General features: G+C 34.1%; 9 protein-coding genes across 13 annotated transcripts in view; 4 read left to right on the top strand and 5 right to left on the bottom strand.

Annotated features, from left to right (window-relative positions):
- The window catches only part of LOC120187402 (condensin complex subunit 1-like), a 9,118-nt gene extending 2,639 nt beyond the window's left edge, over positions 1-6,479 (top strand). Inside the window, exons 4-18 of the mRNA XM_039191128.1 lie at positions 1-121; positions 279-470; positions 957-1,302; positions 2,292-2,587; positions 2,684-2,860; positions 3,229-3,296; positions 3,385-3,607; positions 3,700-3,799; positions 3,893-4,008; positions 4,085-4,142; positions 4,443-4,594; positions 4,678-4,879; positions 4,953-5,123; positions 5,200-5,294; positions 6,287-6,479. The exon at positions 1-121 is cut by the window's left edge and continues 1,017 nt beyond it. Coding sequence (XP_039047059.1) covers positions 1-121; positions 279-470; positions 957-1,302; positions 2,292-2,587; positions 2,684-2,860; positions 3,229-3,296; positions 3,385-3,607; positions 3,700-3,799; positions 3,893-4,008; positions 4,085-4,142; positions 4,443-4,594; positions 4,678-4,879; positions 4,953-5,123; positions 5,200-5,294; positions 6,287-6,298 — 2,329 coding nt within the window. The 3' untranslated portion in view covers positions 6,299-6,479. The remainder of the gene's footprint in view (positions 122-278; positions 471-956; positions 1,303-2,291; positions 2,588-2,683; positions 2,861-3,228; positions 3,297-3,384; positions 3,608-3,699; positions 3,800-3,892; positions 4,009-4,084; positions 4,143-4,442; positions 4,595-4,677; positions 4,880-4,952; positions 5,124-5,199; positions 5,295-6,286) is intronic.
- Positions 6,480-7,620: 1,141 nt separating this feature from the next.
- On the bottom strand, positions 7,621-10,661 carry LOC120187545 (eukaryotic translation initiation factor 2 subunit beta-like). The gene is made up of 9 exons (XM_039191251.1): positions 10,464-10,661; positions 10,217-10,325; positions 9,950-9,999; positions 9,809-9,863; positions 9,627-9,718; positions 9,078-9,223; positions 8,641-8,783; positions 8,447-8,532; positions 7,621-7,793 (listed from the first exon to the last, which is right to left on the bottom strand). The coding sequence occupies exons 1-9, from the start codon at positions 10,497-10,499 to the stop codon at positions 7,716-7,718; spliced, it is 795 nt and encodes a 264-aa protein (XP_039047182.1). The 5' UTR covers positions 10,500-10,661; the 3' UTR covers positions 7,621-7,715.
- Positions 10,662-12,538: 1,877 nt separating this feature from the next.
- LOC120187758 lies at positions 12,539-17,491 on the bottom strand. Of its 2 annotated transcripts, none has more exons than XM_039191397.1 (8): positions 17,409-17,491; positions 16,590-16,670; positions 15,721-15,826; positions 15,036-15,218; positions 13,784-14,263; positions 13,432-13,515; positions 13,249-13,329; positions 12,539-12,781 (listed from the first exon to the last, which is right to left on the bottom strand). In XM_039191397.1, the coding sequence occupies exons 2-7, from the start codon at positions 16,635-16,637 to the stop codon at positions 13,265-13,267; spliced, it is 966 nt and encodes a 321-aa protein (XP_039047328.1). In that variant the 5' UTR covers positions 16,638-16,670; positions 17,409-17,491; the 3' UTR covers positions 12,539-12,781; positions 13,249-13,264. The 2 variants fall into 2 exon arrangements, with proteins under 2 accessions (XP_039047328.1, XP_039047320.1); XM_039191389.1 differs by lacking the exon at positions 12,539-12,781 and adding an exon at positions 12,815-12,963 and having other exon boundaries at positions 17,409-17,490.
- Positions 17,492-26,056: 8,565 nt separating this feature from the next.
- LOC120187749 (haloacid dehalogenase-like hydrolase domain-containing protein 3) lies at positions 26,057-31,113 on the top strand. The gene is made up of 6 exons (XM_039191383.1): positions 26,057-26,461; positions 28,662-28,768; positions 29,738-29,846; positions 30,108-30,269; positions 30,603-30,776; positions 30,979-31,113. Exons 1-6 carry the CDS (start codon positions 26,153-26,155, stop codon positions 31,006-31,008), a joined length of 891 nt encoding a protein of 296 aa, XP_039047314.1. The 5' UTR covers positions 26,057-26,152; the 3' UTR covers positions 31,009-31,113.
- A 3,913-nt stretch (positions 31,114-35,026) lies between these two features.
- On the top strand, positions 35,027-37,762 carry LOC120187737. The gene has a single exon (XM_039191379.1). It carries the CDS (start codon positions 35,115-35,117, stop codon positions 37,125-37,127), a length of 2,013 nt encoding a protein of 670 aa, XP_039047310.1. The 5' UTR covers positions 35,027-35,114; the 3' UTR covers positions 37,128-37,762.
- Positions 37,763-39,920: 2,158 nt separating this feature from the next.
- LOC120187727 lies at positions 39,921-43,725 on the top strand. Its single transcript, XM_039191374.1, has 5 exons — positions 39,921-40,426; positions 41,515-41,627; positions 41,711-42,082; positions 42,227-42,995; positions 43,367-43,725. The coding sequence occupies exons 1-5, from the start codon at positions 40,171-40,173 to the stop codon at positions 43,426-43,428; spliced, it is 1,572 nt and encodes a 523-aa protein (XP_039047305.1). The 5' UTR covers positions 39,921-40,170; the 3' UTR covers positions 43,429-43,725.
- A 4,779-nt stretch (positions 43,726-48,504) lies between these two features.
- LOC120187527 (G2/mitotic-specific cyclin S13-7-like) lies at positions 48,505-50,737 on the bottom strand. Of its 2 annotated transcripts, none has more exons than XM_039191245.1 (6): positions 50,578-50,737; positions 50,116-50,354; positions 49,725-50,018; positions 49,504-49,632; positions 48,998-49,405; positions 48,505-48,914 (listed from the first exon to the last, which is right to left on the bottom strand). In XM_039191245.1, the coding sequence occupies exons 1-6, from the start codon at positions 50,612-50,614 to the stop codon at positions 48,573-48,575; spliced, it is 1,449 nt and encodes a 482-aa protein (XP_039047176.1). In that variant the 5' UTR covers positions 50,615-50,737; the 3' UTR covers positions 48,505-48,572. The 2 variants fall into 2 exon arrangements, with proteins under 2 accessions (XP_039047176.1, XP_039047168.1); XM_039191237.1 differs by having other exon boundaries at positions 50,116-50,357; positions 50,578-50,736.
- A 1,388-nt stretch (positions 50,738-52,125) lies between these two features.
- LOC120187706 (stomatal closure-related actin-binding protein 3-like) lies at positions 52,126-56,962 on the bottom strand. Of its 3 annotated transcripts, XM_039191370.1 has the most exons (14): positions 56,646-56,962; positions 56,118-56,219; positions 55,385-55,687; positions 55,113-55,241; positions 54,661-54,753; positions 54,400-54,543; positions 54,086-54,154; positions 53,614-53,697; positions 53,301-53,481; positions 53,084-53,200; positions 52,946-53,004; positions 52,707-52,841; positions 52,477-52,626; positions 52,126-52,378 (listed from the first exon to the last, which is right to left on the bottom strand). In XM_039191370.1, exons 3-14 carry the CDS (start codon positions 55,667-55,669, stop codon positions 52,346-52,348), a joined length of 1,479 nt encoding a protein of 492 aa, XP_039047301.1. In that variant the 5' UTR covers positions 55,670-55,687; positions 56,118-56,219; positions 56,646-56,962; the 3' UTR covers positions 52,126-52,345. The 3 variants fall into 3 exon arrangements, with proteins under 3 accessions (XP_039047301.1, XP_039047292.1, XP_039047296.1); XM_039191361.1 differs by lacking the exon at positions 56,118-56,219 and having other exon boundaries at positions 55,385-55,690; positions 56,646-56,961; XM_039191365.1 differs by lacking the exon at positions 56,118-56,219 and having other exon boundaries at positions 55,385-55,684; positions 56,646-56,961.
- Positions 56,963-64,087: 7,125 nt separating this feature from the next.
- On the bottom strand, positions 64,088-67,603 carry LOC120187696 (probable mediator of RNA polymerase II transcription subunit 26b). Its single transcript, XM_039191356.1, has 10 exons — positions 67,378-67,603; positions 66,528-67,211; positions 66,369-66,437; positions 66,187-66,269; positions 65,689-65,741; positions 65,461-65,597; positions 65,303-65,330; positions 64,875-65,188; positions 64,715-64,796; positions 64,088-64,625 (listed from the first exon to the last, which is right to left on the bottom strand). The coding sequence occupies exons 2-10, from the start codon at positions 66,990-66,992 to the stop codon at positions 64,501-64,503; spliced, it is 1,356 nt and encodes a 451-aa protein (XP_039047287.1). The 5' UTR covers positions 66,993-67,211; positions 67,378-67,603; the 3' UTR covers positions 64,088-64,500.
- Positions 67,604-69,378: the final 1,775 nt, after the last annotated feature.

The following is a 69,378-nucleotide window of genomic DNA, read 5'->3' as shown; positions in this document are numbered from 1 at the left end:
CCTTCAATTGATGGCTTCATCTTCTGCCACAGATGTCGAGAACACCATTCTGTTGCTGATGAGATGTAGACAATTCCAAATTGATGGTGCAGAAGCTTGTCTACGCAAGATGTTGCCACTGGTAGGCTATTATTTGTTCTCATGCCATCGTGTCAATGTTTTCTTCTATTTCACCTTCTTTTCCCTCTTTTTTTTTTTTTTTGCTTTTTGTTTGATTACCTTGTAATTTTATTTTATTAACGCTTGACGCAAATAGTATATATTACTGGATTTTTCAGGTATTTTCTCAAGACAAATCCATATATGAAGCTGTAGAGAATGCTTTCGTAACAATTTATATTACGAAAAGTCTAGTAGAGACTGCTAAAAATCTTTTGAATCTAGCCATAGATTCAAATGTAGGGGACCAAGCGTCCCTCGAGTTCATTGTTGGCGCCTTGGTGTCTAAAGGCGATATTTCCAGTGGAGTGGTAAGTTCACTTTCATGTCTTCATAATATCTGTGTTGATTTTGCATTAAAATTACTCCACGGTTACCAATTGAAACCTAGAAGATTCCAGCCTTCTTCCGTAGGAATTTCCTTTTCTTGTTGCTAGTTGTCATGAAAAAAAATATGCACAAGTATTATAATTGCTAAAAGCCTAAAACGCGATGACAATTAAGATGTTTGTATGGTTATAATGAATGAATCCGAGTGTGTTTGGAACTTGGAATCATTTTCTGATAGACTTTAAGACATAGCTGTATTCGGTGGATCCACAAATGTAATTGGATTGCACAAATGGGTTTATAATTATTTTTTACAGTTAAGTATCTTAGGGGTTACTCTTGGAGGGAGGGATTTGAGTCGTGGCACGTCCTCCCTTTTGAGTGTTTTGGCTGCAATTATGTTTTGGCTTAAAGTCTGTTCTAATAACATGAATGATTATTTTTCTTCATTCTCCCATTTCTCACAGATATCCGCACTATGGGATTTCTTTTGCTTTAATGTTAATGGAACCACTGCCGAACAATGTCGTGGGGCATTGGCTATCCTATGCATGGCAGCAAAATCATCCAGTGCAATTCTTGGCTCCCACTTACAGGACATTATTGACATTGGGTTTGGTCGTTGGGCCAAAGTGGAACCTTTGTTAGCTAGGACAGCATGCATTGCTATCCAGAGGTTGTCTAATGAGGACAAGAAAAAGTTGGTACTTAGTAATGGCAGCCGAGTATTCAGTATTCTGGAAAGCTTGATTACAGGCCTTGGGCTTCCAGATAACATATGGTATGCTGCGGCTGATAAAGCAATAGATCATGGTTTTCAGAACCGGACCGGTTAGCGAACCGGTCATGCTATCGGTTCACTGATTCAACCGATCGAACCGGTCCGATCGGTCGAAAGAACCGGACGACGTCATAATTATTTAAAAAATTAAATAAAAATACAAAAAATATTTAATAAAAAATATTTTTTTATATCACAAGTCATATTCAAAGTAAGTCATAACATATATAAGTTAACCATAAAATCAAGTGAAACAAAATGATTCAAATTTACTATAACATAATATTTAAGGTAAAACATATTAAATAATAAATATAATTATATAACTATAATTAAAAAATAAATTTGAGGTTAAAAAAATCATAACAAAATGATATTGTTTGGTTTAATTTAAAAAAAAATAATTTCACATGGCTAAGAAACATAGAAGAGTATCCCAAAAGTCTAAAGAGTAAAAATATGAGAACAAAATAACCTCACATTGCTAAGAAACATAGAAGAGCATTACAACTAATTTCTATAAATAATAGAGGTAATTTGGCATTCAAAATCATAGAGTCTTTTGGTGAGCATTGAGTGAACTATTCTTTCACTTCAATCAAACTCGAATTTTAGGCTTCAATCGAGCTTCTAAATTTTTTTGAGTTCAAGTTTCAATATTATATTTCGAGTTTGAGTTGAACTTGATAATTTTTAGTTTGTGAGTTTGAGTTGAGTTGAGCTTACTTTTAAAGTTTTCAAGTTCGAGTCGAGTTTAGCAATACTCGGGTTCGACTTGGCTCGTTTAACAAACGACGTTGTTTGGTTTAATTTTTTTTTTTAAAAAAACAAAATTCCCGGTTTTTTCGGTTTTCAGCTGGTCCAATTCGAACGGTTCAGCGGTTCTGGTTCGAACGGTTAAGCGGTTCTGGTTGGTTCACTAGTAGCAGTTTAACCGGTTTAGATTGAACTGGACTAAGTACCGGTTTCCGGTTGAACCGGCCGGTCCGGTCCGATTTTCAAAACAGAGCAATAGATGCAGTATATACCATCCATCCAACTCCAGATACCTTAGTTGCCGATCTTGTCAAAAAATCTCTTAGTTCAGTTTTTTGTGGTAGAAGAGGAGATGCATTACACAATGACATTGTCAGTGGTAACTCCACTGCACTTCCCACAGTCCAAGTAGCAAAGCTTAGCAGATATTTATTTGTCACAAGTCATGTTGCCATGAACCAACTGGTATACATTGAATCTTGTGTTCGAAAGATCCAGAAACAGAAAGGTAATAAAGAAAAGGTTGATTCTGAAGGCACAGAAAATGCTGAAACACAGAAGGTAAGAACACAGTTCAACTCATAATTTATTCTCAATTATGAATTTAAAATTTGATTAAGAAAACCTATTATGAATTTATAATCTGATGTCTTCCAGGATAATAATATCAATGCTGAACTAGGTCTTGCTGCTTCTGAAGATGCAATACTAGACACACTTGCTGAGAGAGCAGAGAAAGAAATTGTTTGTGGTAGTTCCAGTGAAAAGAATTTGATTGGAGAGTGTGCACCTTTCCTCAGTAAACTGTGCCGAAATTTTGTTTTGATGCAGAAGGTGCGTGCTGCAAATTTCCTTCTCTATTTCATTTCTTTCATTTTCCTAACTTTGGACTCCATTATCTACTTTCGCAATGAAGAGTACCGTGTGTAACATTTGCCATTTATGACTATTTTCTTACCATTTGAATTTATGTCTCGCATCATCGCATTTGCTAAGTTCTTGAGAATAATCTCATTTATTTGTATAATATATAAAATATAAGTTGTACAATAATTGACTCATAAAAATGAAATCATTTTAACTTCTCATGGAAACAAAATGAAGATACTTCTCTTAATCGTTACTAGATTGCATATATGCTAGTTATTTTCTCGGTGTTGCAAAACCTTGTTCAATAAATTGACTTGACAATTTTGTTTCAGTATCCATTACTACAAGCCTCTGCAATGCTTGCGTTATGTCGATTCATGATTATAGATGCCAAATTTTGGTAAATCTCTCAACTTGTAGATTGTTATCTGCTATTATGAGTCCAAAGGAGATTCCATGCCTGATTATTTTATTGAATCCTTTTCCAGTGATGAAAATCTCCAACTTCTCTTCACTGTCGTGGAGAACGCGCCATCAGAAACTGTTCGTTCTAATTGCACTATTGCTCTTGGAGATCTGGCAGTTCGCTTTCCTAATCTCTTAGAACCATGGACAGAGAACATGTATGCTCGGTTAAAGGATCCTTCGGTTTCAGTTCGGAAGAATGCTGTTCTGGTTCTTTCACATCTCATACTAAATGACATGATGAAGGTCTGACAGGCTGACTATCGTCTGCATACTCTTTTTAACCTTAGATATATCAGAAAGCTTTAGGGTTCTAATTCTTGGCATGTTTGGATCAGGTAAAAGGTTACGTAAACGAGATGGCTATACGAGTAGAAGACAATGATGAGAGGATCTCTAGTTTGGCTAAACTCTTTTTCCATGAGTTGTCAAAGAAAGGTGAATTGTGATATTCCAACTGTCGAAACGACTGACGTATGTTTCTTCGACTCGAATAAGTATATAACAATTATACTTCCATTTTTTTGGCAGGAAGCAATCCAATATATAATTTACTCCCAGATATCCTCGGCAAGTTATCCACCCAAGATCTGCAGAAAGACTCTTTCTACAACATAATGCAGTTCTTAATCGGTTCCATCAAGAAGGTAAGTATTTTTCTTGATAAAAATGACACTACCGTTCTTTATAATCTGGTTAACATGATATCCATAATACTTTCAGGACAAACAAATGGAATCACTTGTCGAAAAGCTCTGCAATAGGTTTAGTGGAGTCACAGGCATGCAATTTTGATTCTTTAAATTCTCCTTGCATTTATTAATTGCAGATGATATCCTTCTTATATGCCCTCTTCGGAATGTTATTGTTTCGGTGTTCCTGATATTCGGTTAAAAAACGATCTTGGAAGCATTTAGCAAATGTTATTTTCTGTTTGAATTATCGTTATAGGATTCTTACAAGCTGCAGCTTTTCTCTTTGTTGCTACCTTGCTTCATATCGCAAATAAACAATAACACTATGGATGCATATGAATGTAGAAGTTTGATTTTGCTTACGAAATGGTTCGTCTTCGTTGCAGATGTTGTGCAGTGGGAGAATATTTCTTACTGTCTTTCTCAGTTATCATTCACCGAAAAGGGAGTGAAACGGCTCATAGAGTCATTCAAGACTTATGAACATGCCCTATTTGAGGATTCTGTGGTTGATCATTTTAGGAACGTAATTAACAAGGTACTCTTTTCTTTCGGAGTCTTTCCCGGCTGCTATCGTGAACTCGGATTGAATGATTCATTTTCTCTTCGCATCGGTTTCAGAGTAAGAAGTTTGCTAAACCAGAACTGAAAGTATGCATCGAGGAGTTCGAGGAGAAACTCAACAAGTTCCACAACGAAAGGAAGGAGCAAGAGGTCACCGCCAAAAAGGCGGAACTACATCGACAAAAGGTCGCCAATGTTGAAACGTTTGTCACGAACGCAAATGATGGAGAAGAAAGTGCAGAGTCTGAAGTTGCCGAAGGTTGGTTCATGAGTTCAGACCATTTGCCTGCGACTGTCTCTAATTTTTTGCTGCTCACGCAATAACTTTGTAGGTGTTAGCGATGGCGAGGTTGCCAATACATCAACGGAAGAGGAAACCGAGACTCCGAATGACGAACCGAGACATGAACTTGTCGAGCCAGACGAACCTTCCGGAGCTTCGAGTGAGGTGACTGAACAAGAAGAGGAGACTGAAGTTCAATCATCGAGAGTCGAAAGGAGAGGTAATTTTAGCTTCATAACTCTGCTCTTTTCGGTTTATTAAACGTGTTTGGTAACAATACTACGCTGCTGATATAGGGGCGTTGCGATCCCGAGCTACAAGAAGCCATGTAAAAGATCTGAAGACGCCCTTGCCCGCAACCACCCAGAGAATTATAAGGTCCAGAAGGAAGGTAGGTTCATGCATTTTGTGTTCGCCGATCTTAGTTAGGGATGGTCATGGGTTGGGTTTCTGGTTAACCCAATTATAAAGTTACGCCTGAAATCCGACATGATAAAACTACTGTCGAAATCCGATATGATAAACTTGATTTAGGTTTAGGGTGACTTCACCTGACCCAAAACCCAACATGTCTTTTGAGATAAAATCGCAAATCAATTTTACTCGATACATATATAATTAGGGTTGTAAATGAGTCGAATCGAACTTGAGTGTCGTTGAGTTCGACTAGACTCAAAAACTCTAAAATAGAGTTCGACATGACTTGAAAACTCGTGAGTCTAAAATTTTTAAGCTTGACTTAAACTCGAAATCATGAATTGAAACTCTTAGAAGCTCGAAATGAAAAAAAAAATCTTAAACTTAATTCGATTGAAGTCTCAATTGAAACTCAAACTTGAACTTTAAATACATAGAAATCTTATACTAGATTTAAAAAAAAAATCAAAGTATAAATGTTAATGTTATTAATAATTTATTTTTTTTTAAATAAATTCTTAATATATTATATTTTGAGCTGCTCATGAGTTTTTCGGGTCAAGTATCAAGTAGTTTATTTCAGTTTGTTAAGAATTTGGGTCGAGCTCGCGATATGTCACGTCTCATTTACAGTTCTATATATAATTCATAATTTTGTTTGATAAAATCTGGATTTAATTAAAAAAATTAATATACAGAGAGGTATTATTACAATTATATCTAAATATATATAATATATAATTGCATTATTTTTTCTGGATAAGATATTTTTCATTTTAAATTTGAATCTAATTTTTTTTTTAAAGAAAAGAAACTCAAACGGATCAGATGGGATCTGAATCCGTTGGGTTTGAGCCATGCGCCTATCCCTAGGCATAATTTACTTTAATTTCTTTTACATACACTATATGCACATGCATGCATGTTTACATACATACATATAATGAAATATTCCCCAATTTGCAGGTAGAACAATGAAAATTATTCAGCTCCAAATATTTGAGTGGTTGAATAGGAGTTGAATTTGTTTTTAATGCTTGTTTGTAACATCTAAGGTTCTATAGTCTCTTGTACAATACTTTCATATGAATTCTCCAAAGGTCTCTTCACTTTGTTAATGGGCGAAGGTGTTCGTATGGCATGCAGACAGAGAATTGGATTTGGTTAGACATATATATATATATATATGTATGGTTTATGAACAGAGCTGTATTATTAAGTATTCAATTCCATACAACAAAATTTAGTTGTAACAGTATTTTATTTTTCGTAATTTTTATGAATTTTCTTTGGTTCTTTTATTAATGATTTTGAAAAAATCAATTAAAATATTCAATTTTATTTATTTGACAAAAATATTCAAACTGTTTTTGCCTTTGTCGTGTTGTGTTCTGTTTTAACCAATTTATTACTTGTCCCATTAATTGTGTCTTACGTTGTAAAATTCGACCATATGTAAAATAATAAAAATGATAAAATTATTTGTACGTGTTATTATTTGACATATATAAGAGAGCACAATTTAACGCTATGTCGAGTAAATTCTAATTCAATACGAATATTGTCTAACACAGATGGGCATGGGTCGGATTTCATCCCACTCGACTCAACCTGAAAATTTTACACCATTCATCTGATCATACCTAAAAAATATATACCTTCCATTCAATCCGAACTCGACTTTTTGAGATAAAATCTAAACCTAACCCGACACAAAATAATAATAAAAATATTATTTTTATTCAATAAAAATAATGATTTAATTGAAAAAAATAATATATAGAGATATTATTGTAATTATTCTTAAATATATAAGATAAAATTATTTTTTTTGGAGTCGGGTCAGATATTTTTCACCCTAAATCTAAATCCGATCTGAACATCACCTTTAAAAAATTCAAACTGACCCAAACCCAAAATTTTAAAACAACCCGACCTGATAAGGTTGGAACCCGTCGGGTTCGAGTCCCATTCCCGTCCCTACACTAAAGTTTACCCAAAATAAGATCTGATTTGCCTCGCCTGCAAATTTAGTTAAAACTTGTCATTACCAATCGCTAAGAAATGAGACCTTGACTAACAACATTTTTCAAAAAAAGGTTTGAATTAATAAAATAGTGTACAAATACATATATTTGTTTAAAATAAAAGGATCAAAGTTGAAAAAAAGTTAAATAATTTACTTGGACGAATGTGTGTGTTCCTCGTTAAATAAATATCATAATAAAACTAGCCGATGATATATTCCAGTATGACCAAAAGTTGATCAAGGAAATTGCTAGTCTCAAAAAACAATCTTTTTTAGTACCGCTCAAAATCACAACATTAGGAGTACCAAAACCCGGTGTTCCTACATTCTCGCCCCCGACTATCGTTTTAGGCCGAATCGTGAAGCCTAAGTGCCAGCATTTCTACGGCCAACACGAGCAACGAAACCAGCTTTAATTGGAGCAACTGATCGTCCAGACCCACACTACAAAGACCGAGACAATTTAGTTAACAGTATGCGGTGAACAGGTAATACAAGGCCTTCAATCAACTCAAAATCTAAGCAAACATTAGAAAGCCGACATGGGAGCTTCAGAACGAGCAGTTTATCATTCACAAAACTATATGACAATGTAGGCAGTTTTCGAACATTATAAGCCCTCTTCGGAGAAAGAGGACATCATAGTGGTGGAAAGACGTGCATTAATGCAACTGCTAGAATAGGAATGGCTATCAACTCCATTTAACTTGAAAATAAGCATAACATTTATGAGACATAATAACGTCTACAGTCACAAATAAGTTTTCAAGTGATCACAAGCAATTCCAGGCCTTAGATTTGTTATTTTCATATCATCAGAGAGAAGATCTGACAATGTAATCAATTTTAATCATCATAAGCCTCTAAAAGCAAAGATGAACTGCTAGTTAGATTATTCGAATCAAAGCTATATACAGACTACATGCATATTTAACATTCTGAGAAGACGAAGTTGGTTGTTCCACCACACCCAATTCGTACCACCACCAAATCAATAAAAAATGGGGAAGAAAACAGCTCTAGATATATAAGCACCCAAGCCGGGCTAATAGCATGCCAATCTAAGAAGGGTCTGGAGAAGAATGTAACAATGTTACCTTTTCGCATCTGAGAAAGAAAAGACGATTCTCCTTCGAGAGAATCGTATCTGGACTTTTGCATCCAAGGCAAATGACATACTCATCTGTAAAGTGGAAACCGAATTTACCAGTCAGTCCAAAATATTTCCTGCTTAGAGTTTACGTTCTTTATCATCTCAATACAAGTTACAATGACAAAAAGGGGCACTTACTGATGTAACGCCTTAGGATCCCTTCAAAATTTTTGGGTGCAAACCTTCCCTTCACAACCAGCCTTTGCTGCCCATCAAGTGATCCACTTGTCCCCAACTCAGCAAGCAAGAAGGCCATAACATGATCTGGTTGTCGATGCATTCTAAATGATTGTACAGGCAAGAATTCGTTAGAAAAGATGTGGTGTCCGTATGAAACTCATTTGCAAATAGAACAACATTAAATAGTAAACTTAACCATAAATCCCAAATCTCATTAACTCCCAAGTCAAAGACTGTTGTAATGACAACAAGCAATATATTTTTATAGAATAAATATAAAAAAAACCAAAATCTAAAATGGCCTTAAAGGATATATGTCATCCTCAGCCATCCCAAACAGCAACAAATTCTGTGTAACAAGTGTACAGAAAACAGGAAAAAGGACAGTAACATACGTCTTGCATAGATCCATGAAATTCACAAAAACAGTTTTCTTGGTTCCTTCACGAAGAACTTGTGGAGGCCTCATAACAGTTCTACGCCTATCTCCGGCAAGCTCAGGGTTGTTCTCCTTGAGAATGTTGAACACTCGACCAAGAAGCTGCGTTCATCCCATCAAATGAAGATTGAATCAACGGTAAAACAGAAGAAATAGCATATAGACTCGATAATTTTCAGGTATGCTGTTACAAGTGAATAGTCAATCCCCTTGGAGCTCTACTAGCCACTAATTACAACTTCAAGCCAAATAAGATCGAGACCAATCTCTCCAGATTTGTGAAGATACAAAGACAGCCATTCAATCAGCGGTCCTAGAGAAACATAAAAACATCCTCCAAAACGGATCACTGGGAATGGTGAAATTCAAAAACCTTATTTGAAATTTAACATTCCACCTAGTAAAGTTCATAGGTGCATTATCAAAATAAATCCACGAAAATCCAATCAATAATTAACAAGATAAATCATGCAATATCAACAACACAGAGGGATACACATTATACCTCCTCATATATGTAATCACGGTCACTTTCTTCCCAGGGATTGCGTGGTCGCGAGGGAATATCATCACCTTCTTCATCCCCATCTATACGACCTTGTTAAGTAGTAAAAAGACGTAACAACAAATTAATTACAGATTTCATGACAAGACCCGCGGCATCCATTTAATGAAAGAAAATCTTACCATCCAAATCATCTCCAGCATCCCCACCTTCCTCATCGAATGTGCTGGTCTCTACCTACAATATTAAAGTGCACAAGATCAGATTAGTTAATCGAAAGAAAAAAAAACAACATATCTATTAATTTAAAGCTATAAACTCACTTGCTTCTTCTTCTTCTTTTTCATGGTGCTGAAGTCAAGCCCTTCAGAAACTTGTAAGCAAAGAAAAATAAATAATAAGCCTCCTAACAAAACATATAGCACATTTAATATGACTCCAACAAGTTCATACTTCCATCATTTGCCTTTTACCCTTTGTCTCCCGTTCCTTACCCTTTGTCTCCCGTTCCTATTATTTAATATTTTTACTTCTATGTAGTATACACAAATATATATATATATATATGCATGAATAGTTGGAGAAAATACCCGACAAGGATTCAGTTTTCTCGGCTAAATTATCGACAGACTCATCAGCAGTGTCCTGAATCACAACCTTCTTCTTCTTCTTCTTTTTAGTAGGATCGAATGATGTAAGCTGAAGCAAAGACGTCAAGCAAAAATAAATAAATGAATCAATATATGAGAAAATTATCTAAAACCGAACAAGTATAATCTTCTACGTGAATTCATTACACAAAAAAAGGGGGAGAAACCTAAAATAAAAGGGGCTTACTTCCGGGATCTCATCCTTCACTTCGTCGTCCGCCATGATTGCAGTGAAAAACAAAGAAATAATTCAAAGAAAATTGTTTAGAACAAAGTGATTTGTTTTAAAGAAGTTCTCTTTTCCCCCAAAGAAGCCCTAAATTATGGGATGGTGAAATTCGCTTCGATTTACCTACAATTAGAGAACAAAAGAAATGCTGATTCGGGAAAAGGAAAAGAGTCGGCTCGCGTTTTGGAAGATGATAACGGTATGCTGATGATGCCTGTGTTATTAGGGGAAAAAGAAAGGGTTAGGTTAAAACTAATTGGATTAATTCACAAAAGATCCTTGAGTTATGATATAATTTTGTAGTGATCCCTACAGAATTGAATCTTGTTGAATATTACTCCTAAAAGGAAAGTCGTGAACTTTGTAATTGGAATGAAAATCCATATTCTTTCAATTAAAATTACGAGATGTGTAAGATAAATTATGTAAAATATAGTGTGAACTACGCATTTAATACTTAAATTAACAGTTTTGATCCATTTTAATACATAAACTTTCAATTTTTATCAAAATTATATCTAACGTTTAGTTTCCATTTCATAGAACCTCGTTAAAAACTTAACACATTTAGTACCTAATCTATCAGTTTTAATCTATTTTAGTACCTAAACTTTCAATTCTTTTCAAAACTTAACATTAAATTTTGAACGGGTACTAAAATGAAACAAAACTAAAGTTTTTAACGACAGATACTAAAATGAAACAAAAACTAAACTTTAGGTATTATTTTGAAAAAATGAAATTTATAAGTACTAAAACGGATCAAAATTGATAGTTTATATATTAAACATGTAATTTATCCGACAAATATCCAACTGTTCATTGAGAAGAAAATGTTGTATAATTGTGTTGTTAGAAGCATAATTCCATGGACCCTCTTAACGATAATACTGAAATTCAATAATAATATAGTGAGACTGGAAATATATCGAATTATTAAGTTGTAATTATTTTTTTAATCATTATATATATATATAATCCAACTTTAATTGTCTTTTTATACTTTTGGACATTATTGATGGATTTTGAAGTAATACTTTATCCTTGTGGTGCAATGAGTAAGCTCGTTGAAACAAGTAGATTTAATTGCTGACCAATGTTTTATATGGTTGGATTTGTCTAACACCTTTGGCGACGATCAAAATTCAGTCCATAATTGTAAGGGTAAATTACTTTTAGTACATAAACTATCAATTTTAGTATTTAAACTTTTAATTTTTTCAAAATCATACCTAACATTTAATTTTTGTTTCATTTTAATGCCCCACCGTTAAAAACTTAACATGTTTAGTATATAAACTATCAGTCTTGGTCCATTTTAGTACCTAAATTTTCAAACAAAAATAAAAAATTAACATTAAATTTTGAACATGAGTACTAAAATAAAACAAAAACTAAACATTAAATATGATTTTAAAAAAATGAAAGTATATGTATTAAAATGATCCAAAAGTGATAGTTTAAATACTAAACACGTAATTTACCCTATTTATAATTATAATTATAATTAATTTTAATTAAGAGATATAAATATCTCCTAAACATGATCGGCTTATGTCCCATGGGGTCTAACCAAGAATACTGTCCGTATATTAGTTGAAATCGAGGATGGGAATGACTTCCTTGCATCCATGCGACTCGAAGTCTGACCAAATATTTTTCCAAGTATCCGTCGAAATCGCGGTCTAGTCGAAGATTCTATTCATACAGGGATGGATCGAAAGAGGGCAAGTGGAGATAATCGTCGTCTTGAAAATTTAAAATTATCATATATTTTAATTTTTTTATGTATTTTCTATTGAAATTCCGTTAGTATTTTCCTTTTAAATTTTCTATCAATAAGCAATACACCAAAACAATCATACCAACACCCAAAGTGAAACATTTTAACAATTACTAAGAGTGTCAACGATTGAATTAGAACTTTTAAACCGATGAAAAGGGTTTAATTTTTTTAACCTTTTGAAGTATAGGGACTGAATCTGAAACTCAATCAAAGCACAGGGACTAGCGTCATATTTTGACCACATATATAAAGCCATACCATAAAAGCGTCTTGTATTCCTATTTCTGCATATTGGTTCACAAACTTACAGTAAACACCACACAAATCATTTTGGAAGATTCCCAATAAAACACACACACACATATAAGTTATATGGTAAACAAAATGTAAATTCCCAGATTACCTGTTTGATAAAACCATCCCGAAGGCAAATGACACACAACTAGAGTGCCAACAGATTCCAAGGCAAAGCGGTCGCTTCCACGGACTCCTGTTGGCACCGAAAGAAAAACTGTAAGTTTCATTTGAACTCGTTTCCCCTCTCCGAGCCATGCTAGTACCGATGATGTCAGTTAACTTCTTTCTATCCATCAATCAAAGCAGTCGAGTTGTTCACTTCTAAAATGCTATATATACAAGATCCCTTTTATTACATAGGGGAGCCATTTGTACCTGCAGTAAAGCGTTGCACGATATGGCACCGTAAGCGACTGTTTTCAACCGGATAAAATAAAAATTGTAATAGTTGGTAGAAATATTTAACCGAAAATATTCATGGCTTGAACCAAAGATCTATCGACAAAAGAAATGGAACCAAGAAAACACATAACAATGGCAGTTCTTAACCGTAACGGTTGCAAAAACTTGTTCCAAAAGAATGGGCGAGTAAATTCCGAAACAGTTGCTAACACAGCAGATAAATAAAAATATAAAGTAATTATATATGTAGAGAAATACCATTAATTCTGTAGGGCTATTCATTTCTAAATCCTTCATAACTCAATCCCTCTGATATGGTGTCCAACCTTTTGTTGTCTCCTACAAACCAAAGACAAAAAACGCCATGCTCTTCATATATCAGAACCAACAAAACTCGAAATATAAATCTGTCGATTGAGAGACAGGAGTAACGATGTTCACCTTGATGCTCTCTTTCACGAGAATCAAGGAAAATTTCATTATCAGTTGCTAAAAAAGGTGATCGGGGGTAGCTCTCCAGTATATCTGAAATTATAATGAGGTTAGTCTAAAATAAAGTATAGCGGATATCATTAAGAGCTTATTCTTAGAATGTTAAGATATTCATATACGAAATTAACTAGTGCTAACTAGGCCAAAACAAATGACTATGCACGGGAGATATATTTTAAATAGCTAGATTTAAAATAGATGAGAAACCAAGATATGGATGCAAAAAAACATGCTTGCATGCAGACAAATATTCAGGATGGGGAACATGCATGTGCCGACACAAACTGACAGAGCGAAAGACCTGAGCTCTGAGAAAAATCAGCTGTGAGATCTGAAAGACTGAAATTGCGAGGGATCTGGCCTAAAAACCCAAATGAAGAAATGTCGGCATCAAGAACTGGTTCATTCAGAGGTTGAGTGCTTGATTCTACAGTACTGAAAGAAGTATCCCCAATTGTTGGGCGTGCCTCCAGAACATTGCTCTCGGCACCAAACATGTAAGCAGAACTGGCCGAATAACCAGCTTCTGGTTTTATCATTTTCCCATTTATTCCTTGCATCAGACCCATGTTTGAATTCTGACTTGAAAGCATACCTGGCGGGGCATCAATCCTGCTGGCATGGGTAGGCAGATCAATAGGAGTGTGAATCCCCGCATGTAACGACGAACTACCATTAGTGAATACATTAGGCAAACTAGATCCCATGGGATGGTGCATGTCCTCCTGTTTCAAAGTTGGCACAGTGTTCTCTAGGGTATAACAGGACGAGTTCTGAGGCACTGTAAGAGAAAGCTAATCAGTTGCAAAAAAATTGAAATTGGACAAAACAGGCTTGGTTCTCAGATCAACAGCAACTAAACCTACAAAAATGCAATAATTATTGATAGTAGTAACTATTATACCAACAGCCACATCTGGTATCTATAACGGATTGATGCATGCTCAAAAATCAATGAAAAAAATGCAAGGATAAAAGAAGATTTGGGAACTTAATAGACAAAAGCACGGTGTGTAAAAACAAATGGTTCTCCTCTTTCCCTCAATGGTTAGGTGCTTTTCACTTTAACTTCGACAGGGTTCGAGAGCCAGTAAAGAAAGAAAATGTAACAGATTGAGAACCGAAGGTGTGCAAAAATAAGAAATTTTCCAGCTCTTTTATCAAAAGTGGATATGGACAAATAAATGCATAAGAAGTAATCGCCCTGATGTCTACTCCTGCCTATATCCAAATTCCACATAGTTACTGATACAAAGGAAGCTAAATTAAAGTCTTCACTTGTATTGTCAACACTCAAGTTGAGAGTTAATGAAGAAGGGTCCTTATTTCTTCTCTCTTTATTTGTCTTCCTAGTTATACCAACATAAAAAATGCAAAAGAAAACTACCATCAATCTTTGCTTCTAGAAAAGTGTAAAACGATTGTTTAACAAATAAAATCTCAACAGAATAAATAGCGTACAAAGAAAGTGCTAATTCAACAAATTTGGAGCATGCTTGTGCAATTAAACAAAAATGTCAATAAAAGTCCAGTGGGGCAAAAATCAATCTTACTCAATGGCATTTGAGGTCCATTAGAATTAGAGATTGAGGATACTCCAGTTGAATGAATTTGATCCATCAATCGCACCTGTTGCTCAAGCAGCTTGTTGAATTCCATTATTTGTTGCTTAACCATCAGTCTCAGATAATAAGCTTGGAAAAATTCTCTATTCTCTTCTTCAAGCTTTTGCCAAACTGACAAGCATGAGATATTCGTGAAAGGAATAAAAAGGCTGATGTTATATAACGATCAAAAGCTATTGAAAAACCTCATGAAGTCATGATCTGAAACAATATACCTGTTGACCAACACAGCAATCCATACCCAACACTAAGTTAATGTTACGGGTGCTACTTTTTTGGGGAAGGGGGAGGGAGAGGGTTCAACTGTCCAGTCTATATCCGCTTCCCCTAAAACAGATTTTGCATCGAAAGGGGAAGCCAAAACATGTGAGAAATGGGTACCATATTGACATCCCTGCTCCTATGTAGTGGAACCTACGTTCTTTATTTTTTGTAAGAATCAGCAGATGGAACACAAAGCCTGAGCATCGCTTTAGTACATCTTTTCTTATAAATTTTCTAAACATGTGATTTATAACATAGCGCTATCAGATTAGGGGTGTTTCATAAGGACAGACAGTCAGGAATGAGCATGGATGTTGTGATAAAATAAAATATATGAACTGATACTTACCAAGTTCGGTAAAACCAGGCTCAATTTTGGCCTGAGCCAGCAGAGTGTCCTTAACTTCCTTCTGCGTCATGTAGAGTTGAAGACATCGTTCTATAAGATTTTGCACCTGAAATCACACATATAACTGATATAAGAGCCAAAACACCTTTAGCCACTGTGGACATCATGCTACCTTTCAGACCATGCATGCCAAACAAATCTAAGTCGGTAGAATCCCCTTATGGAACACACACAAAAAACAGATGAATAGCAGCCGGCCACATAGAACTAATGGCACATTAGATATGCATCTTAATTGTGCTACAGGAACAAATAGGAATTAATGCAGTTTGTGCTGTTTCGCCTTTATCCGCTCCTCCTTCCTTTATCTTTTGTATCTATCCTCTTCATGGTATGAAAGGATTTTGCTATTAAATACACTTTATTAACATACCAAACATATATTTTTCTGCTTCACATTATTTACAGCAAATAGTTCATTCCTATATACAGCTTCAAAATTTCAAGTTCTTAGAAACATTAGAACTTCTGCAAAAATGTGAACTACCAACAAAACAAACACATCTACAATATAGCACAAAACCCACATAATAAACTCCCTCCATCTGCCCATTATAAAGTAATAACTTTAGCAAGACATTTAAGTTTAAAGGAAACAAGATAACGACATATATAATACTTAAATTTATACACGACAAAATTAATGCATAAGCATACAGTTTTTTATACATGATCGCTCATTAACTGTAACTCTCTAAGGATGAACCCCCGGTAGTGGCCAGGGGGTTCATGTTCGCATCCCCCATATCCTGGGTCCAATACCCAATGTAATAAAAAAAAACTGTCAAGGATCAAGGTCAACATCTTACCAGTTGTATATCTTGCCGCGAAACCCTTCTACCTGGTCCAGTAGACATCTTTTATTCAAAATTCCAAACGAAGATATTAACCTAACACAAATATACCAGTAATTATAAATTATCTACGCAAGATTACCAAAACAAGAGCCCAAAAATGTACACGATTTGAAACCAAACACAAAATGCAAATATTCAAGAATAAAAAAATTAATATCCCTATAATATAGGCTCTTGTTCAATTTTCATCAATAATTTAACAGTAATTTTATAAAATTAAGGAGAAAAAACTTCACAGGCAAACACAAGTATTAAATTGCCTTGAAGTAAAGCAAGATATTAAATTGCCGCAAAGTTATCTAACTTCACCTAAAGCTAAAAGTTTGAAGCAGTGATCAACATAAAACAACATAGTTACAGAATCTTCAACAACTTGATCATTTGATCATGCAAACACAAGAGACTAAATTGCCTCAAAGTTATCTAATTCCATCTAAAGCTCCAAGTTTAAAGCAGCGATAAATAAAAACTTGATTACCTGATCATGCAAACAAACACAAAATTCGATTAAAACAAGATATGAAATTGCCTCAAAGATATCTAATTTCACCTAGCATCCAAGCTTAAAGCAGCGATCAAGATGAAACAGCATAGTCATAAAAAAGGAAGAATAAAATCAACAATTATTCATCCTTTTGCAAAACAAACAGTAAAATCACATGAGAAGCACACAAAAAGTAAGGAATTATTTCCGTTTCGATTCACGGATGCATGCAAAAAGAATCAAGTTCGTACGATTGTACAATTATTCGAGAAAATTTTTCAACTGACCTAAAGAGCCGCGAGCCGATTCGTACCAACTTGGTAACATGAGAAAGCAGAGGAAAAAGGAACAAGAAAAAAAAGCACAATTAAGATCAGAAAAGGTGATGGATTATTTATTATTTTAATTCACTGTTTTTATAATTAAAAATAAAATTCCAGTGCATAGTGATGGGAGAATTTTTTGTTTTTATAGACAAATCACTCGCTTCAAAGATAAAGTTTAAAGCATCTCGATATTATAAAGGGGATAATATCATCAATGACCCTTGAAGTATAGCAATATTTCAATAGTTTGAAAATTTTATATCGGTACCAATAGTTTGAAAAAACTTTTAATTTTTTTCAAAATCATATTTAACGTTTAGTTTTTATTTTATTTTAATACTCATCATTAAAAATTTAACGTGTTTAGTACATAAACTATCAGTTTTGATCCGGTGTAGTATATAAACTTTTATTTTTTTTCAAAATCATCTAAAGTTTAGTTTTTATTTCATTTTAGTATCTCATTCAAAATTTAATGTTAAGTTTTAAAAAGATTAAAAGTTTAGGTACTAAAACAGACCAAAACATAGTTTAGGTATTAAACGCATTAAATTTTTAATGATGGGCACTAAAATGAAATAAAAATTAAACATTATATATGATTTAAAAAAATTAAAAGTTTAGATACTAAAATATATCAAAATTAATAATTTAAGTATTACATGTATAAATTACCCTATTAAAGTGATACATGTGAATTGTGATAGTACTATTTAGAAAGGTAGAGACATAACAACACATAAGGACATAACGAACTCAAACAACAATCTCATAAAACATGCCTCGAATTTAAGGTTTTTTGTATATAGAAAACTCTCATCGGATGATTCATTTACTAAAATAAGACATACAATATTGATCCGGATTAGTTATGACAAAGTCAAATTGTCGTAACTGTCGTCGTCTGATATCTGGTTGAACTTTTAGTAACTTGTAATTGTCGTCGTAACCCAATCTGACCCGAACCAAACTGAATCTGAACTGAATATAACAGATATCTGAACTGATATCTGGTTGAACTTTTAGTAACTCGTAATTGTCGTCGTAATCAGATATACAATTATAACCCGAAATGACCCAATATGAAATGACCCGACTCGAACTCGATCTGAATGACCTGATTACCACCTCTACCTTTGAGTTATGTTGATGAAGAAGAAAAAATAACTTTAAAAAAGAAAATAAATAAAGAGTGAATTATTCATTTGGGCTTCATAAATTTTGCCCATTGGGTTTGGAGAAGAAACCCCAATATAGCAAAAATAGATTTTCTTGGGCATTTTCTTTGGATAGACTTTAAGGACTATTACAAGGCTCACCAAGGTTGGTTTATATACTTTGGATTTTTTTAACATTATAAGAAAGGGTAAATTATGTGTTTAGTACTTAAACTATCAGTTTCGGATTTTTTTAATACATAAACTTTTAATTTTTTCAAAACTATACTTAAAATTTAGTGCATCGTCGTTAAAAACTTCAGTTTTTGTTTCATTTTAGTTACCCCGTTCAAAATTTAACATTAAGTTTTGAAAAAAATTAAAATTTTAGGTACTAAAACAATCTAAAATATTAAAACCATTAAAAGTTTTGAAATAATATATTTACTAAAAAATATTATATTTATTCAATAAAAATAGGGATTTAATTAAAAATAATAATATATAGATGGGTATTATTGTAGTTATCTCTAAATACATAAAGTGAAATTATATATTTTTTCAGGTCAGGTACGGTATTTTTTACCCTAAACTCGAACCCGACTAGACTTGAACATAATCACTAAAAACCCGACTTTGCCCGATTTGAACCCCAATTTTTAGAAAAAACCAACCCGATCGGGTCGGGTCAGATTGGAACCCTTCTGGTTCGAGTCTATGCCCAGTGGCGGATGCATTTAGAACCCAGCCCACCCTGGAATCCGAATTTCTTTATGTTAGTTGTTCACTTTTCTGAAGGTGTATATCCTGAAATTTTATTTGTGTCCACCTTGTACAAAAACTTTTTTTTATTAATATATATGTGTCCACCCTACAAAATATTTCTGGATCCGCCATTGCTCGTGTCCATCCCTAATCTTAAATATGTGTAAAAATAAAAAAAGTTATAATATGTGTAAAAATAAAAAAAAATTATATTACGTGGATGCTAACTATATATATATATATATATATATATATGCATAATAAAACCAAAAGAAAAGGTAAAAGACACGTAAACAATGTCTTCATGCCATATAAACATAAGATTATATAACGCAAAAGAGAGAATTGCCGGTCCAACTTAGTTGGTATAGTGCAAGGCTCTTAACCTTGTGATCGAGTCCTACGATGATCAATTAATAATTGTCGGAGGTCTTTCACGGACCCTACCTTCCCTTATCCCATTACATATGAGAATAAGGTCAGCTAATATTATATAACCCCTAAAGAGAAATGAAAATCTCTAATAACTTCACTCCACTACATTCAAAATGTCAACTTCAATGCCCCACTCAGTTTAAGTGCATTATTTTGCAGGCTTCACCATTAAAACTTCACAATCACCATAAAAGCCAAATCAAAACAAATAACACAATTTCATAAGACATGTTTGTAATTTTATGTCCCAAACACACAATTGAACCAACCAAACCGTATATTCAAGTGAAAATTCCTTAAATTATTGTACCTAAAAAGTATCGCACCAATTAAACCATTAGTGTAATAATTAAAAAATGGATCCATTTCAAGTATACAATTAATATAATGGACCACAAACTCAATCAATGTATTATTTGCTTAACAAAAGGGCCCAAAGAAAGTAAATAGATAATTACACATGATATCCCGAAACCATGACTCTAATTTCAAATTAGTCCTTCAACTTTTAAATAGTATATATTGGTCGATCCCCAACTATGATCTCATTCTAAATCGATTCTTAAACTTTAAAATATTTCATTTCAGTTTGCAAACTATTATTATCATTCCATTTTGATCATTCTTTTAACGTGATGTTCACTCTACTAGTTAAAAAAATATAGGGTAAACTTCTCGTTTAATACCTCAACTATCACATTTATTCTGTTTTGGTTATCCAACTATTTTTTTTCAAAATAATAACTAACATTATATTTTGGATTCTTTTTGGTCGCCCACTATTGATGTGACATTTAAAAAAAATCAATGATCATTACCTATCAACATCTTTGTTAATTATTTTAATGATGGACGGCCAAAATGAAACTTAAATATAACGTTAGGTAAGATTTTGAGAGAGAAATAGTTGGTGACCAAAATAAAGTAAAAGCAATAATTGATATAATAAATGTGTACTTTACCCGAAAAATATTACGTTTTTTTTATGTCACGACCTTTCAAAAACTTCACATGACCTCCAAGAAAAACAAATTAAATTTATTTTAGAAGGTCACAAGTTCAATTTCCAGGACTTTCAAAAGTAAGTATAGTTAGCGTCACGTTAACATAAAGATCAAAACAGAATGATACGGATAGCGTGAGGACTAATATATTATGTTTTAAAATTTAGAGACAAATTTGGAATAAAATCATAGCTTAATGATTGATGTAAACTATTTTAAAATTGGCATAATGCCGAAATTAGCCCCCCAACTTTACCAAAATGATCATTTTGCTCCTATTTTATTTTTTTGGAGCATTTCCCCCTCAATATTTCTTTTAGGACAAAAAGGCTCCAACATTTTGCAGGATAATCATTTTGTCCCTTATTCTTTTGTCTCGAGCATTTTAGCCCTCAAAGTTTCATTTTAGGTTAAAAACTCATATTTTTGAGCTATATCCGTGTGTTAACTAATGGTTTTCACCTATAGAGGGAGTTTTTTTGCCTCAGTGAAACATTGGGGGGAATGCTCCAAAAAAAATAATAGAGACCAAAATGATCGTTTTAATAAATGTTGGGGCTATTTTTGATATTATTCCTTTAAAATAAGGATCATAATTTGAGGATATCTTATGTATCTATCTGAACAAGTAAATTGAGTACCTAAAACTCAAAGGGAATCCAAGAATTGGGGGGGACCAAGGGGTTTGTGGATGTGAATGACTATTTGAATCTTTCAATTTCAAAACCAATAGAAAGAAGCAAATCAATGCAATTTGTGGTTACCGTTTTTGCTCTATTTTCGTCCCCACACCCTTTGGTTTCATGGTCTTCAAATCGTTGTCACCTTTTTTCCTCTTTACTTTCTCTTCTATTATTTCATTTTAATCCATTATTGCAAGTACACGTGTTAGTTGAGAGTGGGTCATTTTAAGTTCGAGTCATTTAAATTCAAAATTCATATTTTCAGATAAGATCATTATCGATTTTGACAATTTTAAACTCGAGTGTGTTTAATTTGATAAATTTTAATGATAATTTTGTAATAATTCGATAAAATGTAATGATCACTATAACTTTTAAAACTTTAATAGCTAAAATGATAATTTTTACTCAGTTTAATGACCATTTGTGTATTTTATAGTAATAATAACAACAATAATAATAATTAATAAGGGTAAACTACATCAAATACCACCGAGTTTTAGGTGTCGTATCATTTATACCACTTAACTTTTAATTTTGTCAATTATAACACTTAACTTTGATTTTCATTTTAATTATACCACTGAATCGTTAATCATTAATGACACGATGACATGGCTGACGTTGTTGACATAGACACCTCATAAAAATGATGTTGTTTTGATCCGGCTGTTAATGATGTAACATGTCAGTGGTATAGTTGAAACGAAAATCAAAGTTCAGTGATTTAGTTTGTAAAATTAAAAGTTCAATGGTATAAACAATACAACACCTAAAGTTTGGTGGTATCGGTGTAGTTTAGCCTAATAATAATGGTAGGACGTGGATCCTAATGATATATGCACTGCTTGCACGCCACGTCATCACTTCCTCATTAGATTGGGACGAGATCGTTCGTGGCCAAATAACCAAAATGCCCTCCATTTCTCTACTTACTTGCAAAACGTGGCAGACAAACTTATTTGTCTAAATTTCTTGATTGAAAATTTGATGTAATATGATACGAAATTCTATGCTTAAGATAAGATAAGATCCATGGACCTTGTACTTTAATCATTGATCAATACTAAGTTGAATGGTTAGGCTACTCATTCATTATTAGTACTAAATAGTAAATAAGGATAATTTTTATTTTGAATTAATCACTGGTATCCGATCTATTAACCGACCTTGCTTAAGGGACCTTGTGCTTCATCCCACTATATCAACCAGTTGTTGGTCAAGGACAATTTTTTAATTGAGTATTAATTTAATTCATATCATTACTTATTCATTGATTAAAATAAGTTTAATTTGTATTTGAAGATTTAAATTTTTCTAAAAGATAACATGTTCGATTCACAATACCTTTAAAAATAAATTATTTTTTTAACCAGTGGAGTTGACGTTATGTTAATAGAATGATCAAAATAGAACGACGCTGACAATTTGAAGATAGTTATATAATACTTTTAAGTCTAGGGATCATTTTAGAATGAAATAATGTTTTCTAGTTTAGAGATCAATTCATAATGAAATTATAATATAGGGACTGATATAAAATATCTAAAGTTCATAGACCAATTTAAAATATGGGTTCTTATTCTTAACAAAAAATCCAATTTTTAAATGAGTTAATTGTATTACATGTTCTTAAATTATAACTGTCATTTTAAATTAGTTCTTAAAATTTTAAATATTTCAATTTCATCCCCAAACCACGACTCTTATTTTAAATTAATACTTAAACTTTTAAATATTCTAATTTCATCCCTAACTTATAATATTCTTTCTAAATTGATCCCCAAACTTTTAAATATTTTAATTTCATCCCAAAATTCATCCAAATATGTAATTAGTTTCAATCATAATTTAACCTAAGTTCTTTGTTTCCCCACACATATAATAACATAACTTGGCTTGACGATTTTATTAACAAAGGATGTGATGTATAATTTGGGATGAAATTAGAATGTTCAAAAAGTTTGAGGACCGATCAGAATGAAGGTCACAATTTGGGGATGAAATTGAAATGTTCAAAAGTTTAAGGACTAACTTAGAATTATTATCATAGCTTACGGATGAAATTTGAACATTTAAAACTTTAGAGACCAATTTAAAATGAGAGTCATACTTTAAAGACATGTGATCCAATTAACTCTTTTTAAATAAATTTAATTTGATGGTATACAAAATAAATTTAAAAGTAATATTTTATAATTATTCTAGCTATACAAAGTATTATGTAAAAAATAAAGAGAAAAAAAAAATGTTGCACAATATAGAAACAAGAAACGGCTACGCATATGGAAAACACCTCAACTTCAACCTTTCACAGCTCATATGGGTTTGCCTAAGGAAAGACGAACTAATATATAATTAATAAATGACATGACCGAAAATTTAATAAGATAATTAACAAATTCGATAAAGCGCTACGAAAAATGTTGTCAGGCTCATAATGTTGTAGGTGAAAAACATAAAGAATTATTAAAAAATTTGGTAACTGTTAAACTTTGGCTATCGGTAGGTATCGATACATATATATAAGTATACATACTTATTTCATTATGAAAAACATTAATTTAAGGTTATCTTTTGAGTGTGTTTTAAAATATTAATTTAATAATTATAAACGTCTAATATCTTATTTTTATATTACGATATATATATTATTATTAAATTAAAAATAATAAACATATATATTACATATTTATTATTATCTATAGTTAAAATTGTTAATATCACTATGAACACAAACGAAAGCAACTAATTTTATAATATTTTTGTTTGCTTAAACGAATATCTATACATTATTGTCAAATTATTAAAAATAAATTTAAAAATTTATTTAAAAATTTTATTATTAAATATTATAATCTAATTTATTAATAATACATACAATTATACATTAGCGGTTTATTAAATACTAATATTTTTATATGAGAAATTAAAATTTTCAAGGATGAGATCATCCTCCAACGTCCCTTGGTCCATCCCTAGTCACTAATATTCAGTTTATTTATCTCTAAAATATGATAAAAATGAAATTTATGTCACCCTCCTATATCTATTTTACTTAATCTCAAATATCAAAATATGAAAAATATAATTTTAATTATTAAACTTAATATATCGTCATGTTAAATCGACTAATACTTGGTATCTTTTATTTTTCTTATTAACCCAAATATCCAAACAAACAATGTTTATTAGATAATGTTCTGATAAGGAATCAACGTGATGCATTTATGCTTACGTTATTAATATTTATTACATAAATTATTGATAATAAAATAAAATCGTGGACCAATAGCATTTTTAAAAAAAAATAATTAAATATTTCTTTACTTATAATAATTACAATAATCATTCACATTGAAGACCTTTATTTCTTTAGTTTTATTCGCGAAACAAATACGTTGCTTCCACATGGATGGATACATGTGAGTTCATTATTTTCAATTATTCCATTAAAATATGGATTAAAAATCTTCCGGATAAGATTTCGATATATTTAGATATTTAATTTATTTTTTTATGAATTTAAAATATATGTTTAGTATTTTACAAAAAATGAAAAAATATTTTATTTTTTAAATTAATTCCCATATTTTATAAAATTTAGGAAGTTAGTATAATTAACTAATACTACTAAATTTTATCGTTAAATAGTTATGTTGAAAATTAACAATTTAATAATTTATGTACAAAGAATTAAAAAAAAACTAACAGTTCAATTCTATGCATCATCACTATTGTGCTCATTGACGTTATTTTCGGCTAATGCAATATGATTCCTATACCTTTTAAAAGAATAAGAGGTAAGTTACGTGTTTAGTTTCTAAACTATTAATTTTGGTTCGTTTTAGTACTTATTTTTTTTAATCATACATAAAGTTTAATTTTTGTTTCATTTTGGTACCAACAATTAAAAACCTTAATTTTTGTTTCATTTTAATATCTCGTTCAAAATTTAACGTTAAGTTTTTAAAAAAAATAAAAGTTTATGTACTAAAATGCTCCAAAACTGATAGTTTAGGTACTAAACGCGTTAAGTTTTTAACGATATGGTACTAAAATGAAATGAAACTTAAACATTAGGTATGATTTTAAAAAATTAAAAGTTTAGATACTAAAACGGATCAAAACTGATAGTTTAGGCAATAAATGTATAGTTTACCCAAGAATAAATAATAGGGACTAAGGTATCAGTTTTGTAAAGTAAAAGAATGAAGTGTAAACCACACATTTTTAGTACCATGTTCAAAATTTAACGTTAAGTCTTGAAAAAAATTGAAAGTTTAGATACTAAACGTATTAAATTTTTAACTGTTTGGTACTAAAATGAAATAAAAACTAAACGTTAAGTATATTTTTAAAAAAAATTAAAGTTTATATACTAAAAAGACAAAAACTAATAGTTTAGGTCCTAAATGTGTGATTTACCCAAGAATGAAAGCTAAAATTACACCTTTTGTACAAAAGAACTAGAAGAAATGTGAAGGGAGGGTAGAGTAGTAAATATAACGGAATCGAAGATGCATTTAAACAACTGAAGACCACGAAAACACTTCCAGTATCGTTTCATTCGAGCCTCCTTTACGCAATTCTTCTGTTAAGAGCTCTCTGCTTCCCGCAAAAAACAAACCGGGAGAAAGTTAGATGAAGAAGCTCTTAAAATGGCGTTAATGGCCACAGCACGATCCGAGTTGCGTAGGTTCCTGAACCGGGCTCCTAGACCGGGTTTCATCGGCTGCTTCGACTTCAATAGCTACACCCGGCCGCCAACGCCGCCGATTAGCCGCGATTTCTCGTCGTCTTCCTCAGCCGCGGCGGTGGCGGCTCTAAGGGATCCAATGGGATTTGAACCGCTGGGAGTGAAGGAATATTTGGATTATAGGCGGTCACTTTATGGAGAGATCACTCACAAGGCTGTGCTTGTTGACGCTGCCGGCACCCTCTTGGCTCCCTCTCAGCCCATGGCTCAGGTACTCTGTTTGTTTTGACTATGTTTAATCAGTTAAATTATGGTTCTAATCCTTCTACTATGCTCAAATTTAAATTTCTATCCTATAGTTTGATATAATTCTGTTCGTTCTAGTTTGTAGTATAAAATCTGTAACATTATAAATTATAAGAGAAATTTCTAAGAAAAATTTCACATTAGTATTATACCGGAATGGTCACAAATGATAATATAAAGGGTAAATTATGCATTTAGTACTTAAACTATCAATTTTAGTATCTAAACTTTTAATTTTTTCAAAATCATACCTAACATTTAGTTTTCTTTTTAGTTAAAAAACTCAACACGTTTAGCACCTAAACTACCAATTTTGGTCAGTTATAGTACCTAAACCATGGCTTCAAATAGCAGAATAAAAACGTTATTGCGGTCGCTATTTCTCGGTAGCGCTGCTGTCCGAAATTGATATTGTTCAAAAAAGAGGTGTGACATGAGAATCACACAAATAACGACCACAACTTAACGGTAACGGTCGATCGCGACGAAAACAACTTGTTATTTCCGTTACTTTTCATTACACCAAATCAACAGCAAATTCAAAATAAAACTTTAGATTTCCTCTCAAATTTCATTGTCTAGACTCAAAATCAAACAAAATCAGAAAAAAGTCTTTCACTTTGAGGAGAAGTATTTATTCTTGCTTTTCTTTTGGTGTAACATGCAACGACAAAGTAAGGTTTTTTTTAGGTATTTTTGGTAGGAATCAGGCTAGCAATCAAAGAAAGTTTAATAACATGAAAAACTAAAGAACAAAATGGGCGAATTTTAACAAAAAAACCTTTATTTTTCACAAAATTTGTTCTGCGTTTCTGCCTTCCCTCTCACTCATGTATGATCAGAAGTAAAAGAAGAAGGGATTTAATAAATTTTTAGTTATGTTTTAAATAATTATTTTTTTATTTTTAATGTTTTGGGTTTGGACCAAAACATACCTAATAATAAGTTAATTAATTTTTTACTTTTAATGTTTTGGGTTTGGACTAAAACATACCCAATAAGTTAATTATTTTATGGATTTAATATATTTTTTTACTTATAATGTTATAGGTTTTTTTTAAAATAAATAATGTGTTATTTTTAATTTTATGAGTTTTAAGTTATAATATGTTGATTTTGGTAGGTGAATAATAATGGGTAATTTATTTTTATCCATTTTATTTTTTTTAGAGTTTTTCCTAATAATCTTATCTCTTTTAAATAATAATGTATCTACAATGTTATTAATTAATTATCTTATCCTATCACTAAGTTTATTATTCGATTAAACTATATATATATATATATATATATATATATATATATATATTCTTTTCGAAAACATTCTAAAAATCGTTAAAAACGACTCTTTAAAATTATAATTATTATGGTTTAGAATAAATTGTGCGAATTTTAAAAAATTAACGATCGTGACACCCGCAGTGACGCGATGACATCCGTTATGTCCGTAACCGTGATAATTGCGATGCAACCGAAAACGCGATAACGAACGCTATTCAAATTTTAATGTTAAATTTTGAATGGATTAATAAATTGAAATAAAAAACTAAATTTTTAATGGCGGGAACTACTAAACTTTAGGTTTAATTTTGAAAAAATTGAAAATTTAGATACTAAAACGGATCAAAATTGATAGTTTAGATTCTAAATACGTAATTTACCCTAATATAAAAGTAGAGGATTAAATTATAGTGTAGTGGCTCGATATTGAATTTAAACATAATAAAGGGACTAAAAATGAAAATTTAACATATTTAATTCATGACAGAGCATATCTAGTTATCTATGCATGTTGCCATAAGCAGTCCCTACAATGATAAATTTGTATATTGACTTATTTGGAAATCTAATACTTGTAAATTTATACATGGTAAAATTGAATATAGGCCCCCGTAAAACAATAAAATTATATTTATTTCATGCCAGAGCATATCTAATTATCTATGCATGTTACCATAGGCACACCCTATAGTTATAAAATTGCATATAGACTTTTTGGAAATTAAACAATTATTAGTTTTATACATGATAAAATTGGATTTAAGCCCCCGTAAAATGATAAATTCATAATGTAATCCTTAAAAGTTATGAAATTTTTAGTTTTCAACTTGGGTTTTCATTGAAACTTATGTACAATGGTTTAATTTTTCTATTTTTGGGTGTAGATTTATAGAGAGATAGGGGAGAAATATGGGGTGCAGTACTCTGAAGCTGAGATATTGAACAGATATCGAAGGGCATATGCTCAGCCTTGGGGTAAATCTCGTCTCAGGTATTATTTCTTTGGGTAAAGTACACTAACGGTCACTCAACTATAGAATATTACTTTATTAAGTCCATCGAGTATTAAAAGTTACAAAATGATCATCTGACTATAGAATTTTACTTTGTTAAGTCTTTCAACTATTAAAAGTTACAAAATGGTCACCCGACTATTCATTATGTTTCAAACTCATCCTTTTCCATTAAAAAAATTAGCGTTTATCTAAGCTGAATGTGAACATTATGCTTGAGATATGATTGTCATTTGAGATTCCAATATCATATTTTATAATATCACGGTCAGCAGGTTAACGTTTAGCTTAGAATACCGTTAATTTTTAACGGAAAAGGATGAGTTTGGAACATAATGAATACTCGAGTGACCATTTTGTAACTTTTAATAGTCGAGGGACTCAACAAAGTAACATTCTATAGTCATAAGACCATTTTGTAATTTTTAATAGTCAAGAGACCTAATAAAACAATATCTTATAGTCGGATGACCATTTGTGTATTCTATTTCTTTATCATTCTTGTCTTTATTATACAACACATAATTAGTGTTAAAGTTTCTTTATCGAAGTGTTTATGGTAAGTCATTAATTAGTGATTAAACCAATAGAAGGTTGGTCTTTTTTAATTATGTGATCACTTGGAATCACTAACTAAAACCGTTCCATGAATTAACTTCTTTATTGGGTTCATAGTTAATTGCATTACATGTTCTCAAATTATGATCTTTATTTTAAATTAGTCTTTAAACTTTTGAATATCTCAATTTCATCCTTAAACTATGATTCTCATTCTAAATTAGTCGTCAAACTTTCGAATAATCCAGTTTCACCCCAAACTGGGGCCCTCAATCTGAATTAGTTTTATCATTTCGTATGTAATAATTTATCGAATAAGAATTTATATTTTTACATGAAATGCTTTACCACTTAAAGCATCCGAGTAACATAGTTTTCATTTATTGCAGATATGTGAATGATGGGAGACCCTTTTGGCAATATATAGTGAGTTCTTCCACAGGCTGCTCAGATTCTCAGTATTTCGAAGAAGTTTATAACTACTACACCACCAACGAGGTGGGTTTAACTTCTAATTAGTGTTCATAATTTGTATTAAATAGATTAATGAGCATGGACAGACGTAAGATTTTATTCTAAGAGGTATAGATTTAAGAGGTTAAAATAAAGATTTAGAGGGTGTGAAGTTAGACCATCAATAGAAAATACAAAGAAAATAACCGAATTCTTGAAGATTTGAGACTGTATCCTACCACCTCTCGATCCATCCTGTTTATGAAGATAATATGTATATTTTACCTCTTATTTGCTTTTGTAAAGGCTTGGCATCTGTGTGATCCGGAGGCTGAGAAAGTGTTCGAGGCTCTTAGAAAAGCTGGTGTGAAGTTAGCCGTCGTCTCGAATTTTGACACTCGGTTGAGACCGTTGTTGAGGGCACTGAATTGCGAACACTGGTTCGATGCTATTGCAGTGTCAGCTGAAGTAAGCTCTCTCTCTCTCTCTTTACACCAGGTTGATGCGGTTATAGACGGTACAGACATAGGATTTTATGTAGGGGGACAAATTTAAACTTTTAAAATTTCAGGAGGACAAACTTAAACTTATAAAATTTTAGGGGCAAAAATATATAGAAAAAATCTAAAATATATGATCATTTTAAATTTTCAAGGGGCCACTACCCTTCAATCCATCCCTGATTGTAGAACTGTGAATTGGGTGAGTCGAATTAGTTTCGGGTTATACCAATACGAAGTAAGTCTCTATATGTAAATATCATTAATGGCTAGAGTTTGTAAGATGTTGCAACAATGGCAGGTGGAAGCAGAGAAGCCAAATCCAACAATATTTGTAAAAGCATGTGAGCTGTTGGGGATAAAACCAGAGGAGGCGGTTCATGTAGGGGATGACCGTAGGAATGATGTGTGGGGTGCCAGAGACGCCGGTTGTGATGCTTGGCTCTGGGGTTCCGATGTTCACTCTTTTAAAGAGGTTTCTCTCCAACTCTCTAATCCCTTATATATGTTCATGAATTGGATCGGATCGGATCGAATCAAATCTATTCAATTCGATATCATTAACCTAAATCAATAATTAAAGCCATTGAATTGAACTAATAATCTAATTTTTAAATAAATCTATTTTTTTCATTTTCAATTTATAATTTTAATCTTACCCTTAAATTATATGGCAGGTTGCCCAGAGGATAGGAGTCCAGGTGTAGGGAGGATCATCATCAATGCTTGGAACTAAGTGTGTGAAAAAAGGATAGATTTTAAGGCTATACATACCTTATGTATGAGCTAATTAGGATATTATGTTGAAAAAATATTATGTGGATGTTTAAAGTTTTTTTTTTATTAAAATATATGTATAATATTTTTGGTATAATCACCAGTGTCCGATTTGTTGATCAATTAATCCGAATCGAGTACTGCAGAGGCAAGAACGACCCTCCCAACCTAGTTTGCTTTATTCACAATCGTAAGAATTCGAACACATGACTTTGCTTAAGGGATCTAGTGTCTCGTCTCAGTAGATCAACATGTTGTTGGTGCATATGTCAATATTTTATTCTCTTGTTATTTTTAGTTTTTGTTGTTGGAGTGTATTTTTTTAGGTCTTGAGTTCGAGTCCTTATGTATACAGAAAATCTCTGCTAGGAGACTCACCCACCAAAGTCAAGTGTGCGACGTGGGTCGGTCTGGATTAGTTAAAGCAAAACTTTAGAATCGGGAAGACAACAAAAAGAAAAAAAAAAGACTAAAACGAAAGGATTGTAATTTAAGTTTAGTTTGAAAAAAGTATAACTTTGTTTCTCTTTATATTCTAATATTCTGAATCTTCCTCTAGTATTATTTTTCTTTTAATATATATATTATAAAATTTATACGAGATAAAAATCGTATATAAAAAATTTAATAATTTATGTGTAAATAATTAATAAAATTAGAAAATTTACATGCTACTAATAGGTTGAAGTTCATGATTTTAACTTCAAATCTTATTAGGTACAAGGATAAGTTACCATAATAAATTAAAATAGATGGATTAACTTATATTTTTTTCTAAAATAGAGGGATGGAATTCATTATTAGGCCAAATATAAAAACGTAAGAAATTATTGTAATTTGGGTAAACTATATAAGTGGTCACCCAACTATAGCTTCTTTTTATTTTGATCACCATTTTTGAATTCTTATCAACCAGACGATTCAACTATTTAAATGAATTCAATCAGGCCACTAGCTGTTAACAATTAAAGGGAGTGCTAACGTGGTAGTTAATAAAATTAGTATAATTTACATTTAGTCTTTATTACTTACACAATCTATCAAATTAATCTTAATTTTAAATTAATTCAATATATTTAATCTTCTAATTATATGATGACACGTGTCATGATATAATATAGTGGATTACCTGTTTAAAGATTTTGTGGCGGCAGTAGTTCGTGGATTCAATGGTACCATTCAATTAATTTGATTATAGGGTAAATTACATGTTTAGTACTTAAACTATTAGTTTTGGTCCGTTTTAGTACCTAAACTTTCGATTTTTTCAAAACCATATCTAAAGTTTAATTTTTGTTTCATTTTAGCACTCTGTTCAAAATTTAACGTTCAATTTTGAAAAATTCGAACATTTAGGTACTAAAACAGACCAAACACGCTAAGTTTTTAATAGTGGGTACTAAAATAAAACAAAAACTAAACATTAGGTATGATTTTGAAAAAAAATAGAAAGTTTAGGTACTAAAACGGGCCAAAACTGATAGTTTAGTCAATAAATGAGTAGTTTACCCTTGATTATATTATCTCCATTTTTGTTTAAAAGTTACTCTCCAACAAGAATTGTGATGAAATTCTATTCCAAATTTGGTTTCCAAACGCATCGTTTGGCTATTATGGGAATGGAGGTATTGTATACGGCGATGGGTAGGTTGTTTCACTCTCTAGTGGGAAAGGCTTCTTGTTTTTACTAGGGCCTATTGGAATATTGGCATTAACAACTCAGCTTGAATCCAGTTCTCAAGAATCTACTGCATTCTCTTTGAGCTATCTATGGCCTCTTAGTTTGGTACTGGAGAGAGATATCTAGTGGTTGTGGTGTTATCCCATGTTGGCTAAGGTTACAGACTTACAGTTTGCTGTGGTATTGCAGTCACCTATTGCCAATTGGTTCTTGGATATGCTTAACATGGTAACACAGTCACATTAATTTGCTAAGGCCTTGTGTGTTAGGTTGGGTTAGGTTGCATGCTTAAAGGTACTCATTCCAAGTATTAGTAGCATGAGCCACCCTATGTTAAGGTGCCTTCCTCCAGTACCGTAATTGGAGTCACCTACCCTAGAGTTTTCAGTTAGTTGAATTTTTTTTTCTTGAAAGGCCTTCTCTTCAATTGCAGGTGAAAGTGGGGGAAAACTGTCTCATGCCTGTTAGACAGTGCATGCTCATCTGGTTTCTATAATGATATGCGCCTTATAGTTTCTCAATTCAATTGCTTGTGTTGCAGGTACAGTTGTTGCATATGGACAAACTAACAGTGAAAAGGCCCATACAATGAGGGGTTCGGCTACTAACAGTGGAAAGGCCCATACAATGCTGCAGTGTCTGGCCTAGGGGTGTAAACGAGCCGAGTCGAGCTCGAGTATTGCTGAGCTCGACTCGAAAACTTAAAATTTTCAAGCTCGATTCGAACTCGAAATCCTAAACTGAAGCTCGTGAATATCTCGAAAAGGCTTGAAATGAAGAAAAAAAAATCTTAAACTTAACTCGATTGAAGCCTCAAACTCGAACCTGAACATTAAATAATGAAAATCTTATTGTATTTAAAAAAATCAATACATAAATGTTAATATTATTAATAAATTATTTTTAAAAAAAATAAAATCTTAATATATTATATTTTCGAGCAGCTCACGAGCTTTTCGAGTCGAATATCAAGTAGCTCTTTTCGGCTCGTTAATAACTCAAGTCGAGCTCGAGCTCGAGCTCGAGTCCATTCGATCCGAGTATTTATCAATCCTTGATCGAATCGATCTCGAGTAACTCGCGATTTGTCTCGTCCCATTTACAACCATAGTCTAACCAATGATTCATTCATTCATCTCTCCAAGTAACTTATTTTCATTTTGGATAAATATTATTATTATTAGGGCACATAGACGGATGTAAGATTTTAATTTGTGGGCGAATTTAATCTTATAAAATTTTAAGGGATAAAAACATATTTTCAATAGAAAATACATAAAAAAAAAATCTAAAATGGATGTTAGTAATTTGTGGAAGCTGAATCAAAATCAAAATGTTATGTACACTGTACAGAATAAATCACATTACACATTAGTTATTGTTTTCAGCTTCATTCGGTTTCGGGGTTTTAATCAAATTGTTATTCCAATATTGACGAACCTCTTTCATGCGTATTCAATTAACGATGTAAAATATACAAATGGTCTCCCGATTATATAGTATTATTTTATTAAGTCCATCGACTATTAAAAGTTACAGAATGGTCCTCCGACTATAAAGTGTTGCTTTGTTGAATCTCGACTATTAAAAGTTATAAAATGATCACCGACTATTCATTATATTCTAACATCGTCCTTTTCTGTTAGAAATTGACGATGTTTTGGGAAAATGTTAATTTTTTGACTGTGATATGATAAAATATGATCAAGAATTTCAAACAACTGTCATATCCTAGTTATCATGTTAACTTTCAACTTAGACAACCGTCACTTTTTATCAGAAAAAGACTGGTTTGGAACATAATTAATAGTCGATTGACCATTTTATAACTTTTAATGGTTGATGAACTCAAAAAAATAACATTATATCGTCAAGCCAGTACTTGAAAGCAACGATGTCGCTAGTAGACATTAGTAAAATATGATTTTATCATATCTCAATCAGTAGGTCAACGTCCAGCTCAGACGATCATTAAAATTTTAAAGAAAAATTACTAGTTTGGATCACATTAATAGTTATGTGACCATTTGAAACTTAACAGGCGAAGCACATAGCAAAGCAACGCCTTATAGTCAGAGATTATTTTATAATTATTAATAGTTGAAGGATTTAACAAAGCAGTACTTTATAGTATGGGACTATTTATCTACTTTACCCAAATAATAATTAAACTATAAACGGACCAAAACATATATTAAGCCATCCATTATTTGGAACAGAGGACAGCTGTAAAGACACTCATTATTTGATTAAACGAATGCGACATTGCAAGAGATGTAAGCCAAGCATAGTGCTGCTACTGTAAGTGATAAAAATTTGGAACAGCGGAGCGACACCGGGAAAAAAAAGAGAAACATGGTGGAGGAGCTTCATCACAGGTGTCATCATCATCCATTGCTATTCAACGATGACACCGGCGGTTCAAGCGACGCCACTCACGACTGCGCTGGCTGTGCGGAAAAGGTGACGGGTCCGAGCTACGGCTGCGAGAAGTGCCGGTTTTACCTCCATAAAACATGTGCAGAGTCGCCCTCGGAGATCCACCACCCTGCTCACCGCCACCGTCTTCTTCTTCCAACATACCACCATCCGAAAAGAGGAGTTTCTTGCGACGTTTGCCGTAAAAAGGTCAAGGGGTTTAACTATTATTGTTCTTCTTGTGGATTTTACCTTGACTTTAACTGCGCTTTGCTTCCACGTGACACTGTTGGAAACTTGGTCGAGACAATCCATGTTGCCCACCCTCATCCTTTGATCTCCATTAACCCGATTCGATCTTTTAACTGCCAGGGTTGTAGAGATCCAATAGAAGTAGATGATGCCTCGTATGCTTGTTTCGATTGTAGAAAGTTCTTCCATGAAAAATGTCTAGTACCACCCACTGAAATCAATCACCCTTGCCACCGTAAACACAAGCTCTTGCCGGTTTTCAATGATTTTGCTGAAGAATTCTCTAAATGCAGCATATGCGAAGGCTATATTGGGTTGGGAATTTTCTATCGTTGTGCCCCTTGCAAGTTCTACATGCACTATACATGTGCTTGGCCACCACCAATTATCGAAGATAAAGCTCATCATGATCACCCTTTCACTTTGTTGTTAAAACCAAATGATACATTCGACTGTAATGCATGTGGCAATCAGGGAAATTATGTTTCATATATTTGTTCTACATGCAACATTATAGTTCACAAGGACTGCATTTCGTTGCCACGGCACATTCGACTCAATCTTCATCCCCATCCCATTTCCCATTGCTTTTTCCTTTGTGTCGACCGCAATGATTCCAGAACTTGGGATTGCAGGATCTGTTACAAAAAGGTAAACATCGAGCATGGGAGTTACTATTGCTCTCGGCCAGGTTGTGATTTTGTTATCCATGTCGAGTGCTCCATTAAGACCAGGGGATTATATGGTGTGGTTGAGGTTGAAAATCCAGACGAATTCAAGGAATCCGATTCGTTGTCTGAAGAATCTACGAGTTCCATCATTCGTGTTATCAAGGAAATTAAAGTCGGAGACGATGTAATAGCTGCAGAGATAGAACACGTTAGTCATGAGCACAACTTGATATTCTCAGATGAGATTAAGGATAAGAAATACTGCAATGGTTGCGTGCTACCTATCCTATCATCATTCTACTATTGTTCACATTGTGATTTCTTTCTGCACAAGGAATGTGCCGAATTGCGGAGGATGTGCCGGCTATGGTTTAACGCAAAGCCGTTCAATCTTTTCATAGATGGTATTTTCAGATGTTTTCATTGTCAGTACATGGGCAGTGGTTTCTCCTACAGAGTGAATGCTTTTTGGTGCTTCTGCCTTAGATGTGCTGTAGTACCTCACAGTTTTACATATCAAGCAGACGAGCCACATTTCCTCTTCTTTGATCACAAGTACGAAATGAAGTGCAATGCTTGTAGTGAATATGTAATGTCTACTTTCAAATACAGGTGCAAGGATTGCACCTTCGCTTTGGATTCGAGATGCGTTACGATTCCACGCGTTGCTTGGCATAAGAGTGATCGACATTCTTTGACACTTGCTTATCAAGATCCCGACGACTATCCGCTACGACGATACTGTGACATCTGTGAAGAAGAAAGAGATCCACAAAAATGGTTTTATCATTGTGAAATTTGTGACAATGCCATGCATATCGAGTGTGTTTTCGGAAAGTACCCGTTTATCAATGGCGGAAGCAAATATGCATATAAAGGTCATCCACATCCTCTCGCTTTCGTCAGGAAGATCTACTACTATCCCGAATGCGTTCGATGCCGTGAGCCGTGCCAAGATCTAGCCCTCGAGTGCGTAGAGCAAGGGTGCAAATATATTGCTCATTGGAGTTGCATAAAACCTTCTTGACTCTTGTTAAAGTAAAATTGATAGTGGCCGTTACATTGATTGCGGTAGTGAATGACGTATGAAGGTGCTTTCGTCTGAATTAAAAATGCTTGTGATGTATTAAATGTGCGGAGGAGCCCTCGGAGATTCATCACCCTGCTCGCTGCGACCATCCTCTTCTTCTTCTTCTTCTTCCAGCTTTGGAACTTCAGAAAAGAGGAGCTCGTTGCAGCTTTTGCTGGTCAAAGGTTAAGGGGTTTCTCTTATAAACTGTATAATCGTATAAAATACGGTATTTTTCGATGTTGTCGATGTCGTTGTGTGTGTAGAGGTTTCTCTTATAAATTGTATAATCGTATAAAACTATGTCTCGGATGTGTTTCAATACCTCACAGTTTTGTATATCATACGGATGTGCCACATTTCCTCCTCTTTGTGGAAAAATATGAGGGAACTTGCAATGCTTGTGGTAAAGATTTGAGTTTTGACAGAGCATACAGATGTAAAGATTGCACTTTTGCTTTGGATTGGAGATTTATGACATTACCACGTACTGCTTGGCATAAGAGTGATCAACATATTTTGACACTTGCTTATCAAGATCCCGACGATTATCCGTTACGACATCAGCAGTCCAAGCGACACTACTTATGACTGCGGCGGCTGGGCGGAAAAGGTGTCGGGTTCAAGCTACAGCTGTGGGGAGGGCCGGTTTTACCTTCACAAGAGATGTGCGGAGCTGCCCTCGGAGATTCATCACCCTGCTCACCGCCTCCACACTCTTCTTCTTCTTGCACAAGGCTTGTGTTTTATTACGGAGGATGCGTCGACTATGGTTTCTTGCAGAGTCGTTTAGTCTTCTCACGGATGGTATTTTCAGATGCAATCAGTGTCACCATAGGGGTAATGGTTTCTTCTATAGAGTGGATAATTCATGGTGTTTTTGCCTCAGATGTGCTTCGGTGTCTCACAGTTTTACATATCAAGCAAATAATCCACATTTCCTCTTCTTCGATCACGAGTACGAAGGGAAGTGCAATGCTTGCGGTAGTTCCGATACTATATACAGATGTAAGGATTGTACATTTGCTTTGGATAAGGGATGTGTTACGATACCACGCACTGCTCGACATAAGTGCAACAAACATTCTTTGACGCTTACTTATCAAGATCCCGATGACTATCCGTTGCGACATTACTGTGACATATGTGAAGAAGAAAGAGATCCACGATGACGGCTTTGTCACAGTAAAACTTGTGACAAAGCTACGTACATTGAATGTGTTCTTGGGAAATACTAATTTATCAAGGCCGGCGGCAAATACACATACGAAGGTCATCGACACCAGCTCACTTCCAACGTATCTCATGGACTGTTATCTCCTTCCTCAAGGGTTATCGGATTATACTGTTTCTTCCCTCCGTGACTATTGGTGGGCTGGTCACCCTTTTGACCGGGGCTTGGCCGTTGGCGACTAGCTCACGAGGCTCTCCTGACCGGTCGTCGTTTGTTTCTGGCGGGATTATCCAACGGACTCTGCCTCTTGTGTGGTACACATATGTTAATAACATAAATTTTTTAAATAGAATAGGGTTTGTCCGGTCAATGAGTACGCCATCATTTAAGATCATTGTCCGTGACAGTGCGACCTTTGTGGTTGAAGGGTATGCTAGTCGAAAAGCTAATAAATATGCTCATATGTTAGCTACTTATGTGTCTCAGACATCCATGCCGTTGTATTTTAATTCTTGCATTTTCTCTGTACTTGCTAATGACGATAATTTTAGTTAATGAAGGCATGGTCAAATTTCAAAAAGAAAATGTTAAAAACCAAAATTCAGTGATTCAAATCAATCAATTAAAAAGTTCGATGGTATCCACACAAACATTAAAACTTGAGGGTATTTAAAGTAATTTATCCAATAAATACTTATTTTATTTTTTAGGTAAAATTCATGTTTAGTTTTGTTTCATTTTAGTACTTGTCGTTAAAAACTTAACGGATGGGCTGATGGGACATAGCTCTAGTAGATGGACAACCAATCCAAATGGTGAACCACGAGAGAATGACGAGTCGACTAACATAGTACAGTTTCAGACTCATCAAATGGTTGACGACGGAGATCGGAGGATGAAGAAATCAAAGAGTCCATCGTCAATTTGGAGAGATAGAGTCATTTTACGATGAAATAGAGGTCTAAATCACTTTTAAGGGTTGAAAAGGTGCGGGTTGAAAAGTTTGGGTTTCAACGACCAACGAACTCATCCATTAAATGTTAACAACGAGTAATAAAATGAAACAAAAAATAGACGCTAGATGTGATTTTAAAAAATTGCAAGTTTAAGTACTAAAACGAACTAAAATAGATAGTTTAGGTACTAAATACGTAATTTATCTCATTTTTAGGATAAATTATGCATATATTAGCTAAACTATCGGTTTTTATCTATTTTAGTACTTAAACTTCAATTTTTTTAAAAAATAACTCATAAAGTTTAGTTTTTATTTCATTTTAGTACCCCGTTCAAAATTTAACGTTAAGTTTTGCAAAATTGAAAGTTTAAGTCCTAAAACATACCAAAACTGATAGTTTATGTGGTGAACACATTAAATTTTTAACAATGGGGACTAAAATGAAATGAAACTAAATGTTAGGAATGGTTTTAAAAAATTAAAAGTTTAGGTACTAAAATAGGCCAAAACTAATAATTTAGGTATTAAATACATAATTTACCCTATTGTTTTATAGAGAAAATTCCACCAAAATTGATGCCCGTGCTTTTATCTTTAAATCAGACACTTGAAGAAGATAGAGACTTGATTCTCTTTTGTTCATCTTCAAACCCTACATATCTTCTTGTCTTTACATGTAAAAAAAATTAAGAAAAAAAAAAACTTGCACAAAGACAAGCTTTGTCAGTCTCTTCTACAAACCAATATGTAAAAAATTCGGTGCCGAGTTTTTTTACAGGTGAAAAAACGAGAGCAACAATGGCGAAAGCAAAGGCAAATGTTAATCGACAACAAGAGAATGGAGCTTGAGTGGCAAATGGTGATGAGCTATGGGAAAAACTGAAGAACAACAGAGACTGAGTTCGAATGTGAGCAGTGAAGTACTAGTCGAGGAATCGAACGCTTCGATTTCGAGCTTGAGCTTTAGATTCGTTGCTTGTGGATCCAGAAACTCTCCCATTGGCCTTCGATGCTTCGTATTCGTGCTGCTTGCTCTTGCTCTCTTTCTTTCTGCTTTATTTTGGCTTCCCCCTTTTCTTCATTCTTCAGATCACTCCGATCTGGATCTCGATTCCAGGTTCAAAGGTACTTTTCCATCTCCCTCCCTCTCTCTCTGTCTCTTCATATAATCAAATATATATATATGTATTTACATGTGTATGCATGGATCTGAGATTTTGATTTTGCTTTCTTTAGCTTCACATTTCTGAGTGTTGCTGGGAATGAATGAATGAATGAATGAATGAATGGAAGTGAAGATAATGTAGAAAAAAAAGGAGAATCATACCAATTTGATTTTCTTTAGATTTTATAATTAAAATTCCATTAGAGGAAACTGGGTTTAAGAGTGTTAATTACCAGTTATATGGTTGTATTATCAATTAACAAAATAAGATAAATCAATTTGATAACTTCTTTTCATTAAATATGTATAAGGGATTTAAATTACGGCTGCGGTCAGTTGGATAGCGATTATTGCGATTGCGGCAATAATAAGTGCTATTGCGGTTGGTGCGGGTGTCGCGGTTGAAAAATAACGGTTTCGGGTGGAACCTTTGCCACTATAGAATAGCCACTATTCTAATAGCGGATCGCTATTTACATCCTTGATATGTATATATAGAATTATTTATTGTCAATGGCGGACGGCATATGTCATCATTTGATTCATTGACGGTGTATATAATCGAAAATAAATCCGTATAGTTTAGTAATTCACATTTCTTTTCCTAGAATTTGGAGTAAATTTGGAGATGCAAATGGTAGAATATTTTTCAGAACTATATTTTGATTCTTAACACTTGTGTGATTACATGAGCCAATGTTTTGGATTTCTTTAGGTTTTGTACTGCAATTGTTTTTAATTTCATATTTCGAGTTTGCTGCTAATTGTATATACATTTGTGTGTAGAATCGAATTTGTTCGGCATAGAATAGATCATTAATATCGGTTTTTACGTCATGTACGTTGCATGTATGTATCGACTTTGTTATAAGTGTCTGCATTCGAATAATAATTGCAGTAGTTGTTTATACGTTCTTCTGACTGAAGCTGGTCCATGGTATTGGCAATTCCATGCTTGCTATGGGGTTGGACCGGTTGAATTTATGATCATGAAAGTGATTTAACATTTGTTTGAAAAATTTTGTACTGACTAATATTTATTGCCCAGGTCATGATATAGTAGCGAGTTTTAAAGTTGAGAAGCCGGTTTCTTTTCTGGGAGACAATATTGTGCAGCTTGAAAATGACATTTTTGATGAGATAGGCTTTCCCACAAGCAAAGTATATAATTTGATCCTTTTTTGTTACGCAACGTATTGTGTTCGTGTTATTTTTGCCTAAATCCGGTTACTTCTTCGATCCAGGTGGTCATCTTATCTCTCGAACCTTTAAATGTACCGAATGTATCGAAGGTTGTGTTTGGGGTTGATCCTGATGCAAGATATTCAAAGATATCTCCGACCGCTGAAAGTTTGACACTGTCGTCGTTTGAATATCTGGTTACACACCGATCGTCCTTGCGCTTGACGGAATCCCTGTTCGGGGAGTCGTATTTCTTGGACGTGCTGAAATTCCCGGGAGGAATCACTGTAATTCCCCCGCAAAGCGCGTTTCTTCTGCAGAAAGTGCAAATCCGCTTCAACTTTACGTTAAACTTCTCTATTTACCAAATACAATTAAATTTTGATGATTTGAGGAGCCAGCTGAAGGCTGGACTGCATCTAGCCACATATGAGGTTAGGCAATCTGTCTCTTTCGATTGGTGTTGCTTTTAGTGCTTAGAATTTGTGGAGTAAGATTAAAGCTTGTTATGTACTATTAGAGAGTTCTATTAGCATCTCTTGTGCCGAATCTGATGCGTTTTATTTTGCGAGTTTCAGAACTTGTATATTATCTTATCAAATTCGGAAGGTTCAACAGCTGCTCCCCCAACTACTGTTCAGTCATCTGTTCTGCTGGCCGTAGGGAATAATCCATCGATTCCGAGATTGAAGCAACTAGCTCAAACCATCACGGGTTCTCATTCAAGAAACCTCGGCCTGAACAACACTGTATTTGGTAGAGTTAAGGAAGTTCGGCTTTCGTCCATTCCAAAACATTCCGTTCATGGAGGTGATGGCAACTCAAACTCATCGTCCCCTTCTCCTGCTCCTTCGCCTCATCCCCTCCACAGTAACCACCATCATCACCATCATCGTCACCATCACCACCACCATCACCACGGTGATGATCTAGCTCCTGCAGTTTCACCTGCTACATCAGCCAAGAAAGGTGCTGCATCTGCACCAGAAGTTTATTCACCTGCCCCCGAAACAATTTCACCAGCATCTCAACGGAGTAACAAGGCAAACCCGCCAGGCTGCCATAATGGGAATAAAAGGAGCAAGGGGAAGACTCGAGAGGAGTCTAATGTAGCCCCCGCTTCCACACCCGAAATTTCTCCTCAGCATTCTCCTGTCCCACCAAATGTACACTCATCAGCACCGGCACCCAAACCTAAGCTCAGACCCGTTTCCTATTTGACTCCCACATCCAGTCCGCTGCCAAATGTAGCGTTTGCTCATGACAAACCTCCATCGAAGAGTGAACCAAATAATGAGGCTCCCGACGGGACACCTTCAGTTCCGCCATCAGCATTGGCATCTTTACGTAAGTAAATGATGTTTTCTGAATAATTAAAGATGATATTTTGACATCTTAGCCTATTCTTGCATGCCAAACCGAAAAAGTTCCGATCATTAATTATCTGACCATTTCTCACATTCAACTGATGTCTGAACATGCGTTTCTTATGCAGTAATTCTAGTCATAATTAGAAATTTGAGAATCATTAGCGATCAGTTCAATTCATGTTTTGATCCATGCCTCAGCTTTTCTCGTTTTCTTTTAACTTCCTCCGTTCTGATAATTGTTATATCGGTCGATGTAATTCATATTCAGATCCGAGCTCTAAATATTCTTCGTGCAGTCACATCGACTAATGCATGTATGCTAACGCATTACTTTTGCTGCATCTGCAGGTCTTCCAACTATGCAATGGCTGCTTTCACTCCTATTAGTTATTACCATGTTGTATTTATAACAAGAGAGTATGAACCTGTTTTCTAGTTACAATCGCTTTCAAACTGTATAATTCCGAAACTAGCGTTTCGCCAACGAGAGCAACTCAAAGGGCGTGCTCTCTTGTTCGGTTGGATAAATGCTGTTTTTCCGTGCTGGAAATATCCGAGTAACGATCGAGTGGCACCATTTTCAGGTCAAAAGCCACACTGGTGGCAGGGCCTATAGATTATGTGACCACTGCTTTGTGTATTCTCTTTTGCTGAAATCAGAGGGAAAAACAGATCTATATGCAAATACTTTCCTCTACTTTTTCTCATCTTCTACTTTCGGTTCAAGTTAATTAGGGATGTTTCTGTAGATACTCCATTTTGGTTGGAAAAATATGTAATTAAGCATAATTTAGAAGGACCTATTAATTTAAAACTCAAGGGTAAACTATACCGGTAGTACCTGAACTTTTAGGATGCTTGCAATTTGGTCATCAAACTTATAAAACTTGCATTGTGGTCATTGAATTTTTAATTTGCTTGTATTTTGGTCACTGTTGCGACTCCAATACAAATTTTAAAAGTTTGGAAACCAAATTGGTAGTGTCCTAAAAGTTTAAAGACTACCAGTGTAGTTTACCCAAAAATCAATATAAGAGGTTTAAAAATCCATTATAGAAAATTAGCAACCTGATTATATGAATTCTATTAGCGTAAAATACGGATTTATGGGTTGCTTGTTTATTTCAGAATGATTAAGCGTTAATGATTCAGAGGCTCTATATGAATTAGTTCTTAATGTGACATGTTGTTTGATAATAGCTCTGAATCATTCAGAATGTATTTATGTGTTGAATCATTCAGCACTGTTTTGCTGAATCAGTCAACACTGAATCATTCAGAGGTGCGAAATAAACGCGCTGAATATTGAACGGTTCAGCATTCAGCGCGTAATGATTTCATTAAGAGGCAAACAAATAGCCCCTTAATCTTATAATTTTATTATTAATTCATGTTATATATATAGTCTCATAATATCTTGTATTTTTCAAATTTTGAAATTGAACAAATTACCGTAGTCTCTTGTACAATTTCGACTTTAGTTAATTTTTCCCTTTGTCCGTAATTTTTTGTCTATAAGTTTCCACCTAAAATTTGTGATTATTTTATTTTTCTTTTGATTTGTATTATTTGTGATTATCTTCAGGTCGGATTTTTCGTCCACCCGACCCAACCCAAAAATTATAAACCCTCCACCCGTCTCGAACTCGACCTTATTTTCTGAGATAAAATCTGAACACGATTCGACCCAAAATAATATATTTATTAAAAATATTATTTTTATTCAATAAAAATAGAGATTTAATTGAAAGAAAATAATACATAGAGAGTATTATTGAGTCAAATAAAAATTGAATATTTTTTTTGTTGTAAAAGGTTACTTTGTATTAAGGGATTAACAAAGTAAACACCTCAAGACCCTCATTAAAAAACCTCCCTAATCCTACTTGGAGGAAAAAGAGTATGTCTTGAGGTGCAATAGAGCAAAATGTAGTCCGATACACATAATAGACCAATCCCAGACTACTCTGGAACAAAAAAAATCCCACGAACAATACAGCGTGGGGCACAGGCAAAAATTAAAGACCAATCCCAATCTAATCTGGAAGCAAGACCGGACAAAAGAAATGAAAAAGAAAAGCAAAAACGCAGCTTCAGACTCAAAACGGAATCATTAGCCGAGCGACCAGCATCCACAGAAAACAAGCCTGAAAACACAGAACCAAACGAACACCATCAGCCAACGCCACGAACAATAGCTTCTGGATTTCGAACAAAATCAATCACCGATGGAATCAACCTCGGCCATAAGTAATTAACCCAAATCCCTATCTAGACCAAAGCAAGATGAAAGATCTGATCTGTTGTGAAGGACAAACCTTTGAATCTGGTTTTATTTCTGCAAATCCAAATTGTCCAAATCAGGCCAAAAAATCCCATATGCCAAATCCCCGCACTTTCCTCTTAATACTCTGCACAAACCAAATCTATAACAGTTTTTTAACGTCCATGGGAATTACGAAATTAACATTTCATACACTACACCAACGTTTCCAAACATTCCAAACTACCACGCAATGACAAAGGATATGGTTGATCGTTTCTAGCTCAGAATTGCAATACAGGCAACGACAATCAACACAATTAACGTCTCTTTTTGCCAACTCTATCATTACCGGCAGCCTACAATGTACTGCTTTCCAAAGAAAAGCGGAAACTTTAGGCGGGACAAATTTATACCAAACCAGTTTCCAAATTGGATCTTCCAAAAAACCGGCAGAAGAAACTTTAAGACATAAAGCTTTTGGATTATAAAGGCCATCATTCGCTCCCGACTACAACAACCTGTCCGAACTATGGATTGAACTAACCGCATTATCCAGAACATGCCTAAAATCATTCCAGATTGGTATTTCCCAATCAAAAAAGACTCTTCTCAGATCAATCCTCCACTCCCATCTACCCTGAACCCAACAACAAAATTCCTTAATCTTACCGCATTTTTTAACTGCTATACTGAAAATTCTCGGAAACGATAATTTAAGAGAACTTTTTTCTGTCCAAAAATCTGCCCAGAAACCGATCATACTGCCATTTCCCATAACACACCTCAAATCGGCGATAAAATCAGTTTCTGAAGACCCAGTCAGATTCACAATATTACGCCATATCCAAGAAGAAAGTCTGATTTTTACCGCTTTAGGAATGATGTCGTCTTGGTCATAATTATACTTGGCAACAATGACCTTCCTCCAAAGACAATCTTTCTCCGCGCTAAACCTCCAAATCCATTTATTAAGCAGGGAACGATTTCTAATTTTTATGTCGAAAAAGCCCAAACCCCCATGAGCTTTCGGTTTGCAAATGTTTTCCCACTTAATCCAATGGATACTCCTATCGGACTTAGGATTCCACACAAAATTCGCTATACATCTATTAATGTTATCAGCAATGGACTTGGGTACTGTAAAAATGGCATATAATAGACCGGCAAATTAACAAGGACCGATTTTATAAATGTAAGTCTCCCACCCAAAGAAAGCATTTTACCTTTCCAACTATGTAGCCGACTCTTAAATTTGTCTATAATGGGATTCCACAAGGACTTAGAGTTTTTTCGATGACCAAGCGGCAGCCCCAAATATGTCGACGGAAACTCTGCCCAACCACAATGAATCGAATCTACCCACCTTCTAACTCTACTTTCTTCCAAATTGATACCAAACAGCTTAGTTTTGCGCATGTTCAACTTCAAACCTGCGGCCACTTCAAAAAATTTTAGCACCCGATTAAAATTAAGAACAGACAACAGATTTGGAGCAGAAAAAATGAGTAAGTCATCAGCAAATTGAAAATGGGATAAAACAAAGCCACCAGTCCCCACATCAACACCACAACAAAGGCCAGATTCCGAAGCCTTCTTAATCATACCACTTAACGCCTCGCTGACAATATTAAAAAGCAAAGGCGACAGCGGACATCCTTGTCTGAGACCCCTCTTAATAGAGAAACTGTTGGACGGACAACCATTTACAAGAACATCAATAGTAGGGGTAGAAATACAAAAGCGGACCCATTTTCTCCATCTTCTATCGAACCCCATTTTCTTGAGGATCAGGTCTAAAAACTGCCAATCGACCGTGTCATAAGCTTTGCTAAAGTCTGCCTTGATCAGAACCGCTTCTTTCTTATTTTTCAATAGCCCGTCAATGACTTCGTTAGCGATCAGACTGCAATCCGCGATTTGTTTACCAGGAATAAAAGCAAACTGATTTTCTCCTATAACGACAGAAAGACACCTGCTCATCCTCCTCGCCATTACACGAGCAACAATCTTATACAAACTACCCACCAAAGAAATGGGTTTGTAATCATCCGGAGAGATAGCCTCTGATTTCTTCGGAATTAACGGAATGAAAGATTTATTAAAAGAGATGTCGTCTACTCTGCCCCAGTAGAAATCCTCCATAAACTTCATGACTTCATCCTTAATATGCTGCCAAAATTTCTTAAAAAAGTCCAAACTAAACCCGTCTGGACCAGGCGCTCTCAAACCATCCGAAGACTTAATTGCAAGCCATACCTCCTCTTCGGAAAAAGGACTCTCAATGAACCTTCTGGTGACGGCGTTTAATCTCTTAAAAGGGATGTCAAATTTCTTCAAAGCAAAAGTCTTCACCGTGTTATAACTAGCGGCAAAAAAATTTGCAAACGCTTGTTGAATAGCAGCCTGATTTTTGATACACGAATTCTGAAATTTCAGCTTAGAAATCTGATTTTTCCGACTTCGGGAGACAGCAGAAAGATGATTTTTTTTTGTATTTTTATCACCCTCTTTAAACCATCTAAGCCTTAATTTTTGTAACCATTCACGCTCTTCTTTCCTTACCACAGCCCATAATCTAGCCTTCAACGCAGAAATCTCTTGTTGAAATTGAATATTACTAGGATCGGACAGCCATCTATCTTCTAACGAATCAATCTTTTTACTTAACTCTTCCGCAGATTCAGGATTCAACTCCTTGAATTCCTTCTCTCTAGCCTTTGTCATATTTTTGGCTAGCAGCAGCAGATTGTTAATTCCTAAGCCTTTATTAACAACACATGATTCCCGGATTCATATGTTAGGCACCTCGATCAGATCGCAAACAGAAATAAACTCTTCAAAAATCCTCGACGCAGACGCATAATCCTGGGTCCCCGTTCTTTCAGAAATCAACTTGAAAATTTTTATTAACTCAATAGATTACTCACACATATTGAACTAAAGGTATTGAATTTCTAAGAGATGTTTTTTCCGGCAGGTTCATTTCATACTCTTATCGTCCGGCAATAGGCGGCTAGGCGCTCGATGATCGAGCACTCGGATTCTCGAAGCTAATTTTCGATAATCCGAGTAAAATTTCGGGAATTTCGACACTCGAAACTTAGGCACATTGGTGATGAAAAATGGCATATATAGTGCATAAAATGGCTTACAGAGACGATGGTTCATGTTGTTTCATTCATCAACAAATTAATTGTTATTCAAATGAATGTTTCTTCTTTAAGGCAATCAATGCTTCTCTGGGGGGAGAATCACAGCAGTTAGTTTCCAAACAACAAAATCCAAGTACTAAACAACCTGAAGCCTACTACTCTCAGCAGATAATAGATTCTTCGATGGCGGAACCAATGCGACCGCTCCTTGTAGAGAACTCGAGTACTTCTTATACACAGCCTGAAGCCTGCCCTCAGCAGCCTTGGAATGGAAATAAGCCAGCAGCTTAGCACAATCCACGAGCTGCGACTCCGAGTAATCAGTGTGGAACTTGAGTGTGTCGGTCCAATTCGGAGTCTTGTTTAGGGCGCATCGAGCGGCATACACCGCCGAGGCAGCCACCATCGATGGGCAGAATCGAATGGTCTCGTAGTGCATTATCCCCAGCTCGGCTAGGAAATATACCATGCTTTGCATCTACACGCAAAAGAAAACAACATCAACCATATGTAAATTTTCATCTAAACACCAACAAGTGACTGAAAGAAGTAAAAACACACTTCCGGATCCGGGATCGATGCCTTGATGAATCGAGCTAGGAAGACATAGTGTGTAGGCACTGTCACAGTCCATTCGAGCCTTCCCAATATAGTTTTCTCCATCAAAAGTACTTGTTCATGAGTGTAAGCTCTGTCAGCAATGCACACCAGATCATTCACCTCAGGGGGCCAGATTTCTTCATACTTGGTGGCAATAAGCATGGCACTCATGCCCAACAGCTGTAATTCCTTCCTCGGGACAACTTTCACCGACAAGAATCGGTCGATCAAGTTGACGGTAAGATAGAGAGCTTCTGGTGAAAGCTCGAACTTTTGATGAACATCAATCAGCCAATCAACAAGAATGGACCTCATCTTCTCATTAATATCGGTCTGCAAGTGCATATAGTCACTTGGCCTGCTCTCATTCTGCATTTTCCACAACATTTTCATAAGTCCCGGCTTGTCGAAAATCGAAATCATCTTTCAAGTTAGACATTGATGAAATTTGTTATTTATTTGCTAACCTCAACAGATTTATAGAACTTGTAGATATCCTCAACATATTCCACACCAGCCAAGTGGTTATAAGCATCTGCTTCATCAATATCATGAACAATCTCCTCCTTCGGCTTGTTTGCAATTTCATGAGCCGCCTGAATTCCGAAACAACAACAAAAAGTCACGTTTTTGCCTCGAGTTTTCGACAATAATTACTCGAAAAAGATTCGAAAGATTGATTGATTACCTTGCTTCTTGCAGTAAGGGCCGAAGAGAAAGTATGTTGCTTTTTCTTGGATGATTCCTCCCTTTGAGTGACTTTCTTATTGTTCTTCGCATCAATAACCTTCTCTTTCTTCTTCTCCTCTTTTTTCGACTTCACTTCCACCACATCCGGGCTGATTTCGATCACTTCTGCATGCGCCGGCACCGGCTTAGCAGCGGGTTTCTTTTTCAGCACAGCGGCGGCAACACCTCTTTTTGGCACAGCAGCGGCTCCTTCAAGAACAGGAGCTTTTTCCACATTTACACATACATTTTTCTGAAATCCAAAACAAACCCAGATTTTGAATTAGGATTTTCTTTTTTCTTTATTAATCAAAATAAGTCAAATCGGATAAATCGTATATAAAATAAACCTTATTCTTCTCGACGGCGGCGGCGGCGGCTTCGGCATTGGAAAGTAATTGGGCGCAAAAAGACCTTGTGCGTGGACGATGAATCTGCTGCTGCTCTTTGCCATCAACAACCGCTCCTCGGACCTTCACCACGTTCCCAATATCTCCCAACGCACGGCGGTTCCTCCCATCTCCGGCCGCAGCGTTCTTGTTCGCCTGCTTGTGAACTGCCGCTCCGGCGCCACCAACTCCGGCCTCGCCTGCTAAAGAAAATCATCATTTCCTTAAACGATTCATATGGTTCTAGCAAAATCCCACCAAAACAAACACAGATCGCAAAGAACCCATTTCTTTTTTTGGCCAAAAACTTTCAAGATAAACCCATAAAAATCATCTCGAACAAAAAAAAGAAGAAGAAAAACAAATCCAAGCAAGCATTCAAGCGATCCTCCCCCAAAACAAAAGTCAAATCCCTAAAAGCACCTATGCCTTGTTGAGGTACAATTGTTCTTGAAGCCATTTTTGTTGTTGTTGTTGTTCTCTTCACTTTCGATCTTCTCTTTCGCCTTTCTCTTAGGGCTTCTAGAGAATATAAGAGGAGAAGGGGAGATTTGGTTTCCTTTTGAAGCTAAGGCGAGCCAACGGGCATATTTGATTTTTCAAAATACCACCGTTGGATTGCTTCTAATCTAACGGTACAAAATTCGTCACTAAATTATAGCCGTTAACCTACCTGTCAGTTTAAAGGCTCCATGTGGCTCTGTCTGCTAAAATAAAGTTACCCGTTTGCGTTCTAGGGTTTTGCCTGTGTAAATATATATATATAAATGGGTTAAACTACATTATTAGCTATCAACCTATTATTTATTTTCTACTTTGGTCATCTAATATTATGTTTGGGTAAAATCATCACTAATTTTACATTTTTTATTTTGGTTATCAACCGCTAAAAGTTTAACAATGATGTTGACTACAAATAGTCTTGGGTTGGATTGGGCATTTGGCCCATCGAACCTGACTGGAGTATAACGTACCTCTATAAGTCACTCAATCCGATATGAGTATAGCGAAATTTCACCCAGTCTAATTTTTGGGATAAAACTCAAAAAATAAGGATTTAATTAAAAAAATACATTAAAAGAAAAGTGGCCTAGTAATTATATCTAAATATATAAAGATAATTATATATTATTTTCAAGTCAGATATTTTCACGCTAAACTTGATACGACCTTTTCTTACAAAAAAAAAAAAACCTTATCCGATCTAATCCAAACTTGAATTTTTCAAAAGGGAAGGAATAGAATTAGGTCTAAACTCATCATATTCAAGTCAAATACTTATCCTTAATGCTAATATAAATTTAAATATGAATGCTCAAACACCTTTGACATATGAAGTGCTCGAATCTAAATTTTTTAACAATAACAGTCATCCCTTAAATCATTAAGATAGAACCCGGGTCTTTGAGATAACGACTATTCCTTAAATCACTGAAATAGTTTAATTCGTCCATTAATGTTATTAACTCTTAACAACATAGTAGGTTACATAGTATAAATTAATGTTCTCATAATATTAAATTCAATAAACGACACCGTATTGGTTAATGTTACTAAATCACCATACTCGTAACACCAAGATCCATGGTCTATCCTTAGCCTCTCACATCTTCCCTTTAAGCTTGGGAGCTTGACCCTCCTTGTCCTCCTCAGCCTCTAGCCGTCCGGAGGCCACGCTTCCGCTCCCTGCCTCTTCTCGTGATATTTTCCGCACTTTTGTCGGAGTCAAGTATCCGTGTTTTTCCTGCTACAAAGCCATCTCCTATCGTATTTCGGTGTCAATATCACCTTGTTGTCACCGGTCAAGCTCCGTTGTTGCTTCGATGCTATTGTGTTGTCTTCCCTCTAGGGGAGCTTTCGATCAAGGAAAAAGAAACATTGTAACACCGCATTGTTCGGAGAATGAGAACGGCAGTCACGAACTCCGAACATAAGTAAAACGGACATTAAAATGAGCAAATGAAGCACAAATCAAGCAATCAAACCGATTAAGGAAAACATGTTACAAGCAGTGATTAGGCAAACCAAAAAAACACTGCCTAAACAATGACATTAGCCAACCAAATTAGTAGAAACCCAAAGGGGTCAAACCGCAATTTTCCCACATTCTTCTCCCTCATTACCAAACACACCATACAAATATTTCAACAAACAAAACACTCTTTCAGTTAGATTTTTGTTCTTTTTACTTCTACATTTCATCATCTGGTCCCCCTAGCATCACCTGCATAATCAACAACATAATTCGTTACCGTGGTTTTCGATATTCTTCGAAAAGATAAACGAGTAATGAAAACAAACGAGCTTTGTCTAGGGACGTACACTGCAATCGAGAGCGTGCTTCCGTGCGGCCATGATAGCCGCGTTTCGTTCTTTATCTGATTCGAATGTTAATACATAAGAGAGCCCTTTCCTCGGTTGCCAAAACAATGACTTGGCCGGCGCGTTAGCGTCACCTCTAGCTCCGCATAGCTTCATTAGGAAGATCCGGAACTATGTGAGAAGGGGGTAATGGAAAAAGGTACTTACTGAATAAAAAGTAAGATCATCACCAGCATTGATGTGGAATAATTTTCTCTGGCCTTTGTGATCCATCCTCTACAGAGCTTGATCCTCATCTTTCCGATATTGAATGCGTGAGTCGAGCGTGACGGATGATCTTGTCCATTGATTTGAGAGACGACTACCTAGAAAAAGGCATAGTACGACGATGCTTCGATTAGAAGTCAACAAGTATTCCTACCATGTGAACCAGTTCTAGAAATAACTAACAGAAAAGAATCATTCATACATTAAATTCACTGCTCGATTTCCGCAAAAGCGTCTCGACGTAGCTTCCCAAACCTGCAGCTGTGAAGGTAACTCTATCAGCCTTTCTTGCTTTCGTTTCTATTCATCGGAACACTTATGCATTCGGGTGTAAACTAACCAGAGTCAATAGGTTTGGCAGTTGTCGCAGAGATTTTCCGGCCGTTCGACAGAATCTCAGCCTGCAAAATTCGGCCAACATCAAGTGGTTCTGGAGCATACATGGTTTTGTTTGCACCTGATAACGCCGAAAATCGGATCAGTTACTAGAGTAGGATGCAATGTAAATGATACAGGTTATCAAGCAACAATGTAAAGAACATTCCTGGAATGGATACCTGAAATTATTTCCCTCCGATTTCCGTCAGACGATAGTCGATACCACTGAATCATAGATTTTGAAAGCGGCGGAGCATTATCAGAACAAGGCTGGAGTTTTAAGCATGAACCGAGAGTTCCAGAACCATGAAAGCCGAAAACACGGACTTTGTTCTCCTCGGCCATCTTGTTAATTGCCAACTGTAAATTAACCAGCATAGATTAGAACATCAGAAATGATCATAGACCAGATTACACCAGTTTCAAGCAAGAACATTCGAGTTTTCGGGATCAGTATCAAGACAAAAGAAGAAAAAGAAAAACTCAACCTACCTCTTTCTGAAGCTTTGCTTGGAATAGAGATTTCTCTCGAATTTGAGCTCTGAGAGCACGAAGTTCGTGCTCCATATCCATTACCTGAAAACGATGCAAATTGCAATAATCAGAAGCTGCCGTTATATCAAAACCATATCTTTAACGAAAACCTCTACTACTTTGACATGCATGTAGACGTCGCCAATAGATATCAAGCCGAAACAGTGTCGTCTTCGACGTCATATAATGAGAAAGAAGAGGCAAAGCGTTTCGTACTATGCCGAAAACTAGAAAAAGCTATGCATCAGTAATGACTCCAATATTCTAGGATCCAACTGATGACATTAGAAGCCTCAACATGTTGATTAAGCGTACAAATGACGAGCGAATCAGTTGGACACTAAAGTCCTTAAAGCTAGGAGACGAAGTTATTTATCGAATGCAAATCGCATTTATGTTTTCATTTAACCACACACACGCACGCACGCACCTTGGTTGGCTGATGCATCAATTTAATTCGCCTACCCTCTTGAACCTCCACAATGAGCTCCTCAACCTCCTGCAAGAGATAACAGCAAAGATGAATTAAGTGCAACACTGTCTTCAACATTGTAATCTTCAATCACGGTGCGGAAAATACGTCTACTTGACATGCACCTCCTTATTTAATCCCATCGAAAGCATGGGAATAAATAAGACTATACGATAAAGGAAACATACATGTACGCTTGCCAAAAGAAGGATCAATTTCCAATAAAACTGATGGATTAGGAAGGAAAGCCGACATAAAAAGCTCGATTATACCTGTGTTTTCTGTGAATTTTCGGGATTCTTTTCTTGCTCGTCAAGGGCATCTCCGAATCGCTGTACTACAGCCCTAGCACTTTCGATTTCAGCACAAGCAAAAGATTTTTCTTGACTAACCAACTTTTTAGCATCTTCGGAAGCCTGGATACAAAAAGGAATACATTCAATTCAGTAAAAATGGAAAGAAAAGGATGATCTTCATTTGACACATCAAGAGAATGAAGAATACGATCCAAAACTCGACTCCCATGAGCTGACCTGCTTGAGAAAGTTTGCCAGTTTTTTAACTTCGAACTTCTCGTGTATCAGCTCTCCTTCATTTTGAGTCAATTTAACTGCCAATGCCTCAACCTACATGTAAGTGGGGGAAAGGGATAGTTATTGCCAAAAATCATTATGTATAATGTCTTAAGTCGAAAGAAATACAGTCAAAATCATAGAAGACATTTTGTATAAAGCAGAAGAAAGCATGTTTAACGATGGAAACATTGGCCATTCGGCATGAAAATGAAGAGGGCTTCTTGTTTATATGAATGCATGATGTCGTACATTATATCATGAAACGGAAGGGTTGTACAATCCGAACACTACACATCAACCTGGTTAGAATTTGTGAATAAAGCGCAGCATCTTACGATAGATGTGATACATTAAGCTTCAAGCGAAAAACTCGAGTGAAAATGAAGAAATGATAAGGCAAAACAGCTAACCATAGAGATGGCTTTCTCTACATCTTCCTTGTTTCTCCCTGCCATACGACCTCTCAACGATTCTAAGGCGTCTCTAAGTTTTTTCAAAAGAACATGCCCCTCCAAAGAAGCAACCTCTTTAAGCTTGGCCTAAATTACAAGAAAGCAAGTGTTATTCACTATATCATCCATTGTCAATGAGACAGATACCGGGAGATTCAGGATCGAGTAGAATGGCAAAAAGAGAATAATTGAGGTGATATCGGAGCAACCGAGAATAAGGTGGTTCCCACCTCATCAGCCAATTTCGCAGCAGCAGCAAGGTTCTTATCAAATTTACTAGCAAGGTCGCGAACCGAGAGTCGCTTGTGCTGCTCGGATAACTGTGTCGTTTCCCTTTCAACAACCTCCTTGAGCGACGGACCATTGTTATCCCCTGTTGGCTCCTCCAAAATCTGATTGTCAGGTCCTAATTTGTACTTTGGAAAGTGGTCAGAAGCAAAGCTCACATCAGCTGAAACAGCCACGATCAATTCTTTCAGCATCGTTTCATCGATGTCAGGACTTATCTTCGTCATCTTTAGGTCAATTCTCTGCTCCTTAGAGATACACACAGAGGAAACAACCTTATGATCAAACCTCAAAGGCTCAAACCAAACACTAAAAGATCACTTTTGTCAAGCATAGATCTCAAAGCAAACAGAGAACTCGCAAACATCTACGTTTCAACTCAAGATTAATCTGCGTAATTAACCTTACAAAATGCTATGAAAAGAAAACACACGCACGCAGGCGCACACACATATCGAACCTATACGAACACCGTCGAGTACCAAAAAAGCTCAAATCAAGCAAACAAGACATAGGCAGACTATATTCGAGTAACGAAAGCAAATCATCTCAACCAAAATATTGAATGAATTCAAAGAAGTACACAAAAGTGCATAAACCTAACGGATTTCTACAGATCCAAAGAAGCAGCTACCAAAGTACACAAGGTTCAGCTAGACCTCCAAAATCTCAACTTTCTTCCAAATTTGACCAAAGAATCAGTGGAATTTCCTACACTTGGGAAAATAAAATGAAAATGAAAAAGCTGTGTTCTTAGCTGGAAAGATCGACTATAATCTGCACATTTCACAAAAAAAAATTCTAAATTTTTTATAAGGAAAATGATAACAGGACTGATATATCATCTTTCTCTTTGCAATAATAAAAGGGTGTATATCATTCCCCTTTATGGACTGCAATTATCTTCTTCTTCATCTTCTTCGATTTCTCTCTTACTTACAAAAGCAGCTAACCTAAACATATCAGATTTCCAACTACATTCCAATAAATTTCCAACCCACATTATTACTTGTTACCCAAAATTTATTGTTCTTCAAAAAAGCCAAACATATACATCATTATTGGGGGGGGGGAAGGCAAAGAAAGCATAAACCAGCATGATCCCAGAAAGCAAAAACAAAAAAAAAGGGTCAAAATCACATGCAGATAAAAATACAAAGACAACCCAAATTAGAAAAATAGCTGAAAAGTGGCATAACATACAGGTTGTAGATTAGAAATGTAGGTTAAAATGTGTGAAGAGCAAAGCAGAGAAGGAGAGTTGGAAGCTTAAGAGATGAACATGGTGAAGCAGCTTAAAGAAACTTCAGACGATTTGCTCACAAACAATGGGAAGAAGAAGAAAAGGGCTATATTGGATGATTTTGGAGGCCTTGGAGAAATGACTTTCCTTCTTTTCCAAAAGGAAGAGACTCAGAGAAAATATTAACAATGGTACGTGAAGAAAAGAAAGGGAAAAAGAGAGGGAGAGGGAGAGAGAGAAAGCTTTTGTTCCTTTCCTGTCTCCAATTATCAACTGTAATTGAGTTTGGGCAGTGAAATCTATTTTATGTTTGATTTATTGAAAACATTTATTATAAGAAAGAATCATCTTAACTAGGATGAACATTGATCTAGGAAAGTCAAAATTTTGAGTTTGTTGACCAGATGAATCTTATTTTATAATTTATATTTTATTTAGATTTTCTTCACGTTTTTTAAATTTAATTATAAATATTTATAATATTATGACATTAATTTATTCTAATTTAAATGATTTCTACAATTATATGTGATATATATACATATATATTATGCTATGTTAATATAAAACACAAATCTATTAATCACCTTTTAGGATAATATATACTTAAATAATTTTATTATTTTTCTTGATCAAATATATCTCTTAAAATCATATATATAGTCATATAAGATATTAATTATAGGATTGTGGGAGTGATAGTTTTGGTTAAAATCGAAAGTATTATTTTGGGGGAAGTTCTATTGTGTGCGGCCTAATTTATGGTTAAAAAAATATAAAAAATAAGTGCAACCGAAAATATAATAAAATACATAACATTTTATGTAGAGCGTAACTTAAAATATTAATTTTTTAATATTTTTGATGTAAAAAAAAAAAGAAAGGAAGGAAGGTGATGGCATAGTCACGCTGCGGTCCCGTTAGGGTTGTTTGACTCAGCCTTTGTCCGGCAACAGACTCAGTCACTCGGACCACTCCTTTTGTACGTTCTTATTCGGACATTAGTTGTCACTTGGTACTACTTTTACCCCTCCCAACCCCCAATTTAGATTCGGTACAATTGGAAATTGTTAATCCAATTCATTTTTAGGGATTTTAGTTACAATTTTTAAATTATTACTATTATTTTTACGGTAAATTATATATTTAGTACCTAAATTATCAGTTTTTGGCTATTTTAATACTTAAACTTTTAATTTTTTATAAAACCATATATAACATTTAGTTTTTGTTTCGTTTTAGTACCTCGTCGTTATAAACTAAACAGGTGATTTGCAGGGTGATAATTTTTTATGGGTAGATTGCATCATTCATCGCGCAACTATCTTCTCACTCCTAGTTTAGTCACTAAAGTTTAAAATTTTTAATTTGATTAGTATGACTTTCAAAATTTATTTTTTTATTTTTGATTATATATTAATAAAATCATAATAAAAAAATGTCATCTCACATAAATTATTAAAAAAATAATTTAGAATGATTAAAATAGGAACAATTTGAAAGTTGAATAGTTAAATTGAACATTCTTAAATTTTAATGTCAAAAATATGATTGAGAATATAATTGAGTGGTAAATGATGGAGGCGCGTGAAATTAACAATAACAACAACAACAAAACTCAATTCCCATATGCAATGGGTAAGGGGGAGGTAGGGTAGTAGGCTGCTCCCAACGCCAGGTTGAGAGTAGCTTCTGTGGAAGACCTCCGGCAGTCAGAAAATTAAAAATATAGATAAAATGCAATGCATGTATAAATAAATACATAAATACATAATTGAACAATATTCATATGCAGACATTAATATCATTAATATCATATGCGCGTTTGTACTTGGACAGTAATCCCTGCAAATAAATCCATACAAAAAAATCTCTGCATATAGACAGAAACGTAAGACCCGACTAAATTTAAAAGTGAAGAGAATGTGACGTGAAATTAAAATAAGCTTAAATTATGTGGTTGAAACGATGAGGTTATATTATTTTAATTAAGAGTTGGTGGGGTCTGTTTGGCAGGACAGTATACTTTAATCCAACAAACTAAATTATTCCACTTGGCTAATCATTATTAAACAGGGTTGAAGCTACGAAATGGAGAGCATAATTATCGCTAACCAAACATGGCCCCACTCTTCACAAAGTTCTTTCCTAAACCTATGCCCCTAACCCATTCCCCCACCAACTTCCATTCCTCTAGCCTTTATCCTCAAAAAGTCTCCTCCCAAAGAAAATTCATTATCTCTAGATATGGCACAAAACTAGGTCATTAAAAGTCGGGTAAACTATGTATTTAGTACATAAATTATTAGTTTGAGTTTGGTTTAGTACTTAAACAATTAATTTTTTCTAAAATCATACATAACGTTTAGTTTTTTTCATTTTAGTATCCGCCGTTAAAAACTTCATACGTTTAGTACCTAAACTATCATTTTTGGTCCGTTTTAGTAACTAAACTTTTTTAAAAAAAAAACTTAACGTTAAATTTTGAACGATGGTATTAAAATGAAACAAAAACTAAAGTTTTGATTTGGTTTGATTTTTTTTTTGAAAATTTAAGTACTAAAACAAATCAAACATGATAGTTTACGTACTAAACATGTGATTCATGTTTGAGTCATTTTATGTTTGAATTGTTTAAGATTTGAGTTACTTCGTTCAAATCATTCCTGAATCGGTACAACATGTAAAACAATATAAAATTAAACATGTCTAAATATTTAATGTCTTTATATTTAGGGTAAATTATAAAAATGGTCCCCGATTATAGGATATTGTTTAGTTGATTCCATCGACTATCAAAAGTTACAAAATGTTCCTCCGACTATAAGACATTGCTTTGTTGAGTCCCTCGACTATTAAAAGTTATAAAATTACCAGTTGATTATTTATTATGTTTCAAATTCGTCATTTTCAATTAAAATATTGATGGTTTGAGCTGGATGTTAATATACCATATGAGATATGATAGTCGTTTGAGAATCTGAGATCATATTTTATCATATATTAGACAACAAATTAACATCCAGCTCAAAATGTCGTCAATTTTTAACGGAAAAATGACGAATATGGAATATAATGGATAGTCTGTTGATCATTTTGTAACTTTTAATAGTCGAGTGATGCAATAAAGTAACATCCTATAGTAGGGTTTTAAATTGCGGTCCGCGATAGCGCCCGTAAAATAGCAGTAGCGGCGACCTCCGTGATACCCGCTATACCCACAATAGTGCCAGTTATGACCGTAATCACGGTAAACGCTACGCAACCAAAAATTTATAGATTAAAATTTATATAATTTTTGTATTGGGTGGGGGGGGGGGTTGGGACTATTTAGAAGGTGGAAAAATGAGTCTTTCTATGTCCCCATGGGCCATGGATATCATGGTTATCAAAATCTTCTTTTTTTTGCATTATTATTATTATTATTATTATTTCTTTTACCCTTTTTTGGGGTTTTCAAAGCAATTATGGAGGTTGAAAGCGAGCTGTGAGGTGCTGTAATATATCCTTTCTCAATATGTTTTTACTTTCCCCAAAGGCAAAAGCCCTAAAGGGAAGCCAATCCCATGCATTCATATTATCTATTAGTGTTCAACACCTCATATGCATCCATATACTAAAAATCCAGGTCGGGTCGGATGAAGAGTATATATTTTTTGGGTCGGTTCAGGTCAAGTCGAATGGAGGATATATAATTTTCGGATCAGATCAGATTCGAATGGAAGATACATATTTTTCAGGTCAAGTTAACTAAAAATCTGTCACAATCTGACTCGTTGTCATCCCTAAAAACAACACCTCGTTTTGCTTAAACATACCAAATCATCATTTTTATAAAAAAAATATAACTCTAATTCCAATTATTTTTACCTTTTTATGAAAAAAAGTCAAATAATTTTCCCACTTCACATGTGTAACAATATTTTCACAATTTCTTCATAAAAAATATTAATATTAAAAAAAATAAAGAAAAGTCTATGATTTATTATATTAATTGACTCCAAGTTCACAAGCCAACAGTAGACCGATTCTGCTCATAGGATTAATAAATTGAGTAGGACTTATCTTAAATTTTATTTTCATAATTTAAAATGACATTTTCCTAAAAACCACTTAGATTAATTAAATTAAACGGTAAAATACATAAATAGTGCTCTGACTATAAGATATAATTTTATTAAGTCTATTTAATATTAAAAACTATAAAATGGTCAATCGACTATTTGTTATGTTTCAAACTCTTTTTTTTTTTGGGTTAAAAATTGGCGGTTGTCCAAGCTGGACGTTAATATGATAACTGAGATGTGATAGTCGTTTGAGATTCTGAGACCATATTTTATCATGTCTCAATAAGCAAGTTAACGTTCAACTCAAAATACCGTCAAATTTTTAACAGAAAATGACGAGTTTGTAACATAATGAACAGTCGAGTGACAATTTTTATAACTTATGATAGTCGAGGGACTCAACAAAGCAACACTCCATCGTGTACTTTACCCTAAATTAAAAGTATCTATAAAATAATATAATATATTAAAAAACATGGTACCCCGTGGCTCGCAGGGCACATGGTTGGGTCTAAAACCATAGCCTTCATTGTTGCCGCCCCAACCCAATTATAATTTAATAAACATACCCTATCGAGTATACTCGAATTTTAATTCCTTAAACCCTAAATGTTAGGAACAATTAGAAAATAAAAATATTTTTCCAAAATTTCTCGATATATGTAATAAAATTCTTAATAAAATAAAGAAATAAAATATAATTATTAAAACTGAAAATAAGCATCTCGAGAATATAATGTATATTAAAGTAAAAATATATTTATTGAACTTAGTCTTGAAATTTTCATAATATATTTATTTATAGCTAAATAAATAAATTAATATTTTCGTAAAATTTAACAATTACTCATTATATAGATTAATTTGAAATCAATTTTTTATTTCGGTCGAACCGATCATCGACGGGTTTGTAAAAATATATTATAATAGAATTTTATTAAAAATAATTAATTTAATTATATATTAGCTCGTCGTGTATCTGAAGCCCACATATGATAATTGAGACTTCATGGGTAAGCCTTTTTCCGAGCCCAAATAAGTGGACTAAATTGGAAATACATCAAGAATAGTGGACTGAATTTGACCATATTGGACGGGTTGGGAATGCCTCTTTCCGAGCTCGAAATTTTACCAAATCGGATTGTTTCATATGCAAACCATTTTGGTTTTTGTTGATATTTCCATGTTTTTTTTTTGTTGAAAAAAATAACGTGACTCGTATTACTACTAAATTTCTCGTTAAAAAATTAAAGACAGTTAGAGTTGAATGTTAATATGTTGATTGAAATATAATAAAAAATAATCATAAAATCTTAAACGATCATCATATCTCATTCGTTGTGTTAACGTCCAGTTTAGATGACTATCAATTTTTTAAAGAAAAACAAGAACGAGTTTGGATCGTAAGAATAATTATGTAACCATTTTATAACTTTAAAAAGTCGAGATACTCAACAAAATAATAACTTATAGTCAAATACCTATTTTTGTTTAACTTCAAACAATCATATAACTCAACAAAACAACCTCCTATAGTCGAGGGATTATTTATATACTTTACCTAAATAATAATTAGGTAAATTACACGTTTAGTATCTAAAATATTTATTTTGATCCGTTAATACCTAAACTTTTAAGTTTTTCAAAACCACACCTAAAGTTTAGTTTTTGTTTCATTTTAGTACCACGTCGTTAAAAACATAGTTTTTTCATTTTAGTACTCGTCCAAAATTTAACGTTAAGTTTTGAAATAATCGAAAGTTCCAGTACTAAAACGAACCAAGACTGATAGCTTATGTACTAAATGCTTTAAGTTTTTATCGACGGTTTACTAAAATGAAATAAAAACTAAACGTCAGGTGTAGTTTTGAAAAAAATGAAAACTTAAATTATAAAACAAACTAAAATTGATCGTTTAGTTACTAAATACATAGTTTACCCTAACAATTAAAAGAGAGTTGTTGGTACAAAAGAACATGGTTTTAAATTTGGCAAAGAAACAAGTAATCAAAAGAAAACAAAAACAAGATTGAAAGAATGAAAAATGTGCGAGGAAAAACGTAAGACACGTGTTACGTACGTGGACACGACAATGCATTATCCTCTTTCTATTATTATCTTTTGTCCGAACGCGTGGGACCCAAACGCCACTACCTCGACTGATGGTTACAAGTCAGGGAGTGGGTACGCTTGTATGACGTCACTTATTACGTCATCTTGTCAACGGTAAGATTGTCACCCGCCAAATTGAGTGGCAAAATTGTTAAAAATATTTGAACATAAAATAAATTTATAAGTTTTTAATATTCACATTATAATATATTTAATTATCACGAGATGTAATTTATGTCACATATAGAATAAAATAAATAAATATATTAAAATTGATAATATAAAATTCCAGTTTAATTAATATTTTATTTAGGTATAATTAAATTTGTTCCTATATCTTCAAGCTAAATTATCCATAGTTTAGATCTTCTCACATACTAATAATTGTTTTGTTTAAATACTCTTAAATATTAAATGAGTTTTTGAGCTTCTGTCATTAGTTTAATTCTAATTCTATTTTTCAAAAGTTATGGGATTCAAAGTAATATTTCTAACCCGATTTAATCAAAAACTGGGTCGAAGAAGTCACATTGATTGATTGGAACGTAATCAAAATAAAATCAAATAATCGTATTACCAAACAATCATCAAACACTAATCTAAGGACTAATTTGTTAATCTGATCAAATATGAGAGTTTTGAAGCATTTAAAATCATCAAAATGGGTATAAAAATATAAAATTTATAAATTTGGAGTTGTGAAGTCCCTATTGACGATTTTAGATGTTACATAACCTCATATTTCATATAGTTAATAATTTAATAGTTTATTTATGGGTAAACTACATATTTAGTATATAAACTATTAGTTTTGATTTTTTTAATACTTAAACTTCTTTTTTTTTTTTAAAAAATCATAACTAACTTTTAGTTTTTATTTTATTTTAATACCCAATCGCTAAAAACTTAATGTATTTAGTACCTAAAGAATCAATTTTAGTACCTAATCGCTAAAAGAAGCATACATTAGATTCTTATTATTGTATAAATATCAAGATTATTGATGAGAATCGAACTTTGATACTCGACAGAAAAGTAATCCGTCGAGTATCATCCCATCGGTCTTCATATTCGAATGAATATCGAAAACATTCATGTTCGAAAAAGAATTATTGGATCTAAATCCGAGATATAATGTAAACAAAAACTTGATATTAGCATCATCATTTCATTTCATTAAGAAAAAAACACTTATTACATGTGAATTCAAGTAGGGTTATGAGTGATAAGTCGATAAAAAAAAGATGGGTAAAAAATTAGGGTTCTTGTTCCATACACAGATTGAAGAACTTACCAGTCCTCAAATGAGTGATTTTTACCCATCATTTTCTGTAGTTCCTATCCAAGCATTGCAGTAGAAAGGTGGTAAAAAAAGGTCCCTATACCTCTACAGCAATCGATCGAAAGGAAGCGCGTTTCCGTTTCTTCGGAATGTCTTTTGTTATCTTGATCATCAACATCAATCACAGAAAAGAATCCTCGTTATTTGATTGCTGAAATGGTGGGATTTAGGTCTCCGTGGTTCCCAATTGTGTTTATTGGGGTATTCTTACACCCGATTCGCAACAATGGAAGAAACTAGGAAGGCTATGGACACCGCTTTTCGAAACACGGGAGAGAGAGAGACAGGGGGAGGCTACCTCCTTCCGTTCGACCATTGTCGGTTATGGCTACCATGTTTAAAATACGGATTTTTGTGGCCGGACCCTTGCTTTGGGATGTCACGAAGCTCCATCAGTTGTATCGTCCGTTTCCTCTTGGCTGTTAACGCGTAAAATGTTAAAGTTCTCTACCGTTTTTGAGTCGAATAATTGAGGATTCATACGGAATTTAGAGGGGAAGAGACAAACCATTCTCGACTTGTTTATATCGCTCTTGTAGCTTCCTTTTTGTTGCCTCGAGCTTTCGTTCTTCATCCAAAGTCTTGAGTTTCTGATCGAAGAAGAGCAGTGATGAGAAAAACAAGAGTGAAGGTGCATGATCAACGTACAAAGTGAACGTTTCACTTACATCTTGTTGATCGTGGAGGGGCTTCTTGGGGACAAACATCTTATCCGGTTTCTGCGCCGACTTAGATTCGTTGTAGGCCTTTTGCTCGATATTATGTTTTGGAGGTCTCCCGTACACGACATTTGTGCTCGACGGATTGTTATTAGGCTTTGCAACGGGTTCTTGTCTCTTCATTTGTTGCCTCGGATCATCCATGGTGAGCAGATTAGCTTCACTCGATGTCTGCGGTTTTTGTTTCAAAAAATTCCGGTTCTCGTCCGATGGTTTTCTTCCGTTACTCCGGTTCTTGATGAAATCCCCACTGCTACCAGGATCTGAAACAACATACCCTGATCATAATCGAGAATTTATACGCGGAATTCAAATAGAGAACCAAAAGGCTCGAAAGCTATCGAAGAGAAGCATTAAAGAGAAAAAATTCAACTCACTTCCGTCATCATCCATGCCATCGAAGAACTTCACGTAACACATCACCGGTGACAAAGGAGAGAAAGTAATTTCAATCAGTCGACGAGCATATCGGCAATAAGTTCTTCGACAATGAATGTTAAAACGAACAAATACGTAAAGATTTAAAAAGTAAGACCTGCGAGAGCTCCATTGATGTAGGTTGAGTAGCGAAGAGAGCTCCTACATCTAAGGGAGGAGACGGAAGCCCTTCTTCCTCCTCTTCTACTTCGTCCTCATCACCAACGGGCGGATTCAAAGATTCCGGAGTAACACCTTCATTAACAAATTCACGTATAAATGAAAAACCGAAATGAAGCAATGTCGGTTTCCGTGAATTGCAAGATACCGGTCAACAATTTCTTACCAGCAACAGCCTTTGTAGCAGTAACCCACTCGTCCACCAATTCCTTCCATCCACTGCAAACCACAAAACTGGGTGAAGAACTTGCATCCACAGATCGAAAAACGATATTCAATATCCGTAGGCGAAGATAAGCCACAGATCGAAAAAGTAAGAAACTAAGGTAGGTTGTTCAACCAGTAAAGTTCCCCGCAACAACAATTAATACTAACGGAAATGACGGAGTGAGCAAACAGTTTAACACACTGTAAAAACTAATATGAAGCCGAACACACTAAACAAATGTGCGAGCATAAACATCGGTTAATACTAATGGAAAAGACGGAGTGAGCAAAAGTCAGTTCGCCATCTACTCGGAGCTAACAGTTTAACACTTTAACAACAAGTCTATGATCGTCAATTACGAGCCGATCACATTCAATACAGGTGTTACTTATCATGTTTATCACATAATATAATCAAGCATTCAACTTCATTGCAGCAAAGGAAACAAACTCTTACTCGATGAGAGTTAGAGCAAGATTACGAATCTGCTTCGATGAATGCTTTCTAACCCGATTAACGGCTTTTCCGATCCCAGTTGCCTGAAAATTGAAACAAGTTACAAAGTACATGTTTTAGTCCAAGAATTACAATGGCAAAAAACCAACTTTAAACCAGGGAAAAGGTTTAGATCAAAGGACCTCAAGAATATCCACTGTCAAATCCATTAATTGAAGCTTCCTCAACGACTCGAACAATACGGAATCCGACTGCATTAAACAATAACACAAGAAATCATCAATAAAAAATTATCATTTACACAGATACTCTAAAGAACTATATGTTCAAAACACACAAACCTCATCTAGACAATTGTGAAGAATCTCTTTGATCCTAAACACTTCACCGACGATCATCGACTCTTGTTCGATTTCATCAGTCAAAGCTTCAGCTTCTCCATAGCTATAATTACTAGCAATTTGGTTCATCAAAGGGTCATCTCTGCTACTATTAGCTTTGCTCTCTTTGCTACCACCTGCCTCAAATTCTTCATCAGCTTGCCTTCTGAAGCTCGTACCGGCTCGAGTGTTGTCGTCTACGTCCTCGAATTCGGGTACAACCAACTCGACCCGATCGCAACCCGAACACCGAGTGAATTTGCAAGTGAAAAGCTTCTCAGCAATTCGATCTCTACATAATCTAAACTCTTTAGGACAATCTAAAGCGGCTACCGTTATAGCATGATCGATTATATCGAATATATCTGAGTTTGCTTGACGAAAATAACCCCTCCATTGCTCTAATGGCCAACCTTTCATCGCCATTCCCCCCACCCCTTTCTTCTTTCTTTTTCGACGAAATCGAAAAGGAAAAAAAGGTCAATCCAATTCAGATCAAATGAATCGGATTCCAATTGAATTCAATTCTTCTCCATGTTGGATCAAAATCAAGCCCTCGAAACCAAAGCTTTTCAGTAATCCGACGAAGAAAGTGGATGATCGGAACGCAAACAAAATCTGGGTTGTTTGTGTGTTACGCAGATTCTGGCAATAGACGAGAAATAAAATAACTTTCTCGGAAAATCCCTTCGATTTTCTGATGATCAACGAATTTAAAAAAAAACAAACAAACAGAAAATCAAAAACACCTGTAACCCCAATAAAGAGATGAACTAAAAACGAGAAAGAAAAAAAACACCCAAAAGCTTACCCGAAAACCAGAACTGAAAACAAAAAACTGCAGCAAGAAAAAACAAATAAAAATGAGAAATTTGATGGAGAAGAAAAGGAAAATTTGCTTGTAGCCAATAGCTGTCAGCCTCTTTCAACAGATCACATCAAAATCTATATAAATCTTCTCTGGATGTTGTTGATAACACCCATATGGGTCAATCCATTTTTCGACCCGTATCCATTGAAATTCCTCAAAAACTCACAAATTTTTATTTTACTTTATTACATGAAAGAAAATGGAAATAAATCAGAAAAATTACCCTCAATTTGGGATTTTGGATATGAATTGAGGGGATTTCTCTGATTTTCCTTTGAGTGGGATTATTTTATTTTATTTATTTATTTATATTTTTGGGCTTTGGGTATTGTTTGACCTAATCGGTCACAAATTGAATAAAGGAATACGTCTCTTCGTAGAAAGGAAATTTAGTGATAAAATTGAAACATCATTTGATAGAGTAGGGGTTCATTTATTAGATTGGATTCTAATTAATTAACAAGATATTAATTAAAGGGTAAAGTACACAAATGGTCCCTCGAATATAGGATAATATTTTTTGAGTCTATTGACTATTAAAAGTTTCGATAATAAAGAGTAACTTTGTTGAGTCCCTCAACTATTAAAAGTTACAAAATGACCACTCGACTATTTATTATGTTCTAAACTTATCTTTTCCGCTAATATTTTGACGATAATCTAAGTTGTATGCTAACTTGTTGACTGAGATGTGATAGTCATTTGAGATTATGAGATTATATTTTATCATATCTCAGTCAACAAGTTAACGTACAACTCGGATTGTTGTCAAAATTTTAACGAAAAAAATGAGTTTAGAACATAACTAATAGTAGAGTGGCCATTTTGTAACTTTTAATAGTTGAAGGACTCAACAAAGTAACTTCCTATAGTCGGAAATCATTTTGTAACTTTTAATAGTCGAGAGACTTAATAAAGCAATATCCTATAATCAGAGGACCATTTGTGTACTTTATCCTTAATTAAATTAAATTTGATTATTATTATTATTATTTTAAAAAATGATTAATTAAATTTGATTATTATTCTTATTTAATATATTAAAGAACGCATAAGTTTTTATATTCAAACACTCAATATCTTTCATTTTATAGGCAAAAATGATTTAGATAAAAAAATGGTAAGTTAATGTTAATATTTAGGGTTCAGTATGTACCTTGTAGGTAAATTATATTCAGATTTCTTCTTAATCTAAGTCTTATTATATGTGTAATTCTATCAAGATTTAGAGTTAATTGCATCACGTGTTTTCAAAATGGCCCCTATTTTCAATTGGTCCCTAAATTTTTAAATATTTTAATCATCCTTATACTATGACAATCATTCTAAATTAGTCCCTAAACTTTTAGATATTCTAATTTCATCCCCAAATCCATCCAAATATGTAATCCATATCAACAATATTTTAACTAATTTTTTTCAAGCATGTAATAATATAACTTGGCCTGGTGATTTTATTAACAAAAGATGCGATTAGTATATACGTATAATTTAGGATAAAATTGAAATATTCAAAAAGATTGGGGACCAATTTAGAATGAAGATCATAGTTTGAGGATGAAAATGAAATGTTTAAAAGTTTGAGGACTAATTTAAAATGATAATCATAGTTTAATGATGAAATTAAAATGTTTAAAAGTTTAGTGACCAATTTGAAATGAGTGTCATATATTGGGGATGTATGATGCAGTTAACTCCAGGATTAATTTTAATTTTATTATTTATTACGACTTACATACGTTATATTTATAATCGTTAATAAACATAATCAAATTTTAATTATTTAATATATTAACAATAATAAATATAATACTATATACCAATGGAAATATGGTATGTTGTTATACCATATAGCTTTAAGTTGGATTTATTATTATTTATTGATTATTTTATTAATTAAGTATTAGTTTAATCATTATTATTTTTATTTATCTAAGGATT

Source organism: Hibiscus syriacus, unplaced genomic scaffold (genome assembly GCF_006381635.1).
Source record: "Hibiscus syriacus cultivar Baekdansim isolate YM2019G1 unplaced genomic scaffold, ASM638163v2 tig00004041_pilon, whole genome shotgun sequence".
Taxonomy (NCBI): Eukaryota; Viridiplantae; Streptophyta; class Magnoliopsida; order Malvales; family Malvaceae; genus Hibiscus; species Hibiscus syriacus.
The sequence above is the reverse complement of the archived record's forward strand: the minus strand, read 5'-3'. Positions and strand labels throughout refer to the sequence as shown.

Excerpts from the sequence above, each read along its gene's own strand:
- LOC120187696 (XM_039191356.1), bottom strand. The coding sequence starts at position 66,992 with ATGGCGATGAAAGGTTGGCCATTAGAGCAATGGAGGGGTTATTTTCGT. Across the intron at positions 66,270-66,368 it reads TGACAGTGGATATTCTTGAG|GCAACTGGGATCGGAAAAGC; the intron begins GTCCTTTGATCT and ends TTCAATTTTCAG. Across the intron at positions 64,626-64,714 it reads ATATAAACAAGTCGAGAATG|CCAAGAGGAAACGGACGATA; the intron begins GTTTGTCTCTTC and ends ACGCGTTAACAG.
- LOC120187727 (XM_039191374.1), top strand. The coding sequence starts at position 40,171 with ATGGGAAAAACTGAAGAACAACAGAGACTGAGTTCGAATGTGAGCAGT. Across the intron at positions 40,427-41,514 it reads TCTCGATTCCAGGTTCAAAG|GTCATGATATAGTAGCGAGT; the intron begins GTACTTTTCCAT and ends TTTATTGCCCAG. Across the intron at positions 41,628-41,710 it reads TAGGCTTTCCCACAAGCAAA|GTGGTCATCTTATCTCTCGA; the intron begins GTATATAATTTG and ends TCTTCGATCCAG.
- LOC120187545 (XM_039191251.1), bottom strand. The coding sequence starts at position 10,499 with ATGGCGGACGACGAAGTGAAGGATGAGATCCCGGAA. Across the intron at positions 10,326-10,463 it reads TGAAGGATGAGATCCCGGAA|CTTACATCATTCGATCCTAC; the intron begins GTAAGCCCCTTT and ends TCTTTGCTTCAG. Across the intron at positions 9,719-9,808 it reads TGCTGGAGATGATTTGGATG|GTCGTATAGATGGGGATGAA; the intron begins GTAAGATTTTCT and ends CTACTTAACAAG.
- LOC120187527 (XM_039191237.1), bottom strand. The coding sequence starts at position 50,614 with ATGGCTTCAAGAACAATTGTACCTCAACAAGGCATAG. Across the intron at positions 49,406-49,503 it reads AGTTCTATAAATCTGTTGAG|AATGAGAGCAGGCCAAGTGA; the intron begins GTTAGCAAATAA and ends TGGAAAATGCAG. Across the intron at positions 48,915-48,997 it reads CATCGATCCCGGATCCGGAA|ATGCAAAGCATGGTATATTT; the intron begins GTGTGTTTTTAC and ends TTTTGCGTGTAG.
- LOC120187749 (XM_039191383.1), top strand. The coding sequence starts at position 26,153 with ATGGCGTTAATGGCCACAGCACGATCCGAGTTGCGTAGGTTCCTGAAC. Across the intron at positions 29,847-30,107 it reads ACTACTACACCACCAACGAG|GCTTGGCATCTGTGTGATCC; the intron begins GTGGGTTTAACT and ends GCTTTTGTAAAG. Across the intron at positions 30,777-30,978 it reads ATGTTCACTCTTTTAAAGAG|GTTGCCCAGAGGATAGGAGT; the intron begins GTTTCTCTCCAA and ends ATTATATGGCAG.
- LOC120187758 (XM_039191397.1), bottom strand. The coding sequence starts at position 16,637 with ATGTCTACTGGACCAGGTAGAAGGGTTTCGCGGCAAGATATACAACTG. Across the intron at positions 15,827-16,589 it reads CGCGGCAAGATATACAACTG|GTGCAAAATCTTATAGAACG; the intron begins GTAAGATGTTGA and ends GTGTGATTTCAG. Across the intron at positions 14,264-15,035 it reads TGGACCTCAAATGCCATTGA|TGCCTCAGAACTCGTCCTGT; the intron begins GTAAGATTGATT and ends TTTCTCTTACAG.
- LOC120187706 (XM_039191370.1), bottom strand. The coding sequence starts at position 55,669 with ATGACGAAGATAAGTCCTGACATCGATGAAACGATGCTGAAAGAATTG. Across the intron at positions 55,242-55,384 it reads CTGCGAAATTGGCTGATGAG|GCCAAGCTTAAAGAGGTTGC; the intron begins GTGGGAACCACC and ends CTTGTAATTTAG. Across the intron at positions 53,482-53,613 it reads AAGCAAAGCTTCAGAAAGAG|TTGGCAATTAACAAGATGGC; the intron begins GTAGGTTGAGTT and ends GTTAATTTACAG.
- LOC120187737 (XM_039191379.1), top strand. The coding sequence starts at position 35,115 with ATGGTGGAGGAGCTTCATCACAGGTGTCATCATCATCCATTGCTATTC.